Below are 72,089 nucleotides of genomic sequence, written 5' to 3'. Positions count from 1 at the left end.
CCTAGTTAGATAGCATCAACAATACTTTCAAAAGAGAGAGAAATTAAGCTATTGACAACAACTGAGGACCGGATTTGCATGGAGCCGGTCCCCCCTCCAAAAGGCTTTGTATTATGGTTTCTCCCATCGAGAGAGACATTGTACAATACAATTCTTTGTGGTCCTTCAAGACTAGCTAGTGCAATGAAGATGAAAGCTTCATGCACTAAGAAAAACACTTAGCAAACACAACATTAATTATCCCCGGTCTCAGACCCAAGACCTCACACACCTTCGAAGATGGTGAGAACTAGCAGGGTATGAGAGTAGATTGAGAGGAAGAAGGAGTATCTTACGAGAAAGATGTACATCTCCTCACATAATCACTCATATTAGCATAGCTTAGCTTAGTAATTAGCTTGGTAGAGGAGATGAGCATGCATTGAAGCTTGGATCTTGGTTGGATTTGCATCCACATGCCAAGAGTGTGTCGATGTAAGATTCTATGTCACAAGCTTGGAGTAGGTGATGAGCTGTCCATTAAAGCTTGGGAAGAGATAGTCTTCTTTTCTTCTCACATAGATTGTGTGAGAGTGTGTGTGTGATAATGCCTTGCAAAAATCAGCCCCCTCTCTCTCTCTTGGGCGAGCCCTCTTGCTAATTGCTCTTGCTATCCTCCCATTGGACCTCCCCAGGGCTAGCCTATCACAATTAAGCGGCATCAGTGATAGCCTTCTGACATGTGTTCCCCTTTCCCCTTTTGTGAGAGCTTTAGGTAATTTAATAATTAAAATAAACTCTCATTGGACCCATTTGCCTCCTAACCAATAGGAATCAAGCAAGCCATTGGGCTGTTGAATGCGCATTGGACCCCTTGGGAGACTGCCCAATAGTCATCTAGGAGACTTAATTCTCATTGGTTCTTTTATTAAGTGTTTTTAAATTAATTATACTAGATTTACTCTAGCCTAATTCTCATTGGTCCACCTCCAAGGCCATCCAATAGGAATTGGGTACACCTTGTGGGCATCTGGCCTAGTGAGCTGACATGTGTCCCTCATTCCCTTTGTGTAAAGGGAGCTTGTGTGTGTGTAGGTAGCTTTCTTTATCATGCCCTAGAAGAAAGGCTCGCCCCCTCCCAAGTAGGGATTGCAAAGACTTTTTCGTACACACACAAAGCATCCAATTCCCCTAGGGTTGACCTTTGGACACAACCTTTGAATTTTGGAACCTTAGAATTTTGGAAGTCTTAATGGAATGAACCTTAGGGTCTTTTTAGCCCATTGTTGCACATGGATCTTTTGTAGATGGCCCCCCCTTTGGATCCCTATTTTCCCTCCTTTGGATCCCTACTATGGCCGGTCTACTAGCTTAACCAATATTCCAGCTTTTTCTCCTCTGGCACTTCCCCATATTAAATGATCAGTTTAACATGAGAAAATCATTTAGGAGAATTAGATATGGATTATTATGACATTACCTCTCTCTTGAAATCATAGTCGTCCTCGACTATGGTGTAGAGAAGATAAAGAATATTCATGAGTCCTTTTCTTAGCGCGGGTAGAGGATCCCTATGTTACCCTACGACATCATTCCATAATGGATGACTACTCCATTTGGCGCTTGAGAGCCTGAGGCTGCCGCAAGCATGTCTGCACATTAGTCCTATCAGTCTTCCATAGTAGAGTGACAAGCTCTACTTGGTGTTTGGGAGACGTCATCTCCACAAACTTGATCTAAGCATCCATACTACTTCATTTTTGTGCACAATAAAGAAAAGAGAGTCTTATAAGACAAAAACTTTGTTCATTTTTAACATTTTGTACATTTGCTTACTCTTGGGAAGCATTGTAAGCATTGACAAGGTTTAGGTTATCCTTTAATTGTATGCCTTGCATCCATCTAGCATCTTCAAAAGGATAATTCTTAAACTTAATAAGATATTGTCGGATAGTCTTACCGCCTCTTAATACCTTGTCTTTATGTCGGAGAATGGACTCGGGCTGCAGCACCTCCTCTTGGTCCTCTATCTCCGGTGGGTCTTCAATAGTTGGTTCTTGAGGTGGCTCTCCTTTGTAAGGCTTTAATAGGCTCACATGGAAAGCATTGTGTATGAGCCAATGATTGGGCAACTTGAGTCGATAGGCCATCTCATTGATTGGCCTAAGAATCTGGAAGGGACCATAGTACCTTTTTGCTAGTTTAGCATAGTACTTTTGGTGGCCCGTAGGATTCTTGCCCATCGTGTGCCTTAATAAAGCCTTGGGAAACTTTAATAAGACCCAATCATTTTCTTTAAAGACTTGGGATCTTCTGGGCTTGTCAGCAGCAGCCTTTTGCCTTTGCTGTGAGATAGAGATAGCATCCTTAATCTTTTGAAAAGATTCTTGTAGGTCTCGGCTATACTCATCTGCAACGAAGATCTTCCCATGTACCTTAAGTAGCAAGGTACTTTTTGATATTCCCTCAATTACCTCGAAAGGTGCTTTTCCCGTGGAAGTATGTACAGTGTTATTGTAAGCATACTCCACTAAGGGTAAGTACTTCTCCCATTGGGATCTTTGATCTAGTTCCGTTACATAGGCTTTTAGTAGATCGAAAATTGTTAGGTTAGCTATTTCACTTTGGCCATCCGTTTGTGGATGATAGGCCGAAGAGAAGTTTAGCCTTGTCCCTAAATTCTCAAAGAGACCCTTCCAGAAATTATTGGTCATTCTAGGATCTCTATCCGGCACTATGGACATTGCCAAGCCATGGTACTTGAAAATTTGTGAAATGAAGGGGGTTGCCATTTGATGGGCTTTGATAGTCTTTTTGACAGGTATAAAATGAGCTTGTTTACTGAACCTGTCTACTATCGTCCATATTCCCGTATTCCGATGTTCATGAAGATTCCTTGGTTTAGGCCATCCTTTTATTACCTCTAACTTGGATGGATCCATTTGGATGCCATCTTGAGAGATAATGTGACCTAAATACTGAATCTCTTGCAAGAAAAATTCACTTTTCTTTCGATTAACATAAAGTTTATTCTCTCTTAAAACTTGAAATATTACCTGGAGATGTTTCTTGTGTTCCTCCAATGAATTAGATTAGATGATAATATCATCAAAGAACACTCCAGTGAAGGTTCGATGAGGCCTGAACAGCTTCTCCATCAAGCGGTTGAATGTGGCTGGTGCATTGGTCAAGCCAAAAGGCATGACAATGTATTCGTAAAGACCAAATGTAGTGCGAAATGCGGTCTTTACAATGTCTTGATCAACTATCCTTATTTGATGATAGCCACTTTTTAGGTCAATCCTACTAAAGTAGGTGGACCCTTATAGCTTATCAAATAGGTCTTCTACTCGTGGAATGGGAAACCTATTTTTGATAGTGATCCTATTTAGTGCTCTATAGTCGACACACATACGATATGTGCCGTCTTTCTTTTGCACTAATAGCACAGGTGAGCAAAATGGAGATGAGCTAGGCCTAACCATGCCCTTCTCAACTACTCATGCACTTGCCGCATAATCTCCTCTTGTTGAGCTTGAGAAACTCTATAAGGAGGTTTGTTAGGTGGTGAACTTCCTGGAAGAAGTTCAATTGCATGGTCATCATTACCTCGTTTAGGAGGTAGCTCACAAGGGATGTCGTCAACAAAAACATCTTGAAATCCCTTGAGAAAGTTGGATAACTCCAATTCCTTTTGGTTTCTTTTATTTTCTTTTGCTAAAGCATTAGGTTCATTTTGAGAATCTTTAGCAAAAATCATGTACACGGAAATAGAGCTCTTTATTGACTTGTTGAAAGATGGTGTATGTACAATGCGGATAGTGTTACCCATTTCCTTAGCATCTATATACAGGTCTTTTTCCCTAAACTTAAAGGAGATTCTCCTTTCAGGGAATTTAACATTGGCAGCCAGGCGGTCAAACCATGGTGCCCCTAGGATTACATCCTCATGCTTGAGAGGAGAGATAAAGAAGTCCTCTTTTTCCACATAGCCTTGGACATGAAGCCTCAATTTCCCAATTAAGGGAGTGAGTGAAGATTCTTGCCCCTTGAAGGCACTATCTGTGGGTAGGACATCTCCCATCTCATAAGCTTGTATGCATAGCTTGGTGGCCAACCCTATAGATATAAAATTGTGAGTAGAACCAGGGTCAAAGAGAATAAAAGCATCATGTTCTCTTACCTTTCCCCAAGCATGGCATAGAGGAGATCCTTTGTGGTGAGTTTCGTGAGTCTCCTCCTCTTGGATTTCAACCAAGGAAGCTCTAGGAGTATCTTGGTGGTTGTTCTTTTGGGGACAAGCGCGGTACACATGCCCTTGTTCGCCACACTTGAAACACCGGTTATCCTTGCAATAACGCTCAAGCTCTTCAGGAGAGAGTTTGTTTTTACCTTTGTAAACTCCCTTCTCTTTAGCTTTGTTGGAGTTTCCCTTAGGAGACTTTTGGACATTGTCCTTCCCCTTAGGCTCGTTAGAACCCTTGTTTTCCGTGGGCTTATTATTTGTTTTAGCCCCCGTTTGGAAGTTGATTCGAGAGGCCACAATAGTATGGTGTATTACCGCCGATATGGTACGTGGCCTTTGGGAGTTGATATTCTCCGCCATTTCTTCGGTTAAGCCCGCACAAAATTGTTGCTTTTGCTCTCCAAAATCCAACTTTTTGAAGACAGTGGCATTGAGTTGTAGGTCCCAAAACTTGTCTACATATTTGTGGATGGATTCATAGGGAGAGAGCTTTAAGCTTCGCCATTCGGTGAGTACTTTGTCTTTGGCATCCGTCGCCAAAAACTGCTTCATAATGGAAGCTCTTAAGGCTTTCCATGTTCTTGGAGCTTCCCCGTTGTCTCGTAGGCTAGACCACCATTGCATGGCAGACTTTTGAAAGTGAATAGCTACATGGCGTAGCTTAGAGGACTCCGTGAAGCCCTCGTCTCCAAATGCCGCATCAAATTGCTGGATAAAGGCCAAGACTTTGTCCGTAGCACCAAAGGTGCCATCATAGGTAAGGAAAGAGATGCTATTCCCTCCCTCTTTGAACTTCTTCAGCTTGGATGACCTCTTCCATGTGGCATAGGATTTCCTATGGCCTCTTCTTTTTGATGGTTCAAAGGTTGCACCATCACTTTCTTCAGAAGGTGAAGAATTTGAAGAAGGTGGAGAAGAGGGTGACCTCTTTCTCTCCTTTTTCTTGTCTTGATCTTTGTCATCTTCACCATCACTTTCATAAGAGGAAGAGGATGAAGAAGATGGAGAAGAGGGTGTCCTCTTTCTCGCCTTTTTCTTCTCTTGCTTTTTATCATCCCTCTTTGAATTATGATGTGGAGAAGGGTGTGATGGTCTTCTCCGCTTTGGTGGTGATGAAGAGCGTTTAGCCCGCCGTCTTCGTAGAGCAATCTCCGCCGAGGTGGCGGGAGACTCACTTCTTTCTCGTTCCTTTAGTGGAGGTTCTTGAGTTCTCCTTTGAGAAGGAGATGCATCATCAAGAAGTAAATTCTTGAGCCCTTCTTATGGATTCTCTTCTTCTTCCCGAATCAGAGAGAGACCTCTTTTGGGAGTCTCACAAGGAGGCTTCCATGGTGTTCTCTCGTCATGGTAATGAGCTTGGAGAATCTCGTGAGCACGGAGCTGCCGTTGCACTTCACTTTGGAGAGATGGATTGCCCATGGCTTGTTGAAGCCTAGAAACAAGATAGTTAACAAGCATCGGAGCTTCATTAGTATTTTGCTCATTAGCAAAATCAAAGTTATCAACATTAATTTCACTCTCTTTACTATTGTCAGCCATTCTAACAACTTTTAGGTGTAAACTTTTTAGGTGTACTTTGGCACTTCAAGCCCTAGTTGCTACTCCTCTTTACCCCTTTAGAAAAAGCACTCAAGCTATTTTACCTGTGGCTCGAATACCATTAATTGGAAGGAATAGAAGAGAGGGTCTTTCAACACCAAAACAACACCATCTCCTGTCAAGCTTCTAATAGCTCAATAGTGTGGTTAAGCCGTAGGCAAGCCCCGTAGGACTCCACTATTAAGACCATAGCTCTCGACGGTGATGCCCCATTAACTGCAGGAAGGCAGGCGCACTGCAAGGCTGAAAAATCCCTATTCTACTTACTCACAGCAAGCAATTAATAATACCAACCATTTATAGCTAGCTTGAGTACCTTCCTTCTTCAGTAAGAAAAGAGAAACCTTGTGCTCTTATACCAATGTAACATTTAATGGCCTAATAACTTGGGTGTAGAGGAAATTAGCATGAACATAGTGGACATTTCATTAGAATCGATTCCTAATGAGAATTACAAGAGTGCTTGGGTGGAGAGAGCAACAAAAATCATAACACCTAGTTAGATAGCATCAACAATACTTTCAAAAGAGAGAGAAATTAAGCTATTGACAACAGTTGAGGACCGGATTTGCATGGAGCTGGTCCCCCCTCCAAAAGGCTTTGTATTATGGTTTCTCCCATCAAGAGAGACATTGTACAATACAATTCTTTGTGTTACTTCAAGACTAGCTAGTGCAATGAAGATGAAAGATTCATGCACTAAGAAAAACACTTAGCAAACACAACATTAATTATCCCCGGTCTCAGACCCAAGACCTCACACACCTTCGAAGATGGTGAGAGCTAGCAGGGTATGAGAGTAGATTGAGAGGAAGAAGGAGTATCTTACGAGAAAGATGTACATCTCCTCACATAATCACTCATATTAGCATAGCTTAGCTTAGTAATTAGCTTGGTAGAGGAGATGAGCATGCATTGAAGCTTCGATCTTGGTTGAATTTGCATTCACATGCCAAGAGTGTGTCCATGTAGGCTTCTATCTCACAAGCTTGGAGTAGGTGATGAGCTGTCCATTAAAGCTTGGGAAGATATAGTCTTCTTTTCTTGTCACATAGACTGTGTGAGAGTGTGTGTGTATGATAATGCCTTGCAAAAATCAGCCCCCTCTCTCTCTTGGGCGAGCCCTCTTGCTAATTGCTCTTGCTATCCTCCCATTGGACCTCCCTAGGGCTAGCCTATCACAATTAAGCAGCATAAGTGATAGCCTTCTGAAATGTGTCCCCCATTCCCCTTTTGTGAGAGATTTAGGTGATTTAATAATTAAAACAAACTCTCATTGGACCCCTTTTCCTCCTGGCCAATAGGAATCAGGCAAGCTATTGGGCTGTTGAATGCTCATTGGACCCCTTGGGAGACTGCCCAATAGTCATCTAGGAGACTTAATTCTCATTGGTTCTTTTATTAAGTGTTTTTAAATTAGTTAAGCTAGATTTACTCTAGCCTAGTTCTCATTGGTCCACCTCCAAGGCCATTCAATAAGAATTGGGTACACCTTGTGGGCATCTGGCCTAGGGAGCTGACATGTGTCCCTCATTCCCTTTGTGTAAAGGGAGCTTGTGTGTGTGTATGTGGCTTTCTCTCTCATCCCCTAGAATAAAGGCTCACCCCCTCCCAAGTAGGGATTGCAAAACACACAAAAAGCATCCAGTTCCCCTAGGGTTGACCTTTGGACACAACCTTTGAATTTTGGAACCTTAGCATTTTGGAAGTCTTAATGGGCTGAACCTTAGGGTCTTTTTAGCCCATTGTTGCACATGGCTCTTTTGCAGATGGCCCGCCCTTTGGATCCCTATTTTACTTCCTTTGGATCCCTATTGTGGCTGGTCTGCTAGCTTAACCAATATTCTAGCTTTTTCTCCTCTGGCACTTCCCCATATTAAATGATCAGTTTAGCATGAGAAAATCATTTAGGAGAATTAGATGTTGATTATTATGACAAGTTCAATTTTTGTAGTAGGGCTCACATTCATCCATGTACCTTTTTGCACAATTGTGCAAAACGATAACCATGCTTTAACCTCTTATCATATCTTGTGATCACCCTTTCTCAAAACTCTCCTTTCTTGCCACAGGGTCCGTTCCGTGCTTGCAAAACCCTAGAGCCCCTAAAGAGAATACAGTTTGAAGTTCATTTTTTTTAGCTTAACTGGAGATTGGGAAGGCTATAGACTTGAACTATAACTCTTTGAGTCACTTCACGTGATGTGGATGCTCATAATGAAGTCAACAAAGTTGTACATGGGTGCTTTAAGACAGCCCCTCTATTTTAGGTATCGAGATTATTTTATAAGAACTCGCTGTCTTTCTCTGCATATGCACAACCCTTCCATAAGATAGTTCTTTCCTACTAGAAAACATGCATGTGCGTGTGTATACACACATAGAAGAGGATCTCTCCCCACACAGCCTCTCTCTCTCTCTCATGCATACACATGCATGCATGGACATTGTGGTGTATAGATTCCCTCTGCTCACCTGCCATAGCGTGTTTCCTGGCTGCATATCATGAATACACATCATAGAATCTAGCTCCTGAGATACTATATCAATTCTATCTCTCTCTCTATCTCTATCTCATGCTTGGGTGAACACACAGACACACACATGCATGCACACACACAGATAATGTTTTACATATCTTGGAATGTATTGTTTAGATGCACACACACACACACACACACACACACAGATAATGTTTTACATATCTTGGAATGTATTGTTTAGATGGATATCATGGGGACACAAATTTTTAAAACTTTCTAGTGATGGTGGATGGCAATAGTTGTGGACTACTCCTTCTTCCTCTCAATCTACTCTCATACCTCGCTAGATTTCACCATCTTTGAGGGTGTGTGAGGTCTTGGGTCTGAGATCGTGAGGGAATTGATGTTGTATTTTATAAGTGTTTTTCTTAGTCCTTGAATCTTCCATCTTCATTGCACTAGCTAGAATTTAAGGTAAACAAAGGATTGTATAGTAACATGTCTTTCTTGATGGGAGAAACCATAATACAAAGCCTTTTGGAGGGGGGACTGGCTCCATGGAGATCTGGTCCTCAATTGTTGTCAATAGCTTAATTTCTCTCTCTTTTTAAGTATTGTTCATGCTATCTAACTAGGTGTTATGCTTTTTACTGCTCTCTGCACCCAATCACTCTTGTTATTCTCATTAGGAATCTGTTCTAGTGAAATGCTCACTATGTTCATGCTATTTTTTGCTACACACAAGTTACTAGGCCATTAAATGTTACATTGGTATTAGAGCTTCAAGGTTTCTCTTTTCTTACTCAAGAAGGGAGGTCATCAAGATAGCTATAAATGGCTAATACTATTAATTGCATTTGAGTAAGTAGAATAGGGATTTTTCAGCCTTGTAGTGTGGCTTCCTTCATGCAAATAATTGGGTATCATCGTCGAGAGTTATGGTCTTAATAGTGGAGTCCTACAGGGCTTGCCTATGGCTGAACCACTATTGAGCTATTAGAAGGTTGACAGGAGCCGGTGCTCTTTCGGTGTTGAATGACCCTCTCTTCTATTCCTTGCAATTAATGGTATTCGAGCCACGGGTACAATAGCTTGAGTGTTTTCTCTAAAGGGTCAAGAGGAGTAGCAACTAGGGCTTGATGTTCCAAAGTACACCTAAAGGTTGTTAGAATGGCTGACAATAGTGAAGAGAGTGAAATTAATGTTGATAGCCTTGATTTTGCTAATGAGCATGCTACTAATGATTCCCCTATAGTTGTTAGCTACCTCATTTATAGGCTTCAACAAGCCATGGGAAATCCATCCCTCCAAAGTGAAGTGCAATAGCAGATTTTTGCTTATGCGATTCTCCAAGTTCCCCACCATGACAAGAGAGTACCTAGAAGGCCTCCTTGTGAGACTCCCAAAAGAGGCCTCCCTCCGATGTGGGAAGAAGAAGAGGATCCTTACAAAGGGCTCAAATATTTACTTCTTGATGATGCATCTCCTTCCCAAAGGAGATTGCAAGAGCCCCCACCAAAGGAATGAGAAAGAAGTGAGTCTCTTGCCACCTCGGTGGAGATGGCTCCACGAAGAGGGGGGGCTAATCACTCTATATGAACTCCAAAATGGAGAAGACCATCACACATTTCTCCACACCATAATTCAAAGAGGGATGACAAAAAACACGAGAAGAAATAGGCGGGAAAGAGGACGCCCTCTTCTCCATCTTCTTCATCCTCTTCCTCTTATGAAAGTGATGATGCAGACAAAGAAGATCAAGGAAAGAAAAAGGCAAGAAAGAGGTCACCCTCTTCTCCATCTTCATCAAATTCTTCATCCTCTGAAGAAAGTGATCGTAGGGGCACCATGGTTTGATTGCATGGCTGCCAATGTTAAATTCCGTGAAAGGAAAATCGACTTTAAGTTCAGGGAAAAAGATATGTACATAGATGCCAAAGAGATGGGTAACACCATACCCATTGTACATACGCAAGCTTCCAATAAGTCAATAAAGAGCTCTATTTCCGTATAAATGATTTTTGTAAAAGATTATTAAAATGAACCTAATGCTTTAGCAAAAGAAAATATAAACAACCACAAGGAATTAGAGTTATCCAATTTTCTCAAGGGGTTTCAAGATGTCTTTATTGATGACATCCATTGTGAAGTACCTCCTAAACAAGGCAATGATGACCATGCAATTGAACTTCTTCCAGGAAGTTCACCACCTAATAAACCTCCTTATAGAGTTTCTCAAGATGAACAATAGGAGATTATGTAGTAAGTGCATGAGTTAGTTTAGAAGTGCATGGTTAGGCCTAGCTCATCTTCATTTTGCTCACTTGTGCTATAACTGCAAAAGAAATACGGCACATATCGTATGTGTGTCAACTATAGAGCACTAAATAGGATCACTATCAAGAATAGGTTTCCCGTTCCACGAGTAGAAGACCTATTTGATAAGCTATAAGGGTCCACCTACTTTAGTAGGATTGACCTAAAAAGTGGCTATCATCAAATAAGGATAGATGATCAAGACATTATAAAGACCACATTTCACACTACATTTGGTCTTTACGAATACATTTTCATGCCTTTTGGCTTGACCAATGCACCAACCACATTCAACCGCTTGATGGAGAAGCTATTCAAGCCTCACCAAACCTTTACTGAAGTGTTCTTTGATGATATTATCATCTACTCTAATTCACTAGATGCACACAAGCAACACCTCCAGGTAATATTTCAAGTTCTAAGGGAGAATAAGCTTTATGTTGATAAAAAGAAAAGTGAAATTTTCTTGCAAGAATTCAATATTTAGGTCACATTATCTCTCAAGATGGCATCCAAATGGATCCGTCAAAGTTAGAGGTAATAAAAGGATGGCCTAAACCAAGGAAACTTCCTGAACTTAGAAGCTTTAAAGGTATGTGTGAATACAATAGATGGCTTATAGAAAAGTTCTCACAAATTGCAGGACCATTACATAACAAAGAAAAATGTTAGGTATACATGGTCTCCCAAGAAGAATAATTCTTTCGAAAAGCTTATCTCTCAATCTATGCTTACACTTCCGGATCTCTCAAAGCCATAGAGATCCAATGTGACGCTTGTGCTAATTGCCTTGGAGTTGTTTTGCTCCAAGAAGGGCATGCTATAGCCTATGGCAGTCGAAGGCTTGACCCTGTTCAGCAAGCTCTAGGCATATGCGAAAAGGAACTCCTCGCATTTCTACATGCCTTAGACTCATGCCAAACACTATTTATTAGGGACTCCTTTCATTCTGCAAATGGATCACCAAAGTCTTAAGTACATCACGACGCAGACCAAGCTCTCTTTTGACAAACAAATGAGGTGGGAAAAATATCCTTTCACAATTTCATTTTCATATTGCTCACATTGTTGGCAAGCAAAATCAAATATCCAATGCACTCTCAAGACGGCCGAGAGTGAATGCGTGTTTCATAGAAACTCACAATGATCTATCTTCTATGATAGATGAGTATGCTATTGATCCCAGTTTTAGAGATGTGATTTCAGCTCTTGCACTAGGGAAGGAAGAGGAACCATTTACTTTACAACAAGGTTATCTTCTCTATGGCAATAGAATATGCATTACTAGCTCACTATGTGAGAAAGTAATGTATGAATATCATGCTCCTCCTTATGTAGGTCATAGAGGGATTCAGTCTACCCTAAAAGGAATTGACACATATTTCTATTGGCCCACCATGAAAGAAAACATACGTTTCTAAATGTGTGGTATGCCAAAATATGAAGTTTGATAGAGGAAAGCAACCTAGATTTCTTCAACCTTTGCCAATCCCTAAGTCACCATGGGAGAGCATATCCATGGCTTTTATCTTTGGATTGCCTAAGTCTATCCATGGGAGTATGGATGATAGTAGACATGTTCAATAAACAAGCTCATTTTATACCTATCAAAAAAACTATCAAAGCCCATCAAATGCCCTCTTCATTTCACAAATCTTCAAGTACCATGGCTTGCCAATGTCCATAGTGTCGGATAGAGATCCTAGAATGAAGAGTAATTTTTGGAAGGGTCTCTTTGAGAATTTAGGAACAAGGCTTAATTTCTCTTTGGCCTATCATCCGCAAACAAATGGCCAAAGTGAAATAGCTAATCTAACAATTCTCAATCTATTAAAATCCTATGTAACATAAGTAGATCAAATATCCCAATGAGAGAAGTACTTACCCTTAGTGGAGTATGCTTACAATAACACTGCACATACTTCCATAGGAAAAGCACCTTTTAAGGTAAATGAGGGAATATCAAAAAGTCCCCTGCTACTTAAGGTACACCAGAAGATCTTTACTGCAGATGAGTATAGTTGAGACCTACAAGAATCTTTCCAAAAGATTAAGGATGCTATCTCTATCTCACAGCAAAGGCAAAAGGCTATTGATGACAAGCACAGAAGAGCCCAAGCCTTTAAACAAAATGATATGGTCTTACTCAAATTTCCCAAGGCTCGATTAAGGCACACGATAGGCAAGAATCCTACGGGACACCAAAAGTACTATGCTAATTTAGCAAAAAGTTACTATGGTCCCTTCCAGATTCTTAGGCCAATCAATGAGATGGCCTATCAACTCAAGTTTCCCAGCCATTGGATCATACACAATGCTTTCCATGTTAGCCTACTAAAGCCTTACAAAGGAGAGCCACCTCAAAAACTAACTATTGAAGACCCACCGGAGATCAAGCACCAAGAAGAGGTGTTACAGCCCGAGTCCATTCTTCAAATGAAGAGAAGATACTAACAGGTGGTAAGACTATTCGACGATATCTTATTAAGTTTCAAAAGTACCCTTTTGAAGATGATGGATGCAAGGCATACAATTAAAGGATAACCTAAACCTTGTCAATGCTTACAATGCTTCCCTAGAGTAAGAAAATGTACGAATGTTAAAAATGAACAAAGTTTTTGTGTTATAAGACTCTCTTTTTCTTTATTGTGCACAAATGTGAAGTAGTATGCATGCTTAGATCAAGTTTTCAAAGATGACATCTCACAAACACCAAGTAGAGCTTGTCACTTTACTATGGAAAATTGATAGGACTAATGTGCACACATGCTTGCGCAGCTTAGGCTCTCAAGCACCAAATGGACTAGTCATTCATTATGGAACGATGTCGTAGGGTCACATAGGGATCCTCTACCCACTAGAAAAAGGACTAATGAAAAGGCTTGATCTTCTCTACCACATAGTCGAGGAAGACTATGATTTCAACAGAGAGGTAATGTCATCATAACTAATATCTAATTCTCCTAAATGATTTTCTCATGTTAAACTAATCATTTAATATGGGGAAGTGATAGGGGAGAAAAAGATAGAATATTGGTTAAGCTGGCAGACCGGCCACATTAGGGATCCAAAGGAGGGAAAATAGGGATTCAAAGAGGGGGGGCATCTGCAAAAGAGCAAGGTGTAACAATGGGCTTTAAAGACCCTAAGGTTCAGCCCATTAAGACTTCAAAATGCTAAGGTTCCAAAATTCAAAGGTTGTGTTTAAAGGTCAAACATTAGGGAAATTAGATGCTTTGTGTGTGTACCAAAAAGTCTTCACAACTCCTACAAAGGAGGGGGCGAGCCTTGCAAGTAGGGCATGAGAGAGAAACACACACACACACACACACACAGACACACACACACACACACACACAAGCTCCCTTTACACAAAGGGAATGAGGGACACATGTCATTTCCCTAGCCCAAATGCCCACAAGGTGTACTCAAATCCTATTGGATGGCCATGGAGGATGTTTGGTGGATACGAGCAAGCAGGCGTATGCACACCAAACCTGGCGGATACTCTATTTTTTCAATAAAAACCCTGTAATTCTGCCTAAAATGAGTTGTAATCAGAAGAAGATTAGACCATATTCTTTTTTATGCCCTCTGAGTCTACCCCTTGTAAGAGGCCGGTTGGCCATGGGAAAACCCCCTAACTTTTAAAGTCAAAACCCTTAGTTTTGAAGGGATTATGATAATTATCTTGGAGAAGAAAACGTAAGCTGCTAAAGCTTCTTGTGACTACAATTTATAATCATCATTTCTCCTGAACGGGTAACCAGAATTCTATTCCGAATAGTATATTGCATTCCTTGTCTCTTGCTCTTCGATCTAAGTGTAATCATTTCCAATTCTGTTGTGGTTTGTGGCAAGTCGTTTGTGAGCTAAATGCATTGATTTGGGAGTTAAAATGGTTGTTTTTTTATGTTTTGACTTTGGATAAGTGTTTCTATGCTGAAGGTGGATCTTTCCAAGTACTTCTTTTTCAGTTTTCTACACATTTTTTGTGATGGATCGTGATTTATGTACCTTCCCAGATGGTGACAGAACTTGGTAGGATTGAGCCCATAGGTGGTGTTATACCTCTCCTTAAGTTTCGTGACATTCCGGATTCGTTTGGATACCGAAATGGCATGATTGTGTTGAGTGTTGAGAATGGATGCATACTGATTGTCTGACTAGGAAGTGGTTGATTTGCTTTTGTTGTAAGAACCAGTAGTCTTCGAGTTCACTTTGGTGAGATTGACACCCTCATTAAGTCTCCGTGCCCCACCCCGAGTTGCTTCCTGCGTCCGTCGCGGCGACCCGCTAACATTGACACCGTTGCCGAGGAATCCGACCCTTAGGTGGTGAGTGACTCAGTGTTGTACAAAAAAAACAAAAAGAGAAATTTCCCTTCAAGCTTTTGATACCCGTTCCATTTACCCATAGATAGTGAAGCAGCTAGACGTAGGTTTAGTGCTTAATAGCGAATGGATTCCTAGACTAGCCAGTGCTATTCCTTAAGACCATAGAAAGTTGTGAGTGAGGTACAAGATAGTATTTCGTCCTTTGATTTTTCACATGCTTGGAAAGGGCTATTCCACCACACACATTGTTATTATTTATACACATTCATTTCATTTGTAGGAGTACGTTAGGTAACAAATTACACCATCATTTGTGGCCAAAAGGATCGAGGGAAAAACTGTCGAAAACCTTACTTTGGTATTGAAGACTATAGCTCGGGAAAATTGAAGAAGTGATGGTCAGAGCTTCAAAACTGGACCAAACCCAGTAAAACTTTCAAGAAGGGGATAAAAACACTTGTTGAAAAAGACTGTGCAAAAACCTGTCAAAAATCTTGCCCAACATGGATCGCGATCCATGTACCTTTTTGGCAAAATGTGCTAAAATTATTTCCTCTACTTAGAGCAGGCTCTTAGGCAACATTGAGTTTGGTGAGAAGAAGAGGACAAGAAGATCATAAAAATCAAGATTGGGGTGATCAGACCAAAAACCTTGGAGAAAAGGGGAAAACAAGGAAACATTGAACTTTTAATTGGCCAAATCCAAAAAGAGATGAGAATTAGGGCCAGCTAGAAACAAGTAATCCACTGAACCAAATATCATGCCCAGGTGCTTCCCAACATGGATCACGATCCATGCTCCAGGTAGGCATCTGACATCAAGATTTGACCAATGTACTCCTGATTATTAGTTGAACAACTTTTCCAAAAGGATCCATAGACAAAAAGTGAAAAAAGATGGTTAAAATACCAGAAAAGGAGTGGTTTGCAAAAACCGCAAAATAGACACAAAACTTTTCTTTTCACTTGGAAAAGACCGACCAAATCCAAAAAAACTTGGGGAATAGCATCATCATAGCTTGTGTGATCAGCTCACAAAGTGTCAGTCCAAAATCATGCCAAACATGGATCGCGATCCATGTACCTTTTGGGAAGTTTGAGTTGATAAAAGACAAGCAGGGAATTGATAACAATTGGAGCACTTTCTCCTAAAGGACCCTTATCAAGAAATCTCAAAAAGAGGGCAAAAGGTGGCAAAAATCAGGTCAAGGGAGGAAACCACTGACATAAACCCTAAAACTGACTTTTGCCTGTCCTAAAAAGCTTTCAAACATTCAAAAACCATATAGGCTGCATCACTAGGCCAAGGACTAGCTGTATGACAAAATTCAGTGTATTTTGACACAAAGGTACATGGATCGCGATCCATGTTCCTCTGACACAAATTGACACCAAACTAGTACCATAGCTAGAGAGTATCATAGAGAGTCTAGTGGTCCTTCCAGAGTTGAAATTGGGTGCAACAAACCCTTCCAAAAGCTCAGAACTGACAAAATCAACTTAGCTTCCAATCCAGAGATTCATTTCTAAAAATTTTGATACCATAAGATCCCCTAACCATGCTAAAGCTGAGGGTATCAACAAAAGTTCACATGGCTTTCCAACATGGATCGCGATCCATGTACCTCTGAGCTAGAACAAAGACAGAAACTTATCACACAAGGAGCTAGGCCATAGCAACCTAGTACTTCTTTCAAAATTGAAATTGGATCAAAATCGTTGAGGTTGTGTAGGGAATCGTGTGCCCAAGTTTTGTCGAACAAAAGCAAGAACTGACAATAATAGCTATAAGCTTATAGCTATCAAGCACATTTTTGGCAGGTTACAGGTACTAGAAGATACTATCCAGCTTAGCAAGAACAAACAGGAGATTCAAACTACTTCATGGTAACTCGGTTTGGAATTTTCTTGTTACCAATTCTTCCTGAATCTGCGATCAGGAAGATTGTACCAGAATAGGAACCACAATATCTTTGATCAAGGGAGTAATCACTCAATAGAAGAAAGTGTGAATCAGAGACCACTACCGCCTCTGGAACCCATTTTGGAGGAGAACTTCTCTGACACTTCTTCTGAGAGATCATACGGCCTCATGGCTGAAGATTCTAACAAGTCAAACCCTAAGGGAACAAATTTGATGGGTGCAGGTCCTTCACAGCCCACATCTGATGTGAAGTTGTTGTATCTAAAGTTTGAATTTGAAAATGTGTGGAGCCAACTGGGAGTCAGTTTCTGTGGACTACTTCCTTTCAATTCTAGCGGCCCGTGTGCAACGGAGGACATGATTGATAGTCTGTTTGGTGGTGTTATATACCACCTTATTCTTCTCTTGCAAACATTGGGTATGGTCTCTTGATCTTTTAGTATTAGTTGCAATCTCAATATTGATGTGTGTTCCTTTTTGTTGGATGTTTGTTTCTAATTCACTCTAAGAGTGGGGTGAATTTCTCTTGAGATGTGTTCCAAATAGATGAAGATTATTAGTAGTTTTACTGTCAGTTCCGATGAGGTTCCTTGAGATACAGTTTTCAGCTCATCATTCTATATGGTGGTTGGTATATTTCTTTAGCTCTTTGTTTGCAGTTCATTATTATATATGGTGGTTAATATAGTTTTTCTTTGTCATCATAGACATGTTTGATTTCTTAGCAGCCTCTTGATTGTCCCATTCTTTGGACTTTTGATTGGTTGGTATAGTTCTTCTTGTTTGTAGTTCATCATTCTATATGGTAGCTGGTATAGTTCTTCTTTTCATCACAGGCATTTGATTTCTCACTAGCCTCTTGATTGTCCCATTCTGCATGGAGATTCGGGCATGTGGTATGTAACCAAAGGTACAAGTTTTTGACTCTTTCCTTGAGAGTGGAGCTTTTTAAGCTAGAAAATGATATGGATACCAATACTTTATGCCTTTACCCTCATTTTTTATGCATTCTCTTGGAGCGGTCACAAGTAGTACCTTTTGCATATGTTGGTTGGTATTACTTGTGAGCTGGCTGAGTTAAGGAGATTCTTGATAGAGCTAGGTTTACTTTTAGCAAACAACATGTTACTTCCCAAACATCTTTTGGAGTAGTGGTTGGTCAGGTACTATTCGTCCTCAAAGTTCTATAGAATACATTCTCATCCAAAATGCCCTCTCTTTAGAATTGCAGATTTCTCATTCCAGCTTCTTGGTATCTCTTCCTTTCCAGGAGCTAAGAGGGGGTGTTACAAGTCACACATCTCTTTGGATTCATCCAGTTGGTCCCTTTTTCTCCCAAGGATAAGTGCTAGTGAGTGAGGGCTATTTTGTGGCTGTCCCAGTCTGTGTCAGGTTGTTTTCTCATGTTGGGTTGTGTTTAGCCATGTTTACCTTGGGTTTTGCCTCATTCCATGTCTGTCTAGTCTCCTACAAACCTCGGATATCTTTTCCAATTCACCTATGGTCCCCCATGGCCTATTTTGGCACTTTCATGCATTTTCTCAATTTTCCTAGGTCAAGTGCAACTGGAGATCTGGACAACCAGCCTACTTGGAGGTATACAAGTAGGGAACGGGAGGTTACCATGTAGGCCTTGTGGTGCATAGTCCTTTTGGTGCAGGGAACCCCCATTGGGGATCCCTAGGAGATGAAGCATGTGATAGCATTTTTTTTGCTGCTCTCCCTAGTGTTTTATTTACCATGATCAAGACAGCACCGACGGCATGTGATGCAGGCCATAGGGTTATTCTCCTTGCGTTTTTCTTCTTAGAGCATCTACACAACAACAAAGTGATCATCAAGATGCAGAGTACCATAACAGAGGCTTAGACATCGGAGAGGAGGTTCCGTGGTCTTTACGCAAGATAAGTTTCACTCTTTCTCTAGATTAGTTCTCCTCCTAGGAAGAGATACTGCCAAAGTCTTGCTTTCTCAAGAGGCTAGGGAAACCATGTGGAGGCCATGTCAATGCTATCATGTGCAAGATAAATTGGTAGTGTCCAAAGTAGTCACAGTTGTGTGTACCTCGGGTTTGCTCATTGGGCATGATAGTTGTATGCCAGACCACCCTTGATCACTTGTATGAGCATCTTGTGTAGTAGCATGAAGAGACTTTCCCATCTCTCTCTCTCTCTCTCTCTCTCTCTCTCTCTCTCTCTCTCTCTCTCTCTCTCTCTCTCTCTCTCTCTCTCTCTCAGATGTCTTGTGTCTCTCTACCTCAGTGATCTCTCTTCTCCACAGGTGCCTTGTACATGTGTGTGTCATTATAGGTGTTCTAGATCTGTTTCAAGGTATCCATTGGATAACGATCCCTTTCTTATCTTCATTTCATTCTTCCACTCTACTACCTTTGACACTATTCTCCTATGTTATTTGTGTTAAGTTCTTTGCCTTATCTCCTTCAAGCCTCTGACCACTCTTGCTTTTGCATTTTGCTAAGGGAGATTGGATAGCTTAACATTATCCTACAATGCCTTATTGGAGACTTTGTTGGACCCTAATTGTCTTTTGTGCAATCTTTTGTCTTTCCCATTGGTCAATTGAACACACGTAATGCACTTTGATATGTTGGTGTTAGTCATATCATGTATCACAATCCTTATGCTCCCTTTATTTGTCATTCTTTGTGACACCTTTTAGTTGTCACACTGGATCCGATGTCCCCTTAGGGAAGAAAGGTTGTATTATGGTGTTGGCTGGATGTAACATGGCTCATAACCCAAGTTAAATTGAACTCTCTTGAACACATTGATTTTTCTTGATACGCTCTAATAATATTTAACCATAAGCATTCAACATTTCTATGCTCTACCTCTATTGTGACTTAGCTACATCTATAATGTGCTCAAAATATAACCTCTTATTAAAAAGGTAAACAAAACACATCACCTCCTGCTTGAACCACTATTCATTGCTAAAATGGGTTTCAGGCTATTTTTGTCTTATTTTGAGCTACAATGGCTTGCACATTTTCTAATCAAAACACACAAAATCGTATGCATGTCTTGCATTTTCCCTTTCTATCAAATATTGACCATGGTATCCCCTGGATTCCTTTTTGGTCCAATATTTCACTACCTTGTACTGAACAAGAAGCTCATGGTGCCACCATAGATCTTGCTATATTGTAGACTATCATGTCCTCATAGTTTAAAGAGTCTTGCACAAACATGATCCCTTATGTGTAAGTCTACCTTGATGCCTTTTTCAAGAACTTTTGTTCCCATCCATTTTTAAATCTACCACTTCATGTTTATCCATTTTAATCTCAACCATGACCCATATAGAGAGTAGCCTTCATACCATAAACAATATTGCAACCCTTTCTTTCTCACACACAGATTTATAAAAATTTCTTATTGAACCCTATGGATTTAGACTTTATTGAAACTATGGAAGAAGAAAAAGAAATCTATCTTTTATAATATATCCTGCCCCATGCTTAGCCTTGATTCCTTTTTGGTAAAATCTAGATGTCAAGCTCAACATGTACTACTCTTAAGTGACTATCATCAATAGTCATCATCACAGGTGCACCTTCGTGGATAGGCATATATTCACCAGTGATACTAAAACTAAATTGCACCGACTGGGTCTACCTTGCCGCACACAAACTTAAAAAACGTCCAAGCCAGAAACTGAAGAGAGCGAGCACAGCCCCGGCCATGCAGCTCCATATTACCTCTCTCTCTCTCTCTCTCTCTCTCCACATACACACACGTTGCGATTCACTAGGGTCGTGCTCTTTCTCTTCAGCTTTTGGACCAGACCTGCCACGGAGAGAGCGACAGAGAGAGAAAGGGGGGGGGGGGGGGGGGGGGGGGGCTTCGTTGATAACGGGATCAACTCATGGGATCAACGGTGGAAACGAGATCAACCGTTGATCACGTGCTGCGTTTAATAAAAAAACGAGGTACCCTGCTGCGTGCAGTTCCGCCCTTCGAACCCACGACCTCCCACTCCACAACCCACAGCCTTATCCACTTGCCCTACTGCATATTGCTGAACCCATTGCGCCTTTGCGCATTGAAAAGCTTGCCCCCCCCCCCCCCCCCCCCCCCCTTGCGTCGATCTGACGGCCCAAATCGCGCGCGATGCCATCCACTCGCCTCCACCGTTGATCCCGTGAGTTGGACCCCGTGTTATTTATAAATGAGGGGGGGGGGGGGGGGGGGGGCTTCAGGACTATATACACATGTACATTTAAGAAGCTCGTTCATGGGATCGATGGCGTGGAACTGAGGCGCGATCGGCGAGACGATCTGGATCGTTCTCGTGGCAGGGCCGGGCTCGGGGTAGGAGGTAAACCCGGGCGCCAAATGGCGGGACGACGTGGCGCCGGGCGGGTGACGTGGCCTCGGACGTGGGTAAGATGGCGACGAACGATCCACGTCGGCACGAATTATGACGGGGGGAAAATCCGACGGGATCGTCTGCCATGATTTTGAAGTGGGGTGTGTCACCTCACCTCACCTCAGGCAGTGAGGGGAGCCTGCAGGTCGTCCCGCCATTCTCGACCGGGTTGCTTTCACTTTGCACCTCGTAGTATAGCCTGCAGGTCGTCCCGCCATTCTCGACCGGGTTGCGTTCAACATTGCCACCTCTGTTTTGGGGTTTGAGGGGGTGTTTCAGGGCGGCGCGCAGGTCTATTCAGGGGGTTTCAAGGGCATCGCGGGCAAGGGGGAGCTCTGTCCATGATTGCGCAGAGATGGCGGGCAAGGCAAAGAAGGGAGGGAGGATGAGAATGAGGGGCGCCTACTCTACACCTCCGCCAAAGAAGCCTACTGGAAGGGCTGGGGGGGGAGTCAAAAATCCGCCTGCAATGAGAGCCACGCGGTCGAGGGCGGGGCCAACGCCGGTTGAGGAGGTCAAAGAGGTGGGCGGGGAGCTCCTTCTTGGCGGGGAAAGGACCAAACAATGACGATGTTCCTCCATTGGCGGTTGTAGAACCGGAGCCATGCAAGCTGCTATGCTGTTGTGACCAAGGAAGGGAAGAAGGGGGCTTTAAAGGCCCAACATCTAGAACAAGTAAGACAGTTCCCGGGTTTACCTGTGAATGTCCGGGTTTATCTGTGGACGTTTGGGTTTATTTGTTCCAACGTGTGCAGGGTTTGAAGATTGCAATCCCTCAGGGCCAAGATGCTCCTCTATCGTCGGATGTACCTCGAGAGGCGTGCCAAGGTGCTGCTTCAAAGAAATCTCCAAAGGCCCCAAAGGCCCCAAAGGCCCCAAAGGAGATCCAACGCTCAAAATAGGTAGGACTCTTCCTGTAGATGCCAGGGTTTATCTGTCATTGCCCGAAGATTTTTGTGGTTTAAGGGAAATTTGTGCCTGCTGTTAAGTATTCACATGTGCAGGGTTTGAAAAGGGCACCGCCTTTGAAGATTGATGCTCCTCTATCGGCGGATGTACCTCGAGAGCCGTGCCAAGGTGTTGCTTCAAAGAAGGCCCCAAAGATTGCAACGCCTTAGAAGATTGCAATGCCACCAGGCCAAGATGCTCCTTTGTCGGCGGATGTACCTCGAGAGCAAGGCCAAGGCTCTGTTTTGAAGAAGGCCCCAAAGGTCCCAAAGGAGGCCCAACCAACAAAACATGTAAGATTTGTGCAGGGTCAAGATGCTCCTCTGTCATCGGATGTACCTCAGGAGCCATGCCAAGATGCTAGTATGAAGAAGGCCGTGGCCCCAAAGGCCCCAAAGGAGATCCAACCAACAAATTAACAGGTAGGAGAAATTCCTGGGTTTATCTGTCACTGCCCGAGTTCCTCGGGTTTATCTGTCAGTGCTTGAGTTTCACTAGCTATTAAGTGCTTAGGTGTTTAAGATGTGCAAGGCTTGAATCTGGTTAAAGGATCAGGCGCGTTGAAGGCTCAAAAAAGTGGCCAATCAAAGGAGGTGAGCGGCACAGCGGACACCCGACCAGGGGCTCCAAAGGCTCCTAAGGCTACAAAGGAGGACCAACAAACTAAAATGGTAGGACTGTGCCCGGGTTTATCTGTCAGTGCCCGAGTTTACCTATCAGTGCTCGGGTATTGTGCAAATTTTTTGAAAATTGTGTCGGTTGTAATGTGTGCAGGATATAATTGTGCTTGAAGGATCAAGTCCCTTGAAGGTTCAAAAGAGTGGTCAAGCAAAGAAGTTGAGTGGCACAGCAGGCTCCGAGCCACCCAAGACACAGGTATGCAACAAACGGCCCTAGGCAGACTATTGCAATGAAAGTGTGCCTTGCAAGTGTTTTTGGTCCTTGCACCCGGGTTATGTCTGAGTGCATTGTCATACGTGAACAAGAGAAAGGCCAAGGCCGATGTGAAAGAGAAAGAAGGTACAGTGGTCCCCGAGCAACAAAATGTGAAGAGGTTGAAGAGGATGAAAGAGGTGGAAGTCCGTGATCCCCTCAAGTGTTGTGCAAGAAGCCAATGAATTGTCTTTTTTTATCTTATGGTTTTCCTCTTCTTTGATAAAATGGTTAGGTCAAGGTGAAAGGGCACACGGGCAAGGGGCAGTTGGAGAAGGTGCCGGAGGTTAAGATTGCTGTAAAGAGGGATGGTGTGAAGAATAAGGCTAAAAAGCATGTGGAGACAGGGCAAGAGGATGAAGGGACGGCGGATAAGGCTCTTGCCCTTGTCGGCTCTTCAAAGCGGCCCAAGCTTCAAGTAAAGAGAGCAAAACAATCAGGGGCAATCTGTACTACCTCCACAACTATGGTAAGAAGTCCCTAGGTTTATCTGTCACGGCATGGTGTGCAACTTTCTCTCTCTCTCTAGTATTCTTGTTGCCCGGGTTTATCTGTCACGGCATGGTGTGCAACTCTCTCTTTCTCTCTCTCTTTCTAGTATTCTTATTGCCCGGGTTTATCTGTCACGGCATGGTGTGCAACTTTCTCTCTCTCTCTAGTATTCTTGTTGCCCGGGTTTATCTGTCACGGCATGGTGTGCAACTCTCTCTTTCTCTCTCTCTTTCTAGTATTCTTATTGCCCGGGTTTATCTGTCACGGCATGGTGTGCAACTCTCTCTCTCTCTCTCTCTCTCTCTCTCTCTCTCTCTCTCTCTCTCTCTCTCTCTCTCTCTCTCTCTCTCTCTCTTTCTCTCTAGTATTCTTATTGCCCGGGTTTATCTGTCACGGCATGGTGTGCAAATCTCTCTCTCTCTGTCTAGTATTGCCCGGGTTTACCTGTCACGGCATGGTGTGCAGCTCTCTCTTTCTCTCTCTCTCTCTCTAGTATTCTTATTGCCCGGGTTTACCTGTCATGGCATGGTGTGCAACTCTCTCTCTGTCTAGTATTTTTTATTGCCCGGGTTTATCTGTCACTGACTTCCTTTGCCTTTTGTATTTTATTGGATGTAGACGCCTTATGTTGAGGTTATCAATGGGGGTAAGTTGGTGAAGATTTGTCGGGCTGAACCACCATGTGCGAGTCGGAACACTCTCATGGAGAAGCGATCACGGATGATGGATGACTTGATTTGCCTTTTGTATTGTATTGGATGTAGACGCCTTATGTTGAGGTTATCAATGGGGGTAAGTTGGTGAGGATTTGTCGGGCTGAACCACCATGTGCGAGTCGGGACACTCTCATGGAGAAGCGATCACGGATGATTCAACACTTAAAGAAAGTACATGGGCTGGATGTCTTCATCCCTCAAAGGCTCGGAGGGCGGCCTCGAGGGAGTGTCAACAACGACGTGCCCAAGTCAAGTATACGAGATCAGGTACGGGCCCAACAACGCTTTAAGGATGTGAGTCGAAAGTTTGCAGTAAATCGCAAGAGGATTGAGGAGAGAGCAAAGAATAGGGCAGCCCTCACTTGGGACGTTCTTCCGTGCAAGGCTCAAAAGGCCATGAAGAAAGATACTTTTATCATGCAGTTTGTGGCCAACCACATGAAAACGATCTATCAAAAAGAAGAGGCAATGAAGAAGGCGATCAAGAGTTACGTGGAGGAAGGCTACGAATCTAGGGTAAGTTCTATGGTCATAGAAGCCAACTTTACTATTTTAATCGGGTTTGTGTTTTTGTAAGTGCCCGGGTTTATTGTATGTCTGAGTTTAAATTAATCTGTTTTAATGCACCGCCGGATCAAAGTGGGGACCTTGATTGTTCGTAGTGACGAGGATAAAAGCAGCGGGGGGAGTAGCGGAAGGAGTGATGATGAGTCTAACCAGGATGGCAGTGGGGATGATGATCCCGATTATGGTAGCGATGAGGATGCCGATGATGACGATGCTGGGAGTGACATAAGTGGTGGCGGTGATGACATAAGTGGTGGGAGTGACATAAGTGGTGTCGATGATGACGATGGTGGGGGTGACACAAGTGGTGGCGGTGATGACGATAGTGGGGGTGACATAAGTGGTGCCGGTGATGACGGTGAGGATGATGGGACTGATGACGAGGATGATGGCGGTGGAAGTGGCAAAGGGGACAGTGAGGATGGCGCCCAAGATGTTAGTAGTGATGAGGATGAGGTGCAAGAGATTTTATCTTCACCTGCTTGAGATTGTTTTGAGTGACTATGTTGTTTGTATGATTTTGTTTCACATACTTATCAGCTCTAACATGGAATGTGAACTTTTCATTCTCTCCTCGGCTTATGCTAGGTGGTTAAAACAATTTTGTGTTACAATTTTTTTGGGTTGACATGTTATCCACGTTTACATGTTCGGATGTTAAATTAAGTTTGGGTTTATGGATTTCCTGGGTTGATATGTGTAACGGGTTTACTTTATCGATTATCAAAATGCTGTTTGTATGAACTTGCATCACATACTCATCAGCTTTAGCATGCAATGTGTTGGCTTTCCCTTCTCTCTCTTGGCTTAAGCTATGAAATTAAGTTGCTTCATAGTTTGAATAGTGCGCCTTGGGTAGACATCCATGGTATGTGTGAAAGCTTGTGAAGTGCGTAGATTTTGTGGTTGTATTTGCAAGCTGTCATTCAAGTTGTATTTGCAAGTTGTGTTGTTTGGTATCATGGAAAATTTCACCATATGGTTTGAAAGCCTCTCTCTCTCTCTCTCTCTCTCTCTCTCTCTCTCTCTCTCTCTCTCTCACACACACACACACACACACACACACACACACACATGAAAACTCATCCAATGTTTTATGAGGCCTCATCGTGTTTTATGTTTTGGTGCGTTAGTCATGCATTTGGTTTTCCTTGGACAAGTTTCTAAAAAAACATTGACATTGCCATTGCCATTGTGCCTAAGCTATTAGTAGTGGTAGTCGTATTAGTGCTCGTAGTGAAAATCCACAATGATGATGGTAGAAAGAGGAAAGGAAGATGCTGCCAAGAGTATAAGACAATCATACTAGAAGGACAAATCTCTTCTCCACTTGCATCAGATACATTTCTACAACTAAACTATGTTGATAGTCTCTCTCTCTCTCTCTCTGTATGTGTGTGTGTGTGTGTTTGAACCTAATTAGTCTAATATTAACATAAAAATTTATTTTTGTATAACTTAAATCTAACTATATAGACACTGCAATCTCTATCAAAGTTGAGAAAAACTATACACCTAATGGTTGCACAAGAAATACAATCCTAAGAGCGCATCGAGAATGAACTACCACATAAAGAGGTAGCCCATGGTCAATTAAAATAGGTATGGAATTAAGTGTATAAAGCAGAGGTATTGAAGATTATTTTAGGGAAGGTAATGAGTCAAAATTCTCCATCACAAGACAAGAAGTAGTGCCGATAGGTTGAGAAAAACCCAAAACAGGTATAAGGTTGATTGAAAGAAAAACAAAAAGCCTATCAAGTTGTACAAAGTAAGAATAGTCCACTCCTTTACCACCATAATAATAAGTTTAAAACTTGTGTTATTCAGGTGAAAAGAGATGGTAGGTGATTGAGAGGTCCAAGAATAGTACAAATAACCAAACATGGGATACAGATAAACCCGGGCAAAACAGCAAGACAAGAGGCAGATGTTTACTGCTCAGTTTCAGGTGAAAAGATATGGTAGGTGATTGAGAGGTCCAAAATTAGTACAAATAACCAAACATGGGATACAAATAAACCCGGGCAAAATAGCAAGGCAAGAGGAAGATGTTTACTGCAGGGTTTTACAAAAGTACAATTCGATGAGCTGATGCCAATACTCCATGCATGGTTTCCCCATCATTGAACTTCAGATCAAACAAACGCTCATCATCATTGTTTGGTCCGCATACCACAAATGTAACAAGGCATTTATAAGCGTCAGACCCATGAAACAACAAGGCTTGTCGGCCTATCAATGCTCCTAGCTTTTCTTGAGCTCTTAGCGGTGGAGTCATAGGCAACAATGCATTGCAAGTGTGGCATGTATCAACCCCCTCGTCCACCAAGAAAGTCTTTGTGCAACAATGATGACAGTAAACCCGCCTTTGCGAAGCAAACAAAACTCTCTTACGGCCCCTTTGATGCTTATGTCGCAAGGCACCCATTTGTCTAGCAGGCCGTGTGGGCACCGTGATTTGCATATTTACTCCTTCTGGCCTAGGTTGGCCATGCCCAAGTCGAGTGGTAGTTACATGTGCTTGTACTTGTGTTACACTTCCCTTCCTTGGCAAATCGATCTCCATGGGTGCTCTTTGAGCAAAGAGGCCAACATATGCTGCTCGCACTTGCCCCACCAATGACAAGATCTTTGAGTCACTATATGATGGAATGCCCTCTTCAATGTTGTGCAAGAGTGCTTTTAGCTCGTCAATGCATTGGGTCAAAACTTGTGTTGGAGGAGGCTCTACATCGATGGTAGTACCCTCAAACTGTTCAGGATCGTGCTCCATGACTAGCTCTCGGGCTGTGTCAATGATGGGTAGAATATGGCTAATATGAGAAAAGAAGTCCCTTAAGATGAGTCGCATTCCATACAGATGCTTGCAGTTGCTAAACCAATCTGGGCAGTCACAATATGCTGACTGTATACTAACTTGATACCATGTCCCTGTGGATGACATGCTCAAGACCTTAAATAAGAGTGCAGCTTCATCGGTAACTTGAATCGTCGATGGGTCATTTGCATATCTCCTTAAGATTTCTTCACCTCGTGCAAGTCTTGTGGTCTGCAGTCGATCATTTCCATAAATGTTGTGCTTTCCAGAGTCAACTACACAAAATATACAGTGATCAGCTTCAGAAGCAATCTAGACACAGATAAACCCAGGCAACCATATAAACCTATACCATACTATAAACCCAGGCACAAATGCAAGTCTTCATGCAAACGAATAATCCTACTAGGCAGTCATAGAAAAACCCATTGCCTTTGCTTTGATTAATATGAAAAGAAAATATTATACCAATCTCTTGCTTCTGACGAAAAAACTCGATAGCAGTGCCACCCATTCGTGTCCCAGTGTTGGAGTCACCCACCAGGGCATGCAATAAATCCAAGGCTGATCGATTGATCCTTGCATCTAGAAGCGTGTATTTCACATACTGCCATAGTCGCTCGACCAAATTGGTAGTGTCCACATGCCCATGAGGAAATAAACGACCGTATTTTGGCCACATTCATCGCCAGATGCATGTCTTTGCGGCCCAACCATTGCAGATATACCTTACAATATTAGGGTGGCCTTCACATTCTATCAACGACTGGGCATACCGAGCCTCAAAGTTGTCCTCTGTACCACATTGCATTAGATTTTCCATTGATGCATATAGGGTTTCATGCATCTCCTTAGGAGCCTACAAAAAAAGTGGGCAGGCATATCAAGAAACATATACGAGATAATCTATAGTTCACCCATATCAGCCCAGGTCCACATAGATAAGCTCACATACAGAAAAACCAAGGCACTGACAGATAAACCCAGACACTGACAGATAAACCCAGGCACTAACAGATAAACCTCTAACATGCAGATAAACCCACGTACACATATACAAAACCATATTACAAACCTGTGGAAGCAAGTGCTCCACCCATGCTTTCTTGGTATGGAACCAACATAGCAAGACAGTACATGCAACTTGTTGAGTTGTCCCATCTTTGTCCACCTCCCAACAAGATTGATCAGCATGAACAACTTTATTGATGGCCAATAATGAAGTCATACACTTGTCAATCACCAATGCTCGAGGGCGAATGTTGTTCATTCTGTGGAACACAAGCCTTAGTGTCACTTGCAAAGCAATGCTTTTTTGAGATGTTCCTACATCATGTGTGCATAACATAAACCACAAGGGTAAACCAATTCCATTTTGATTTGGCAATACGGCTGCAGAGAGTGGCATCCCAAAAACATTTGTTTTGAATGTGGAGTCTATTGCGCAAGCATTGTTTGTTGAGAAACGCAAGCACATGCCGAGCATCCAATCATCCTGAATAATGAGTATGAATGACCTTTCCATCTCATCGAAGGCATCCGGGTTGTAGGGTTGACAATAGAGAACTTTGTTTTGCTCTTTTAATTTTAGAGCCTCCTGGTACATTGAAGACCAGTCATCGCTTCCTAGCATCCCTAAACAAAAGCAGTCAATTAAACTCAAGTCTTAAATGAATCTGGCAGATAAACCCAGTCAAAATAATAAATAAACCCAGGCACTACCCCAAAATAAACCCAGGAACCATGATAGTTAGCCCATACAAACCTATGATTATCCTAGCAAGGAGACATTCAGGGCTTTATTTACCTTCGGATCGAAGCTGATATGCCATCATTTGAATTTCCTTTGGTATCATGAAGAATCTATGTGACACTTGCTCTATTGGAAATGCCATATTGAAGTGAAATAGCTCCTTGGAGACACTCATCTTTGCGACATGGCGACATGTTCCAACGTCAAACAAATCTTCCATGCATCGTTTCCTCACAGTAGGATGCACCGGCAAGTGATAAAGATCCTCACGTGATCCCGGCACATGACCTTTGTGCCCAACATCAACCCTTATCTACACTTTCCTTTATATCATAGACGCGTTGAATGACGATAGTAAACGGGAATCCACACTTCTTTGATGTGCGCAGTCTTCGATGATCGTGGCCCTTTCTTCGTGCCTCCCCATTGCGATGACACACAAGTTGAATGAAGCCCCTCGACGACGATGATTGCCGCTCTACCAATCTAGCCTTGTGCTTGATGGCAATAGCATTGATCACATTTTGAATATCATCCATCAGCGCTGTATGTTCCTCAACACCACCTTCATCCTTTCCGGGACTCTTTTGTCTGTCTTGTAAACCCGGGCACTTTTCTGTGGAAGTGGTGTCATGGCTCTCCAATTCCCCCAACCTGGGCAATGATGCACAAACACACAAGTCTAAAAACTCCTTCACGTAAGCAAGTGGGATTCCATGCTGTCTAATACTTGTGCACCATGTACATGCAATGGATGCCATCATTGCCCGCAAGCATAAATGGTCGTTTGAGTGGCATGCGGAAACAATGCTTTCCCAATCTTCTATACATGCAATCAACTTTCCATTCCCAATAACAAGACGCGAAGATCCACCTTGGTCAACCATTACGTGGAGTGAATCCCTCATTCTTGCCCATTTTTTCAAGTCTAGCACACCTCGCTTGTCATGGGCTTTGAGAGCACTTATGGTAATCGTTTGGCCACTTTCGATAGAAGCTATCATAAGCCCGTATGTTTGTCTATCAAAAGCAAAATACCTAGTTGATGCAAAAGCAAATGCATCCAAACACCCACTTTGATGCTCTTCAAAGAACTCTTCCACCTCATCCATATCACTTGAGTTTCCATCCAAAGCGGCAACCGCCCCCCCCTTGGACTCGTTCCAAGCACCATCAAGCTCCCCGAATCTCTCATTGCCTTGTAGCTGCAAGAGCAACCCATTCAGATCCCACCCCCAAGGCCCCCCAACCGCTGCCCCTCCACTGGCGGAGGCGTGCATCTTCGTCAACACAAAACACCCGCCTGCGCCCCCTGTTCAGAAGCCCGGGTTTACCCCTACACCTGCTCTGTTGCATGACCTTCCCCAATTCAAATATGAAACTGACCCGCCACCCCACCTTGCATGAAGCAATCCCTTTCGGCGCCCTAACTGACAATCATTGTCCGCGCACGAAAAGCCACCCCGGCCACCCACCTGCCCCTTTATCCACGTGGCACCTCGTCGCCCGAGGCCACGTCACCCGCCCGGTGCCACGTCGTCCCGCCATTCGGCGCTCGGGTTTACCTCCTACCCCGAGCCCGGCCCCGCCACACGGATGATCCAGATCGTCTCGCCGATCGTGCCTCAGTTCCGCGCCGTCGATCCCATGAACGAGCTTCTTAAATGTACATGTGTATATAGTCCTGAGATGGGGGAGGGGGGGGGGGATTGAAGGATTTATAGGTTGGTTGGGTCTTACCTTTTCACCCCCTCCATCCAAAATTCCCCCTTCGAGTCTCCTCAAAAAGCGCACTCAAACATATCTTCGTCACAATTGAGACTCATCGAACTATTATAATGGAGAGAGGGCTTTCGAGGAAAGAGCCACGTGGCTGAAAACTAGAAATTTTAGAAAGGAAAATTATCAAAAACAAGTGATAAAATCACAAGGCCTGCCATAAAATGGAACGACTTTAAGTAAAATGCATAATTAGGGGCAAAAAAAGCTAGCGTTCAACCATTACACAGTCCCATTATTACATCCCAAGCAAACGGATAAGCCAAATGGTGAACTATAGTGTGCAGAAAAACAATCTCCCCTGACCATAATATCTTATGTCAATCACTCATTCAAAGGTAATAGCTTGGATTTACGAAAATTAACCTGGAGACATGCCGCTAATCCAAACAAGTGTAGAGTGTGCATAATTTGTTGTACATCATCATAGCGATTGCAAGGCATAAATAAAGAATCATTTGCTTAGGCGTGTCCAATAAAGTGTCGTCCAACACAAGCGCACACACATACTCCTAAACCCTTGGGGTGGAACCAAAACCAAAGATATAATACTCAAGGCCTTGAGTTCAAGCCTATCTCTCTTTGTAACCATTTAGGAAATGTTTACTTTCCTTTGCCAAAAGCTTTGTGTGCTTAAGAGAGACATGTAATCAATTTGTGATAACATATATGAAGCCTTGATATTGCTTCAAATGGAGCTTTTGTGGAAAACAGGAATGCAAGAATATACATGAAGATGAAGGAGCAACTAAAGAGCACAACGGTCACCTTAATAAAGGAACGTGAGCCAAAGGTTTGCTAACTTAGAAATCAAAGCCTACTCAAATACCGGTAGCAAGTTTGGCTTCTTCTAAGAATTAAGTGGCACCATTACATTGCCTTTCCAAAAATTGCTAAGGAAAGAGTGCCATCTCCATGCAAAGGTTTCCCTGTTTCCACTTCTTAATCACAACATGATTAAATTATCGACACAAAAGTTTTTACATGTGCATCCTGCTTGGCTCCTACATGGCATGTTGCTTGGGTGTTGCACCGTCTACTACATTTCAAGCATTGACCCCCCATTGCATGCCACTATTCCTTCCTCTTTCATAAACACCTCATTTTTCCATCTTCAATCCCCTCCCTCTTCGTTTTCTTCACTCCTAACTTTCATTTGCTTTCATTTGTCTATGTATGTTCACATGACACAACCCAAGATTCTAGAAGTGTCATTTTTATGATGGCCAAGCCCAAGTACATGTGATTATCTCTAACGGATTCGAACAACGCTCAAAGAAAAAAAACTTGTGGAAAGGGCTTTTGGCCCCCTTTAATGGCTTGTATGGTGGTGCATCATTCGGCTTCCAGTCTCAAGGTATCCACAGCACTCACATTGTTGCTCTTGATTGTCTTGTATCTATTTGTCTGTTAGTTCAATTGGCAGACTTGTTGTGCTATGTTTGGATCGTGTTGGTGGAGGATGGGGATGGGGCATGCATCTATTTGGTGGTGGCAGCAGCAGGTGTTGCATGATGGCACCCTCTCCCTCTATGGTTTGGGGACTTGATGGTCAATGAATCATCATGTATGTTCAGGCTATGCTTGCAAGGTGGACATGGGAGTTGGGGAGGCAACTCAAAAACCATGGTGGCATCTGCCTTGTAGGTACTTTTTTATGTATGCTTCCAAATATACTTAGTTGTAGTCAGTTCACTATGGTGTGTATGGATGGCTCCCTGTAAAGCCGAACTCTACTCGTGTTGTGCTATGAACTGGTGAATCGGTGATGGTGGAAATTCTTTAATGCCTCCATGGCCCATATTGGGCATGGAGGCTTGTAATGTTTTGTTTTGATGATCTTTCTTAACTCCATCGAAATGGAGACACTGCTTTAAAAAAAATATGTATATGCAAAAGGACTAAGGAAAGATACCAAGAGTGACATGTATGTGTGTGTGTGTGTGTGTGTGTGTGAGAGAGAGAGAGAGAGAGCGAGAGAGAGAGAGAGAGAGAGAGAGAGAGAGAGAGAGAGAGAGAGAGAGAGAGAGAGCATGTGGGCTTTCGATATCTAGATCTATAAAGAGCGTTTTCACTTGGGAGTAATTTTCTAAAAAAAGTGAACAGTATTTGGGATGACTATGATAACTCATCAGCTATCAAGTTTTAAGACCCTTGTAGGAAGAAATGAAAACCATGGAAAAACTCCATACATGGGGTAATAGATAAATATCAACATGTTGGGCATGCTATAGGTATACATGGGGTAATAGATAAATATCGACATGTTGGGCATGCTATAGGTAAGCGTGACTGGTAGGGCTAGTCACTCAATTTTTTGAGTGGTCTTACAACAAGTGTTTAGCTACAATTAGTGGCATGCGTTGGAACATCAACGCACGCATGCAACTAGAGTTGTAGAGCACTAGATTTCTCGTGAAGTCAAGGTGTAGGGTTCAATCCCACCTGGTCGACTCTGGGTTAAACTTTTTAGAGCATGGTCATGCGAGGCAACAATCTGGAGTGTCGCAAGATGAGCTCAAACTGTCTGTAGAGTAGCTGAAGTTTCCCGGGATGTAATGACCTTCGGTGGCAATGTGGTGCATCAAATGGGCTTTAGAGAGAGCTTAGATTTACAAGGTAGGGGTTCAAGGCAGGATGATTTGCGGCAGGCAAGTCTTCCTAGTGACGGGAGGCCAATACTGGGTGACAAGTGGGTTCGAAAAGCTAACTAGGTGAGGCTCACTGGATGAACTTATAGGATAATTTTTAGACGTTGCAGCATGCATGAGGTCTTCTGGCATGATGGGAGGTGCTAGTCTTGACTGGCCAAATAATTGGCAAGCACCTCATGGTGGAAACCACTCAATTTGCGAGGAGATGCATGTCGGGGTTGCTCATTTGGGAGGTAACAATCATCTGCGAGATTCAGAATCAGTACTTTATCTAACAAGAGGACACCAAATTATGGCACCATGGAGGGGCATTCATAGAACCATCCCATAGATAATGTACATCCACTAATGCATAGACCCATGCATCTATCCATACCAGGACTTTCAGTACTTGGTTACTCCTATCCTCCATATCTTGGGAATCCTTATATGGGTCATGCATATGCGAAAACTAATGGTTGGTAGTTTGCTTCACCTATGGATCCACCTTTCTGACCACACCCAATATTCAATAACAATGTTGTCACCGAAAAATGAACAAGGAGAGGTAGCACTTCCAACAACTGAAAAACATGATTCTACTCACAATACACTTCACAATAATGAGGTTCATGGAGAGTTACATCTCCCTTCACAAAATTCAACTAGGGAGCTATCTAATACGGATGGAAATCACCCTACTTCCATGCAAGAGTTAGCTAGGGAGATATCTGATATGGGTAAGTCCCATGGAAAGCCCCCTAGTTTCACCCAAAACCCAGCTAATGGTCAACCACCAATTAATGAGCTTCATGGAGAGACACCTATTTCTACAGCTGGTGGTCTATCTGTTAATGAGCTAGCTACTTTCAAAGAAGAGCCAACTGGTAAGCTTCATGTAGTTTCTACTAAAAAACCAACCAGTGATCTTCAAGTTAATGAAGAGACTGTGGTTACTCAACATCACCTACCTAACAAGAATGAACAAGAGGAAGAGAGTACCATTTATTCTTTTGACAATGGGGATGGGGAGCCTTATGCAGAAAGGACAAAGACTGATTACCTATAAGAGCATCATCACCAAGCAGACGGTTAACCTCACCATTAGAAGAGTTCAGTTTGGACATTCAAGCTCTAGAAGGGCTATCCGCAATGAAAGTTCTACCATCCTTGAAGCCATGAAATTTTCAGTTAGCTGCCAAGTACACAAAAACCCTAGACAACTAGTAGAAAAGAAGCAAAATCTGTGCATTATACTACAGGCATGTGCACAAAGTATTTCACATCTTCAAAAGAGGTAGTGAGGGGTTGAAAAGGAAGTGACATCCCTGATGGCACTGCAATATTACCAACTCGATCATCTCTGAAGCTTTCATTATGAACAGTTCTGCTTGTCACATGCTCCATCTATAGTTGATCATCTGCATAAGATCTTGTTTTTCAGACATTCTGCAAACCATCTGTTGAAGGTTGCTCCGTACAAACACTATTTTTGGAAGTGGATGGAGACAACGGCAAAGGATTTATCCTTCAACGCCTTTTTGAGGATTCCATTAGTAGCACCTCACCTCCATCATCAGCAGTGTCCATCTGAGCAAGTGCTTCCTCCAAAATTGTTGCCTAAGGCTTTCCAATTGCTGCATTAACATTGCACAAACTCAGATTTTGCAAAAACTTTTGAAATTGTGGCACCAAAAATTTGATAAACTCACGGCCAAAGCAAGACAAAAACCACTGTGAATAGGAGGTTAAATGATTTGGAGGGTAGGAGTTGATGGGAACAAGGCTTAGGTGATTTGGCGAGAAACACTAGGGCGTGGGAAGGGGGTTTTGACCAGATCGGTCCCGGTCCAATCAGACGCAAAATTTGATTGTAACAGAGTTTACCGCTTCCTTCAAATCCGCCCCAGGGGCGGCTGCTTGCGTGTGAGCGCCCCTTTTGGTGGCCTTTGTTTAACCTTTTATGGGTTCCCATCACAGTGGGGCCATCTTTGGACTTATTTGGAGCTCAAACACAAAGTGGGCATTGAATGCACACACACAAACATACACATACAAGTTGAACTTCTGCAGCAAAGCTTCCAAAGTGTAAGTTCGATTAAGCAAAAATTAATTTGTGGTATTACTTCTTGAGACCTAACTCAAATTTGGCTTGCATAGGCTCAAATGAGAGCTCTTGGGACAGCCTATGCAGACACATACTCCTTGAAATGGTAAGGACGATTATTATGAGAATTATATTAAAAATATAAAGTAGGCAAAAAATGAGCATGAAATGCAAATTAATCAAGAAATTGCACATAAAACCAATGTTAAACACAAGTTCCCTTAATCACCAAAGGGTAGTGGAGCATGCTCATGCCCAAATGGTGATTGGGATTGAGTTTATTAAGCCAAAATGAAAAATAAGATTGGTGAATACTAATAAAAGAATTCTAATCACAAAAGCATAACAACAAATATAACTAGCATATCTTGGTGCTCTGATACCACTTGATGGGAATTGGATCGTGCTAGCTAGGGTGGATGAAAGAGAAACATCATGCACACAAGTGAGTGTGTGTTGGCTACATTATCACTCAAGAAAATTAGGTTCCAAGATCAATTAACTTGGACTCATAAACACGATCTTGAGTATTTGCTCAGTATTTGGCTAAGCCATCAAAAGCTCACCATAAACAATGGAGATGTAATGAAAATTAGACTTGTGCTTATTCATTCATGAAATGAGCTTTAAGTAGCTCTACAGCATTGCACCACTACATGTGGGATAAATCCACTCTTCTCTCCTTGACTCAGACTTTACAACACCATCGCAATAGGCTCGGCAAGAGCTAGGCATCAACACCAAGCATTCCACGTGAGACGGAGCAAACGAGATAGCGCATCTATGAGCTATTTGTGGTTGTAAGTATATCAAATAATGTCTATTTTGTGCGTGCAAGTAGTCATTAGAATTTTGGCAATATAAGCTACGCATATGTACTCATAAAATTCAGTTTCAAGCATTTTCATAATTCAGCTCTGTCTTCATACACGTTTTGCATAGATGGGTCTAGAGTGAGGGTTTTGAGTCTAGAGGCTTTGGGACAGGTGTATCCTAGTGAGGGGATGGTGTTCCTTAAGTTTCATACAATTCTGGTATGATTTAGTGAGTTTCCTTCCATTTGTGTAGATGTGGGTTGGTGGTGTAGTTGAGAGCAGTAAGATTCTAGATTGTGGTTTAGTTAGCCTTCGAGAGTGTTGTATGCATGGGATGGTCTCATCCTAACAAGCTAAAGAGATTGCCTTTGTGCACCTATTGTGTCATCTGTGTCCTCGATTGACATTATGTTGATTTAGGTTGTGTTGCATGCACTTTATAGGTGGTGTGATTCGCTCCTGCAACATTGGCGCCGCTGTGGAGGACACAAGGACTTGAGTAGGTATTCCTACTAGCTCTCGTGTGATGGTTGCTTGCTTTAGTTTCGGCTAAAGAAATCATTTTTCTTAAGTGGATCCGGAAGAGGTTATTATGAGATCAAATGGACAACCAGGAAGCATGCATCTTGTCGAGGGTCTGTGACTAGGTAGATTTAGTTAGGATTTTGTAGTGTTAGTTCTAGATTAGAGTAGTTGTTGGTGGTTGAGTGATTTCTTAAGTGGATCCGGAAGAGGTTATTATGAGATCAAATGGACAACCAGGAAGCGTGCATCTCACCGAGGGTCTGCGACTAGGTAGATTTAGTTAGGATTTTGTAGTGTTAGTTCTAGATTAGAGTAGTTGTTGGTGGTTGAGTGATTTGTGAGGTGATAAAAGCGTTTGCTAGTCCGTGTGTGGCATTGAATCATTTTTCTACTCATAAATGCAAAACCCTATGATGTGTAGGAGTAGCTTTAAGTAATTAATTTGATTATGATCTAGAGCTATTCATCATCGATTTATTTGCTAAAGTATTTGTTTTCATTTCAAATCACTGAAAACTTTGATTTTGAGGGAAAAAATGCAATAAACAAGTTTCTCTCGACATTTTTGCATGAATGGGTTGTGCAATGCACATACGAGAGCATGTGTAAGGGTTCTGTGAAGAAAAATTGAAAAATTGAAAACTTGGAACTCATACGCGTACGATGTCTCAAGGGGAATTTGGAGACCAAATTTGAAAAATCTCACTGCACGACGAGAGTCTTCAAAAGGGGGGTTTTACCCTAGGTACACACTGAGACTAGAGTTTTGACGAACTCTTGACACCCAAAAGGCAAAAGACGGAGTGTCAAAAACAAAAAAAAGAGAAAGTTGTGATCCTGATTATATTTTTGCATGAAAATTGGTAAAAGTGCTTGAAAACCAGTGCTAGAGACTTGGGGAAGCTTGTGAATGAATTCTGTCCAAAAATTCACTAGCAGACATCATACCCATATGATGTCTGAAAGGTGATTGTGGCAGCAAAAATCAACTTCTGACATTATATCCATCTTCTGCATGTTGTGTTGAAAACATACACCTAGTTTCATTTCATTCGGACATAAAAATTGAGTATAGGAGGGATTTTACTCCTTCAAAGGATTCCATTGTCAAAAAGTGGTAATCTTGTGCAATTTTGATTCCAAACTTTGATGTGAGCACATATTCAGGTTCTACACATCAAGGGGCACCTATGGTAGAAACATAAGTCCATTATGACCACCTAGACATCATACGTGTATGATGTCTTAGAGGCCAGATTTTGGGTCAAAAATGACAACTGAGTGCACCCTTGTGATCTAGAGCATTTAGGAAGCCGATAGGCCAAATTAAATTGAATTTGAAACATTTTTGGGCTTGTAAAGACCACAGATGGATCTAGGAAAAGTGAATGCTTGAATTGACCATATCCAGCACAAAAAGTGTTGGATTTCAATTTTGAAAGTTTTTGAGTTGCCAGTGTAGTGGGGAACCTCTTGAGTGAGTTTCATTTCAAAATGACCAGTTAGACATTATAGGCGTATGATGTTCAAAGCGCACTTTTAGGGACCAAAATTGACATTTGAGCATGCCAGGCTATTTAGCACCACAAGATAATCTTAGAGACCAAGTTTGGGCCAATTCTGAGCACATAGACATCATACGCATATGATGTCTCAAGACTAGATTTGACAATCCAATTGCACTTTTGAGTCTCACTTTTATACATCTGTTTGAGGGGAAGTGCTTGAGTGTTTCTTGGAGTAAAGATAGTTTTTCTGCTGGATTGGGGATGGTGTCTTGGATTAGAGTGTGCCAAAGATGTCAGTTTTCTTCAATTTCTTCCTAGTCCAAACCTCAAGGGGAGGATTATAAAGTGTGAGTCAAGGAGAGAAGAGTGGATTTATCCCACATGCAGTGGTGCAAGGCTGTAGAGCTACTTAAAGCTCATTTCATGAATCCTTTGCATTACATTTCCATTGTTTATGGTGAGCTTGTGATGGCTTAGCTAATACTCAAGATCGTGTTTATGAGTCCAAGTTAATTGACCTTGGAACCTAATTCGCTTGAGTGATAATCTAGCGAACACACACTCACTTGTGTGCACAATGTTTCTCTTTCATCCACCCTAGCTAGCATGATCCAATTCCCATCAAGTGGTATCAGAGCACCAGGATATGCTAGTTAGATTGGTTGTTATGCTTTTGTGATTAACATTCGTCTATTAGTATTCACTAATCTTATTTTTCACTTTGGCTTAATAAACCCAATCCCAATCAGCATTTGGGCACAACATGCTCCACACTCCTATGGTGATCAGATGAAGGGGAGCTCGTGCTTAGCATTGGTTACATGTGCAATTTCTTAATTAATTTGCATTTCATGCTCATTTTTTGCCTATTTTATGTTAATATAATTCTCATAATAATCGTCATCACCAAGCTTGTAGCTAGAGCCTTAGAAGGCTTTAAGTATGGAACCTTGAAGGGTTTCTGTACCAAATTATGAAGTATATGACTTAATCTAAGAAGAATACGAGCATACAAAGCATAAGCACAACTCAAACAAGAAAAAAAAATTGACTGGCTTTTGACAGTCGACAAATTACCTATCATAAGAGGGTGAAGGTACATTTTTCTTTTTTTGCAACTAAGCGACGATATGTTTGCAGGTTATTCGTTCAATTTTCTAAAGTTGTAGATAATCGTTTGGTTGCTAATAAAGATTGGTTATGCAAACTGCTACGAGTTTGGTGGCATCATTTTAAATTCACTTGATTGTAAAATATCACAAACCATAGTACTTCTGACACAAATTGTACCTTCACCAACAATTTCACAAGATTCATCATCTTCCAAGTATACATACCCAAAATTACCTTTGGTGTAATCTTGGAAATGCTGCTTGTGTGGTGTTGCATGGAATGAAGTCCCAAAATCTACTATCTAGGAATTAGACACATTGTCTAATGAAAGAATTAGAGTGTCTAGCTTTACTTTACCTACCACATTGGCCTTCAATGGTGGCTTGTTGTCTTGAGACTCCGACTCATTCTTTTTCTTGGACCAACAATCCTTCTTGATGTGGCCCTTCTGGCCGGAATTCCAACATTCAACTCTATGCGTGACTTTCTCTGACTTGAGCGATCATGACCCTTTTGGTTTTTGAACCTCTCCTTAGGCCTTCCTCTTGTTTCCACTCACAATGCAGCACTTGATTATTCACATGTGCTTCTCCTTTGCATTTCCTCGCTTAGGACAACACCCACAACATCATCAAACTTAAGAGATTTTTGTCAAAGACAGAGTTACTTATAGCCATCACAAGGTTGTCCCAACTATCGGGTAGAGACGATAGTATAAGGAGGGCTTGCACTTCATCATTGAAATTGACATTCACCAATTGAAGTTGACTAATGCTAGTGGTAAAGTCATTTTGGTGTTTTTCAAGTCAATCATTCTCTTTCATCTTTAGATTGAACAATTGCTTCATGAGAAATACCTTATTGGATGCTAATGGTTTCTCGTAGAGGCTGTCAAGTGACTTCATCAAGTCCTTTGTGGTATTCATCTCCGAAAGGTTGAAGGCCATCGTTGATACCAAGATTATCCGGATTGTTCTTAATTCCTTTTGGTCAAGGACAATACATGCTTCATATGTCCGTGTTGCGGGCTTCTTTGCAAGACCGGCTAGTGGCAAATAAAGGTCCTTCTGGTAGAGATAGTCTTCAATCTACATCTTTGAGTGTTGGTAGTTCTTGCCCTGTTGAACTTTTGGATCTTGAGCTGCCCTTTCGCCACCATTACTCCCACTCAATTCAAGGAATCCTTTCCTTGAGATACTTTAGCTAACGAGAAAACCTTGCTTTGATACCACTTGTTAGGTAAAAGGATGTAGCTAAGTAGATAATAGAGTAGTTTACTTAATGGAGAGAGATAATTTTCACACATGAGAGATTAAAAAGTAGAGAGAGATAGAGAGCACACGATATGTGTGGCTCACCCAATGTGTGCTACATCCATGGAATGCATCCACTGAATGGCTTTAGTAATTCAAACAAGAAGTAGGTCACAAGGGGATTCTACCCTTAATAGAGCTCCCACCTTGCTTCACTCTCACCACCTCACATTAGCTTCACAATGCACCAAAATACTTCACGCCTTTTGTGTGTGGAAAGGGCGTCCTTTTATAGGCCAAAAGGATTGCCCTCTCTCATGAGAGGCAACTGTGTGTAGCTGCCCTTGTGTAGACAAGTCCAAGTTGGACTCTCCAATGCGCCCATGTGTGGCCTCCCTTGAGAAGACAAGTCCGACTTGAAATTGGCCATCAACCATTGAATTTGGCCATCGTCCACCGGCCATTGATTGTTGGCCATCGACCAATCGATTGGCCGTTTTTTGACTGCCACCCGGCCATAATATTTCGGTGAAAAGGAATATTCTAGTTCAAGATTGGTTGGTAATTTTTGGTTTTTTTGTGAGTGATTTTTCTTGCAACATCTCCAAGTAATCTTTCAAGCTTTGAGGGAGAATAAACTTTTCATCAACCAAAAGAAGAGTGAATTTTTCCTTCAAGAGATTCAGTACTTAGGTCACATTATCTCTCAATATGGTATGCACATGGATCCAACAAAGTTAGAGGTAATAAAAGCATGGCCTAACCCAAGCAATCTACATGAGCTACGAAGCTTTATTGGTATGTGTGCATACTATAGATGCTTCATAGAAAAATTCTCTTAAATAGTAGAAACATTACATGACTTAACAAAGAAGAACGTTAAGTATTCATGGACTATTAAAGAGAAAAATGCTTTTGATCATGTTAAAGAAAAGCTTACCTCCCAACCATTGCTTACAGTACTGGACATCTCAAATCCATTTGAGGTCTAATGTGATACTTGTGGAGATTGCCTTGGAGCAACTTTGCTCCAAGAAGGGCATGCCATAGCATATGAAAGTCAAAGATTGAATATCAATGAGTGTTGAGCATATATGAGAAAGAGCTACTAGCTATTCTACATGCCCTAGACACATGGAAGCACTATCTTTTGGGAACACCATTCATCTTATGAATGGACCACCAAAGTCTCAAGTACTTCATGATGCAAGCCAAGCTTTCCGACAAACAAATGAGGTGTAAATTTTCCTTTTGCAATTCAATTTTCATATTGCTCTTATTATTGGTAAGCATAATCAAGTGGTCGATGCACTATTACGAAGACCAAGGGCAAATATGGTGTCTATAGCAACTCACAATGATCAATTTTCCATGATAGATGAGTATGCTATTGACTCTGACTTTAAGTACATAATGTTAGCCATTGCCTTAGGGAAGAAAGAGGCACCATTTACCTTGTAGGATGGTTATCTTTTGCATGTGTTACTCACTTCCTTTGTGAGAAAGTGATGTATGAATCCCATGATCCTCCCTATGCAGGGCATAAAGGGATTCAACCTACTCTTTGAGGAGTAGAGATGTATTTTTATTGGCCCACCATGAAAGTGGACATGTACAAGAATATGTTTCAAAATGTGTGGTATGCTAAAAGATAAAGTATGATAGAGAGAAGATCCCTGGATTACTTCAACCATTGCCAGTCCCTAATTCTCCATGAAAGAGTATATCCATGGATTTGGATTTGGACTACCTAAGTCTATCCATGCATGAGAAGAGAATGGGGTTTAGGAGGGCCTATTTATTTGGTAGTTTAAGGAAGTCAAACCTTTAGTATTAAGAAAGTAATTAAAGGACAATTTTTGAATTCAAAAAGGTAAAATGGCTAGTTTATTTGAATTCAAAGTTTCCCCCTAAAATGGAATTTAAAATTTAGCAGGTAAAACCATATAATGTAGCATATTGATGGAAAGATCTTGACACGTAGATTGAAGATCTATGAGCTCCGCTCAAATCGTAGATCATATAGGGAAGTTATAGACGGCCAAAAATCATAAAATTTTCCACCCGTTTTTGGGGGAAAAGTGCATTCTTTCACCACTCTTACACATCTCTTACACACCCACCATTCTTGCACACATGGCGTACACTATTCATCAAAATGTGAATCACCTCCATAAAGTCATGGAAAATAAAGAGGCCTTCCTATACCACATTCTCTTCCTAATGGGGAATACGGGAATATGGACAACAGTTGACATGTTTAGCAAGCAAGCGCAGTTTTTTCTTGTCAAATATACTATTAAGACACACCTAATGGCAACCCTCTTCATATCCAAGATTTTCAAACACCATGGATTTCCAACATCCATCATGTCAGATAGAGATCCTAGAATGACCAGTAATTTCTAGAAAGGTCTCTTTGAAAATCTAGGTACAAGGTTGAATTTCTCTTCAGTCTATCACCCACAAATGGATGACCAAAGTGAGATAGCTAACCTTATGATTCTCAATCTACTAAAGATCCATGTTATAGAAGTAGATCAATGCTCTCAATGGGAGAAATATCTACCACTTGTAGAGTATGCGTATGATAACATTTTCCATACTACTACAAGAAAGGAACCTTTTGAAATCATTGAGGGAAGACCTAAAAATCCCTTGCTACTTAAGGTACATGGGAAGATCTTCGTTGCCAATGAGTATAGATGAGACCTACAAGAATCTTTCCAAAAGATTAAGGAGGCTATACTGATCTCCCAACAAAGGAGAAAAGCTGATGCTAACAAGCAGAGAAGGGCCTTAAATTAATGTTCAAAGAAAATGATTGGGTCTTACTTAAGTTTCCCAAGGCTTGATTAAGGAAAACTACGGGCAAAAATCCTATGGGCCACCAAAAGTATTATGTTAAATTAGCAAAAAGATACTATGGTCCTTTTCAAATCTTAAAATCAATCAATGGGACCGGTCCTATCAACTCAAGTTTCCCAACCATTGGCTCATATACAATGCTTTTCATGTGATCCTACTAAAGCCTTACAAAGAAGAGCCACCAACAAAACCAATTATTGAATACCCCTTAGAGATCAAAGGTCAAGAAGAGGTGCTACAACCCAAAGCTATCCTTTGACATGAGGACAAGGTACTATGGCATGGTAAGATTATCCGCCAATATCTTATTAAATTCAAAAATTATCCTTTTGAAGATGCTAGATCGATGCAAGGAATACATCTTAAGGATAATATGAACCTTGTCAATGCTTACAATGCTACACTAGAGTAAGCAAATGTACACGTTTCTTTTTAATGATCGATGTTTTTGTCTTATAAGACTAGATCTCTATTTTTATTGTGCACAAATTTGAGTAGTATGCATGCTTAGAATCACGTTTGTGATGACGACATCTCCCAAACACCAAGTAGAATTTGTCACTCTACATTTGAAAGTATGATATGGACTAAAGAGGAGACATGCTTGCAGCAGCCAAGTCTCCCAAGCACCAAATGGATTAGTCATCCCTTCAGGAATGATATTGTAGGGTAAAAAGGGATCCTCTACCTACTAAGAAAAATGGCTAGGCTTTATCTTCTCTACCTCATAGTCAAGGACGACTATGATTTCAAAAGAGAGGTAATGTCATAAAATCTAATATCTAACTATCCCAAATTATTTTCTCATATTGAACTAATCATTTAATGTGGGAAAATAAACAGGAACAAGAGTTAGAATATAGACATGTTCTTTTAGAACTATCTCAGCACGGGACCAAAGGGAGAGAAGGCAATAGGTCCAAAAGGGAGATGGTCTATCAAAGAGAAATGGCCAGATAATGGAGCTTAAAGTACCTAGGGTTAGCTTCATTAAAGAACTCCAAAGGTTATTCTTAAAATACCTTAGACCTAGGACCTTAGGGTATCATAGACCTTAGACAAGCTAAGCATGTGCTTGAGGTGCTTGAGGTCTTTGTCATGCATGAGCTGGCTAAGTTTCTTGAGGTGCTTGTCTTGCTTGAGCTGACTAGGTTCTTGAGGTGCTTGTTGTGCTTGATGACTAAGGTTCTTCAGGTGCTTGTCATGATTTATGACTAAGGTGCTTGAGGGGCTTCATTACTAAGGTGCTTAAGGGGTAAGGTGTTCCAAAGTCAACTAGATCCATACACAAGGGGGGTGAGCCCTACAAGTAGGGGCTTGAGAGAGAACACACACAACACACTCACTCAAGGCAAGCCCAAGACAAAAGAGGCAACTAGGACACATGTCACGCTCCTCCCCATGTTGCCCTCATAAGGTGCCTAAAGCCTATTGGTTGGCCTCCCTATTGGTTTAATGAGAATTTAGTTTGTTTAATTAATTGTTTAAGCATTATTTAAGCCCTCTCTCTCAAAGGAGAAAGGATGACACTTGTCCAAAGGCTACCTCTTATATTGCTTGAAATAACCTAGGCTTGTGATTGGCTAGGTTTGACATAAGCAAATGAGCTTCAAGCATGAAGTAAGTGAGCTAAGCAAACCAGTAAACCAGATGGGTGATGGAAGAGGAGTATCTCTTCCACTAATAGAGAAATTTGAGATTGGATCTCAAATTAATCTAGAAATGCAATCGCATTGGGGAGACAGAGGATCTGTACAGTCTATAGACAGTCAACCCCATTTTCTAAGAACACTATCGTCCTATATGGGACAGTACGAGGCCAAGTCAGATGTTGTTGCAGTCCCATCACGGAGACTATCTTCCAATAAGGTCATCAATTGAAAAGAGCTAATAGACATTCTGTTGACACCAGTCACCTGTAAGATAACATTAGCCAAGTTTCTCTGAATAAGACCAAACATTTGGGCTATTGTGGGAAAATGCCTAGAGAAATTTGGTTTCAAAAACCCAATGACTCAAATTGAGGAAGGGATCAAAGAGCTAGAAATGCCTCAACTGAACACTAGGTTAGTGCCATTAAACAAGGTAGGCGATTATTATGAGGGAGAAGATGGGAACACCACTCTTCATGTGGAATTCCAAGGTGTAAAAACCATGGCAATCCTTGACAGTGGAGCTAGTGTTGCCATTGAAAAAAAAGAGATGTGGAAGAAATGGGGAAAACTAGCAATGAGGGCTACTAGGATGAAACTGCAGCTTGCAGATGGACACACAGAAAGGCCCCTAGGACTTCTAGAAAAATAAATTTCTACTTCTTGTGGCATTGAATATGAGAAAACCTTTGCTATTGTTGACTTTGGCAAGAATAACAATTACGACATAATATTGGGAAGACCATTCATGTGAGAACTGAAAATGGTCCAAGATTGGGGATACGACCATAGATACCTTAGACACATGGAAACCACTATGAGGATAAACTTGAAAGACCAAAGTTATAAGGATGTGAACCAAACCCCTGTAGAAGAGTTTGATTCCGCTACAATAGCAGGATCAAAACTTCCAGCATGGCTGGGTAAGCCTAAAGAACTGTGGATGTGTGGAGCTTTGCAATGTGGAAGCTTAAAGAGAGAGTAATGTTTTTCTAGATAGGGCAACCAGATAAGGATTGTATCGCAGAACCATTTCTTGAAGAAGCATTAGAGCCACTTGAATGGAAACACATCTTGGCTACTCTATATGTGTACGCTATTCAAGACGATTTGGCAATGAAGTTTTGTGATAAAGATGGCTATGATGTCATTCCTCACTTTGTAGTGAGTGTGATCTAGGAAAACAATGAGAACCAGGCATCAACAAGTTCTCGAGAAAAAAAGAAAACAAAGGATTGTCATGAATCAAAAGAAGAACATCATATGTGGCTCCTACACACGTAGAAAAGACCCAACTAAGAAGAACACAACCATGTCAATGGGCTAACAACGCTCTAATCAATTGGCTAGAAAAGTCCTTCTATAAATAGCAATCCAAGAGCAAGCAGATAATAATTTTCTATAACCAACCAAACCACCAAGGGAAAGTGCCAGATATCAATCTTGTTAGGATAGTAGTGACAGTGATGATTCTCATGACATCCCCTACCAGAAACATAGGTCATCATGATCACTAACAACTTCAATAACAACCAAGGAAGGCCAAGGGTAAAGAAAAACAAGTCAGAACAAAAAAGCTCAACAAATCTGGATACCAAAGAGCCAGCTCAGCCAAAAGCAAATATGGATCAAGAAGACAAAGATCTTTGATGAAAAATCACAAGATCCAACACCAAAAGGAAAATAATCAAAGTGCACAAGAACAGCTAAGAAAATCACAAAGTCAGAAGCTTTTGCAACTCAGATTTGTGTTCCAAAGAACTTGATTCAAGCACGAAGAGATAAAGAGTTTATTTGGATTTCAAAACAATGAAAGTATCAACTCCCAAAGTCTGAATCTTGTCCTCAACCAAACGTACAAGGGCTGAAGCCAAGACTGTTAAAGACTCACACAAAGACAAGGTGGATCCCAAAAAGTCTCTTCAAACACAAACAAAGCAGGGACAAGTATGGACTAGTTTTGGGTCAAAAACCTCCATATCCTAGACATAATGCAATGCCTATAAAGTACGTGCATTCAGAAGGAGTCATGGATGAACAAGCAGTAGTGCCTATTTATCTTATGTTGAGCCTGGTCCATCTACAGTAATGGTAGAAGGAGAGTGGTATAATTCACATCCACCTTCAATGAAAGAACCTGTGACTTATGCTACATCAGAGCTTACAATGATTTACTTTGTATCTAATTAAGGTGTTAGACCTCCAATGGTAAGACCCATGATTAAGCCAAATACTAGAAACTACCATAATTGTGATGCAGATGATCATTGGAAAAATGTATGCCCAAAACTTGACAAGAACATTTAGCCAGTTGAAGCTTTTTGTACACAATGTTGCAAAAAAGGTGGACATCTCCCTGAATACTATCCAAAAAATCCATTAAAGAAAGGAAAAGTAGTGGTGAATGTAGTCCAAGTGATGCCTAGTAGCTCTTTGGAAAGTGAACCTATTGTTCCGATCAAGGTGACCACTAGAGGCCAGGCTAGGAAAAAGAAACATAACTCCTCGGATAAATAAGAGAATACTAAAAGTTCCTCTCAAAAAACCAAGAAAAGAAGAATCAAGGGTATGAATGAGAAAATAGAAACAATAGCCAAGAAACTATTCTGGGAATAATGAAAGAAAATGAATGTGAAATCAAGGAAACAACAATAAAATCTGGAGGATCAATTTTGGTAGACAAATTTTTTGAGCCAATCAATGTAGCCTTGGAAGCTTTCCAAGCAGAACTTAACACTAGAATGGTAACATGACACTTTTATGTCCTTGGACACTTTTGTGTCCTGTTAAGTGACCATTTTTCTTGAATTATTTGAAGAGTATGAAAATGAATTTTTAGGTGCTATATATCCACAAAGTTGCCTTATGAGCTGAAAAAAACTTAGCATTTTTTTTTTGAGTATCGATCTCACCATTAACCTTACTCTTGCACAACATTTTTGAACCTAAACTATGTGAAAAAACGGGTCATGTTTTTGGCTTTTTTTTTCAATTTTTGGCAACTATACCACTCTAAACTTCATGTTTGTGAGGTTTAGATGGCTAGAGGTTAGGCCTTCATAGTTCTCAATTGTTTTGATGCTTGTAGGGAAAGCTAAGCGTTAAAATTGAAAGTTATGACCAATATACAAGAATTGCGTAATCCTGTTTTTTGGTCAAAATTAGCACTTTTATGATTTTTTTGGTGGCCTTCTTGATATCCAAATTCAATTTTGATTGTGTAAGTGTAATGTATAACATAAAGCTAATCTTCCTTGAGTTTTGGGGGACCTAATATGCTATATAGCATAGTATATGATGATGGTTGAGTTTTTTGATTGCTGAAGAATACGATACATTTTAGAGTAGCAAGTATAACTTTCTCAATATTGCTAGTTTCTTAGGCCAATTGTGTGTATTTTGTAGGTAGTAACCATATCTAATCATAGACTACAAACTTGACTAGATATTGAGTAGTTTCTATGGGTTTCTAGAGGTCATAATGCTAAACCCAACTTTTTCATGTTTGCTGTATTTAGCACTTTATCATTGCCCCCAAGGTTCCAATTGTAAGAGATCCATTATCCTTTTGACATGCTCCATGGCTCCTTTTAAATCCAAAAGCCCAAAGGGAACTAAGAAAACATGTATATAGTATCTGTATTGAGCATGACTATAGAAACTTTGATGATAGGTCCGCAGAATGGCAAAAATGCAACTTTTTTGTACCTATTTTTTTTCCCAAAAAAAAATTAGGGAGGTAAAAGCAACCATATGTTTTGGTCACCAACCCATTGATGTTAATGGGGCATTTTATCTCATGTCCTACAAAAATCTCCACTCTTATTTATATGCAATCAACCTAAGAAATTGCTGTTTTGGGCAAAATGCACTGGTCCATCAACTTTGGAGGCTTGTAGTGACCAAGGGATGAGAAAAATTACAAGTTTCTCATTTTTTCCATATGTAGTAGTTATTGAACTATAAGCTCATGAAAGGATTTTTCAAAATGAGTGGATCTACTGTGGTTTTGGAATTTTTTCCCAAAACCCTAAAAGGACACTTTTATGTCCTGTTAGGTTACCATTCTAGTGTTAAAGCAGGCCAAAACATGGAGAATAAATGGAAAAACTATCCTTCTCTAGATATAACACCATATTAGAGAGTTTGAGACTTTGAGAAAATTTGGGAATCACCAATGTCTTAAAGATTTGGCCATATGGACAAATCTCAAACTATTTTTAAAGGTCAAACCCTTCCACAAGGTACTTGAAAAGCTCTTTTGAGCCATGCTCTCAAAACTTTGGCTAATATTTGGCCATGTGGTCAAATCTTACGATCATTTTAAAAGTGAGAATTGGGAAATTCCCAAATTCGCTAATATGGTGTTCTATGGAAACAACTAATCTTGAAGCTTATCAAAATTTGGTAAGAATTACTCAAGAAATGCTGGGAAAAATAAAACCCAAGCTTGAGAGTATAGAAAAACCTGAGGAGCTTGTGATAGAAACCAATAAAGAGAAACCCCAAGTGGTCGTAGAACCCCACCTTGAAACTAAAGAGCCAAAACTTATAGTGTCTGAAAATGAAGAATATTTAAATGGAATTCCATTCGTGGAGGAAGACTAGCCATGACATTTATGGGAAAAAGTAAGAGAGATCTATGATGGGAGCATAACTTTGAAGTCAGCTCCTATAGAGGAAGTTTGGGTTAGACAATTTACCTCGTGATATGGACATGGATATACAATCCTTGTATGGGGATTGTTGTTCTGAAGCATCAGGAATGTATAAACCATTTACTCTAAAAAAACTACCCTCTTTCTTAGGAGACAACGAAGATAAGTCTATAGTATGCAAAACCACTCAGATAAAAAGAGTGGAACAGACCCTAGAGATAGAAAACATCCATTCAATCATGTCAGCCCCCATTCAATGTACTCTTACCTTCGGATAATTGTTATAAATCATACCATATTTATGGGATGATTTATAAAAAAACTCTAGAGAAGGTGGGGATAACATGGATAATAACAAAAAGGTGGGCATAACAGGGCTAATAACAAAAAAATTGGGTAAATTGAAACATGAATTGGATAACAAGGAGATTAGGTCCGTCCCTATGAACAAAGTTGGAGAATACTACGAGGGGGAAGAAGGAAACACAACCCTTCCAGTGAGATATAATGATATAGAAACCATGGAAATACTGGATAGTGGGTCTGGCATAGCCATAGCCACAGAATCAGTATGGGAATCATGGGGAAAACCATCCATTAGACAAACTCAAATGAAATTACAATTGGTTGATGGACGTGCATAGAAAAACCCCTAGGCTTGCTTGAAAAAGTGATAGTTAGTTCCTGTGGAATTGATTATCAACATACTTTTGTGATAGTGGACTTTGGAAACTTAACTATGAAATCATCTTGGGAAGGCCATTCATGTGGCAAGTACAACTCATTTAAGATTGGGGAAACAATTACTTGTACTTAAAGAAAGTGGGATCAATCACAAGGGTTAATCTGAAAGATTACACTTATAGAGATGTAATGAAAACACCCATTCAAGAATTTTACTTGGTCTCTTCAGCTGAATCAAAGCTTCCGTCTTGGTTAAACAAAGACACACACATTTGGATGTGTAGAGCCTCAAAAAATGGGAGTTTAAAATGAGAAGAATGTATTAGAAAGGGATTGAACAGATGAAGCATATGTACGCGAACCCTTTTTGGGGCATTTGTTTGAACCATTCAAATTGGACAAAATTTTGGCAAGAATGGATGTATGTTTGAGTACATCTATGCCTACTCAATTTTGCAATGAGGATGATTATGAAATAATTTCCATACAAATGATCTCAACCACTCACATTTGAAGATGAAGTTCACGAACTCAAGGACTTATTTAAAGCTCAACAAGTCTTTGTAGACCTCTATTATGATGGTACGGACGAGTTTGAAAAACATTCAGCTACATCTGATGATTATGGGTCAGAAAAAGAACATGTGAGAGCCCAACTACTCCTAAAAGGAGGAGAAGAAAAGTTTCTTGACTTTCCAAACCAAAAAACAAGAAGAAAAAGAGACACAAAGAACTTGAAATATAGACCTATGCCGTCAATTTCTAGCAGAACACAGTTTCTGATGCAAATAGATGCACATGATTGTGTTAGAGAAAAAATCACAAGTAGATATCCTTTAGACAACAAACAACGAACATCAAAAACATCAAGAAAAATGAGAAAGAAAACTCAATCAAAACTTGAACACCGGGATGATGAATCATCCATGACAGGAGTAGAATAAAAGAAAAAATATCAAGAGTTGAAGAAAACTCTAAAGGAGATGTATATCACTGAAATGGAAACAACCGAGAAAGAGGATAAAGATGTAATGAGTGTTCCATCCCATTACAAGAAATATACTCTCCAAGACCAAAAGATCATAGTCAAACAATCTATAAGGGAATTAAGAAAACAGGGTGAGTTGTATAAAGGACCTGAAAATATAAAGAAAACATACCTACCCGAACCAGGAGAAGAGCCTAGACCTGCCTACATTGAAAACTACTTGACTGAAGAAGAAGAAGAGATTTTGCTAAGCTTACTAAAAGAATACCGAGATATCTTTGCTTGGTCTTATAAAGATCTCAAGGGTGTTGATCCAAAAATCTGTCAACATACCATACCTATGAGAGATGATGCAAAACCAAGTAGACAAAGGCCATATACTTATAATGAAACATTTCCCAGAAAGATCAAAGAAGAGATAAAAAAACTAAAGGAAGCCGACTTCATTTATGAAACTGAACACACAGATTGGGTATCTCCAATTGTGGTGGTACCCAAGAAAAATATAAAATCTAGAGCGTGTGTCAATCTCCAAAAAGTGAATGCAGCCACCATTAGAGATAACTACCCTCTTCCAATCACCGAGCATGTTTTAGAATGAGTTGAAAGAAAAGAAGCTTACAGCTTTTTAGATGGCTTTTCAAGGTACAATGAACTTTTGGTCGATCCTAAAGATTAGCATAAAACTGCCTTTGCAGCTGAATGGGAGCTGAATGTGGTATTTTTGCCTATACGGTTATGCCTTTTGGGTTAACTAATGCTCTTGCCACCTTTCAAAGATTGATGAGCCATGCTTTCAAAGAATATCTTAAGAATTTGTTAGAAGTATATTTGGATGATCAATGTGTACATTCATCAATATGGACTGATCATTTTGAACATCTCAAAAAGGTATTCCTAAAATGTAGACTTTATAGGATTTACTTAAATCCTGAAGAGTGCATATTTATGGGCAGACAAGGAAAAGTTCTTGGACATGGTGTTTAAAAACAACATAGCAATTGGATAAAATTCATGCTATTGTTGAATTGCCTAGACCAACAACAGTCAAAGGGGTTCAGGCTTTCATGGGACATTGTGGATATTACAGACAATTCATTTATATGTATGCTATAATCAAAAATCCATGTATGGCCTGATTACACTCTTTGTATGGACTGGCGAGTGTGAAGAATCCTTCATGAAACTTAAACAAGCTCTCACTTCAGCCCCAATATTGAAAGCACTAGATTGGAAAAACATAGTCCATATACATATTGATGCTTCCAATTTTGCCATTGGGTGTATATTAGCTCATCTAGGAGACGAAAATTTTGATTTTTCCATTTCTTATGCTAGTAGACAACTGAATGTGGTAGAGAAGAATTATATAACCACAAAAAAGAGAAGGATTAGGGATGACCTATGCTGTAAAAAAATTATAAACATTACCTATTAGCCAACAAATTTGTGTTCTTTGTGAATACTATGCGCTAAACTGGGCCATATGAGCCATATGGTCCATTTTAGCGCATAGTATGGGCCTTGACCGCCCATACCATATTGGATGGCTATGAAAATTTTCATATGCGAGGGATTTGTTCTCAATCCCACCCATGAAAAGTTTCACATCCATCTGATATGGTTTGGGCAGTGTCGACCCATACTATGCACTAAAATGGCAGTATGTCTCATACGACCCACTTTAGCGCATAGTATATGGACCTTGATCGTCCATACCATATTGGATGGCTGTGAAACTTTTCATGGGTGGGTATTGGTACCTCAGCCCCATCCATGCAAAGTATCACAGCCATCTAATATGGTTTGGGCAGTCCCGACTCACACTATGCGCTAAAATGTGTCGTATATCTTCGACCCATTTTAGCGCATAGTATGGGTCTTGACCGTCCATACCTTATCACATGGATGTGAAAATTTGCATGAGTAAAATAATGGTGATCACTCCTAGTTGTACAAATTTTCACAACTATCCAATATGGGCTGGGCAGTGCTGACCACCCATACTATGCACTAAAATGGGTCGTATGAGCCATACAACCCATTTTAGCGCATAGTATGGGCCTTCACCGCCCATACCAGTTCGGATGGCTATGTAAGTTTACACGGGTGGGATAATGGTACTCATATATACCCATGAAAAGTCTCAAAGCCATCCAACATGGTTTGCACGGTCCCGGTTCATACAATGTGCTAAAATGGTTCATTTGGCTCATACAGTCCATTTTAGCGCAAAGTATCGGCCTTGATCACCCATACCATATTGGATGGCTATAAAATTTTTCATGGTTGGTACAATGGTTCTCATCCCCACCCTTGAAAATTTGCATAGCCATCCAAACCGGCATGGGTGGTCAAGGCCCATACTATGTGCTAAAATGGGTTGTATGTCCATTTTAGCACATAGTACAATTCAGGACAGCCCAAACCAGATGGCCACAAGAATTTTCATGGGGTGGATTGAGTACCATTCCTCCACCCCTACAAATTTTCACAGCCATCCAATATGGTATGGGAAGTCAAAGCCCATAATATGTGCGAAAATGTGTCATATGAGCCATACGGTCCATTTTAGTGCATATTATGGTCTAGGACTACCCAAACCATATTGGATGGCTATGAGACTTTGCAGGAGTGGGGGTGAACACCACTCCCGCACCCCTAAAAATTTTCAGAGCCATCCAATATGGTATGGGCAATTAAGGCCCATGCTATGCGCTAAAATGGGACACATGGCTCATTTAACCCATTTTAGCACATAGTATAGGTCGAGACCACCCAAACCATATCGAATGGACATGAGACTTTGCACGAGTGGGTGTGAGAACCATTTGGGCAGTCAAGGATCATACTCTGTGCAAAAATGCGGCCTATGGCTTATAAATCCAGTTTGGCTCTTCTATCATGGATTCTGATATGATCATATTCTGGTATTGTTGGCTCTTTGGCCATGTACATGGGTCTTTATATGGTTGTTTATATTTTCATCTATATGATTACATTTATGGACATATATGGGGACCTTTATTTGGTCATCTACATCGGTATCCTTTATATATGTATATCTTTATATGGTTATCTACATTGGTATCCTTTTATAATGGATTAGGACATGCTTGTATATAGTTTCTATATGGGTGTTTACATGATCCTCTACAAGTGTATTGTAGAAGGCAAAAAACAACCTCAAGATGAATGGTGGACTAAGGAAGTTCCCAGAAGCAGTAAAACTAGTGACTTATCATAGTATTTGGTAGTGCACAGTCAGACAAACTTGACAACCTATAAATAGAACCCATTACTTAATTTGTACAGATTTTGACTCTGCAGAATCTACACTAATCTGGGTCTACAGCTACTTGTTCTCTTGTAATCATTTTTGTGCGCTCTCTCTCTTCTTTTTATGATAAATCCAACTTTTGTCGGAAATACAATTATAGTTTTAGTTTCAGTTCTCTTTATAGTATCTTGTTCAATTCTAGTATTTCACTTTTTGATTATGGTGTTTTCTAGTCTAGTTCTAATCTTGTTTTCCAGAATCATCAAATCTCTAATTTTGACATCTTTAGTTCTAAGTACCAACCTGGAATAGCTGTCTGAATACATCCAGTTGATTCCATTTTGGCAATCACGAAGCTAGAGGTGTTGAGACTTATACAAATGGGAGCACAAAGAGCCTTGCAAATATCAAGAGTAACATAATACAATCCATGAGACACACAAATCTGTTTACCTGGAAAATCTTGTAGCACATAATCAACGTCATATGCAAACACGAAGAGACAGAGAGCGAGAGAGAGTAAATTAGAATGTGCAGGTTCAGCTCCTAGAGACGAGTGCTATGCGAGCACGATGAGAGAGGAGGGAGGGTAGGAGAGAAGAAAGACTCTGAAACTGGGTGCAATATCCCCCCATGCAAGAGTGACCATTTCCCTCTTGCACGTATTTGATTTATAAATTTCTTGAATAGTCAAAGTGAATATCAATTGGCCGACCAGTCATAAATGGCCAAAGCTCATAAAAGAGCACTTGAATAATAAAATGTACATAAAATATACATCTGTTTACATAGGCCTAGATCAGTCAAGCCGTTTCCACATGTCAGCTGCAATAAATAGTAAATATCAAATCCATTACATACCTCTCCATTGGAAAGCAAATGTCCTCAATTGCAAAGATAAGAAATCTGCAAACAATACTTGTCAAAAACAGTGATTAGAAATCTGTGTCAAAAATAGCGCATAGTAAAAGAAAAGATTAATGAAACTAAACAGCATTTCATATGCATGTCATCTACATACTACCTATTCTAGTGTCCCATACCACCAGAATAAGTAGTATATGTCATATCATGATGAATCAGGATATCATTGGTCGCACTCCTCATTCAATAATCAATTCTCATCAATCGCAATGTCCATTCCAAAAATACTGCCGCAACAAAAAATCATCATATAGCCATTCAAAATCTAGTTTCAAATCCAAATCCAAATATCCTTCACTTTGTATAGCCGGGTAACAAAATCATACTAAGGATAGTGGTGGCCAGCCAGTGCAACATGATCCATGATCGGTTGCCTAAATCAACGAATCTACACCAATAAGACGTACTGCCTAAATCGGAGAATCTGCACTAATGCTGCCTAAGACGTACTACACCAATAAGACGTACTGCCTAAATCAGATTATCAGCATTTACTTTTGTGTAAAATAATGAATCTATATGTGCTGCCTAAATCGGCAGATCTGCACTGACAACTAGTTTTGCCTAAATTGGCAGATCTGCACTGACAACTGGTTTTACACTAGATCTACAATAGGATGAGCATTTTTACACTACCTAAATTGGAAAATCTGTGTATTTGGGACCAATGGACCAAACAAGACATAAAAGACAACAATTTACTACTTGTTTGACATAAAATTGGAGTATGCTTAGGTGTCAAAGTACTTACAAACTGTTTTTCACTATCCAAAGCATCTTAGCTCTTGTGTGTGGCTGTATAGCTTGAGGATAAATCATCTCAATAGAAATTACATTCAGTGTAAGCAACAAGCCATAATGTTATGATGGTTAATTTCACATGCCATAAGACAATGTAGATAAGTAGAGTATATTGTTCATTCCAATTTGTCCAATGGTATTATCCGTATTGCAAACTGCATGAGTTTATCCCCCTAAATTTAACGGTAGCAACAAAATAACATACAAGGAGTTAGAGAAGGTGAATATTATCGTAGTAGTATATTAAGTGAGAACATTGCAGTATATGCAGATGAGAGATGGTTCATAATGACAAGATCTTAAGACATATGTCAACAATAGATATATTCAGGAACTGAGTCATTAAAGAGAATTAAAATGCTTTAGAAAACATTGAGAGATTATGTACCTAGAGGTAGTTCAAAGAATGACTTGTACTCAAATTGTCAATGCTCAAAATGAGTACAAACTGTCCACCCAGTCATAAATGGTTGAAGTTCGCATATGCCTAGATCGATCAAGCCATTTCCACTTGTTAGCTGCAATAAATAGTAAAATATCAATCCCGTTACAAAGACATACGAACTATCTCCCACCTAGTATTAGAGATATTGTATGTCCACAATGCCACCAAGAAGAAGCACCAGAGGTCGTAGACCAACAACTCGCTTTACAACAAATAAAGAAAGGGTCAATCCAATTCCAAAAGAGACTGAAGTAGGCTCTGAAACTGATCACAAGCTGTGAATGAAAACTGAGGTTGCTCCAAAAGGGTTACAACTGAGGAATCAAGAGATTCACAGCATTCCAGTCATTCTAGCTATCGACAAGCTGGAAGAGCATCTAGACGGAATAGGACTGAAGGATCCAAAAGTCAACCACAACTTGATGAAAGTGATAGGAGCGGAAGAACTCATCACTCAACACACAAGGGAACCAAGAAAGAAATTAAAGAGACGGTGACAGAGATGGAAAGAGAGGACTGCGAGGATGATACTGCTTTACGATGAGAAGAAGCAAAGAGGGAAGAAACCAGTAGGTAAAATAAGAAGAAACAAAACCAAGGAACATTCTACTGATCTGAAAATTTTCTTTCCTATATTCAAAGGAGGAAAGAAGGATGATCCCAATGTTCACATACAAGCTTTTGAGCAGTATGTTGAACTAAAAGACATAGATGAAGATAAATGGGTGGAATAATTTCCACAAACACTGAAAGATGCATCTACGAAATGGTATCATCATAACCCAACCTGTCAACTCAAATCATATCACAAGCTCATTAAAGCCTTTAAATTGGAATACTCAGACAATAGGGGTGATGAAGATATTTTTACCATAACCCAACCTGTCAACTCAGATCATATCACAAGCTCATTAAAGACTTTAATTGGAATACTCAGACAATAGGGGATGAAGATATTCTATGTGAGCTAGATAAGATCAAACAAGGAAAGCTATCGGTAAGAAGTTATGTGGAAAAGATAAATGAACTAACCAGACAACTGCAAGAGCCTCCATCAAAAAAAAGAATGAGAGCCTGGTTCCTAAATGGCTCTAGGAAACTATAGAAGCAAGAAGTACCAACACCATCAAGAAAATTTAATGATTTGATACAGAGACCAATAAAGCTAAAACAACATGCAAAAAAAGAGAAAGGGCATAGAAGAAGGCAGACTAGTGACGATGAATCCTCCATTGAAGGAAGCTCAAAAACCAGATACAGCTCCAATTCTTCTGAAATAAAATTAGAGAAAAAAGAAAAACTAAGAAAGGAGATTGGAAGAGAAAATTTGAAAAAATGTCTAAGAAAATTGTTGAGATAGACAAAATAAGAACCTCATTGGCAAAAACAGAAATATGGTGCTCTATGTGCAGGTCAAAGGACCATATGTCAAGTGAGTGTTCCCAATGTACAAATTGCAAATCATTTGGGCATGTCTAGAACAATTGTGGAATTTGAATTCATCCATTCAAGAAAGAGAAGTACTTGTTGATGATTGCCCTTAAGAAATCCAAAAACACCTAATGAAAATGGAGCCAGTTGTACTAGGGAAAATGAAGCTACTACAAGCACTAGAGGAGGAAGGAGATGCTATCAAAATGGAACTGGAAAGAGTAGAGACAGAGGAGATTTTTCCAAGAGAAATATCAACTGCTATACTTGTGACAAGTATGGCCATTTTGCAGCTTAGTGTCCAGAATCACCAAAGCGAGAGGTAGCTGCCCAGAAACCGCCAAAGCTAGTACCCGTAAGAGTAGTCACAAGAAGCAAAGGGTAGTGATTGAAGAAATATCTATTGAAGAAGATAGCCAAACTATTGAGGCCAAAAAGTGGGAATAATAGAGGAAAGTATGGAAGGCTAAGGGGAAGGAAAAGATATTAAATGAATGGTAGGAGCAAAGGGAACTTGCAGCAAGAATCATTGAAAATCTATCAACAAAGAAATTGCTAGAACAACCAGAAAGTTCAAATACGCGAACTATTTACAAAATACCAGTCCATCCCTCATTATCAAAGTTAAAGAAAGCAACATAGGGACTAGATGAGTCTATGATTGCTGCAGTACACATTCTGAGAGAAGAATCAATGCAAGTCAGAGCAGACCTGACTCTTGGGGGGTTCACTATATGTAAACCATCTTTACAACATGCATTCAAAGGGTATTTAAAAAACCCCTTATCTGTGAATCTTGAACTAATAAAACAACCCCTCTTTCTTTATGAACTTACAGGTTTTTTCCAAAGTGCAATAAAAAACCCCTTTATTTACATATATTTATGTAAATTTACCCAAAATTCTTGAATTAAAAAACCTCTCTTGTTGACTCTCATGGTATACTTACATACATAGAGGTGGACCCCCCGAGATCTGACTGAAGCTGGAATGACTGGACTAGGGAAGAATCCGGTGGATTCATTACAGACCTAGCCACCAGCTACAAGTCAATGAAGTGAAATTGTGAAGATTCTCAAGAGAAGTCTTCTGGTTTGGATACTTGGAGCTCACGCAATGAGAAGATGAGATATATGTAAAAGTCTATGATCGGATTCAAAAATTGACTTTAGGGGTAGATGACATCCAACGCACATTGCTTGAGGCGGTGATTTTTATCAGACAAAAGAGGAAAGCCAAAGCAGAGGCTAGAATTAGCGACCATTAGAGATTATGAGGTTCCAATAATCCAAATAGACTATAAGCTCCAAAAAAAAATGGGAACCGCTATTTGGTGTTATTCTGGAGGGGGGAGCACGAGTGAATATTCTTCGTGAGCATCTTTGGCAAAGGCTACGAATAACTAAGATGAAGCCCGCTCCATTCAGAATAAGGATGGCAGATCATAGGGTAATTCAAGCCATTTTTCTTATCAAAAACATGCAAATAAGGGTGGGGAAAGAGAAATTAAAAACCACTTTTTTGATGTTGGATGTCCAAGAGGCTTATGGAATGCTATTATAGGAAGGGCATGGTTAAGAACAGCTAGGGTTGTACATGATTATGCTAACCAAACATTAACCATCCAAGGCTCTAGCAAGAGAATCCAGGTCAAGACAGATAACACAAGAAGATTAAGAAATGCATTAACGCCCGAAAAGATATGTAAGAAATATCATATCAAAAATATCGAGAGAATGTTAGCTTCTATGAACATTTTTCCTTTAACAAAGATCAATCTCACTCTGATGCTAATGGACAAACAACAAGCGGAATGACAGAAACAAAAATACCCAGACCAAATCACTGAAGATAACGATGGGAAAATATCAATTCAGATAGATGGTCAGGAACTAGACCAATCTATACCTCAAAAACTCAGTGGGAAAGCAGAAGCCAGTTCAAAGGAGAATTCAGAAGCAAATGAGGAAATCCCATTAGCATCACAACAGGATCTTCAAAATTATTTTCAAGAAGTTGGTAACCCATTTAATGATTATGATGTGGGCATTTGAAAAAATAAAGAAGCTGAATCATTGGCTAAGACAAAAGGAGGAGGACCAAATTGGCTACTTCCAAATGATTAAGAACTTAAAGAATGGAATCTCCGCTCAGAAGAAGAACCAAGAATGATTAATATTAGAAAACATCTAAAGTTGAAGATCAAGAAAAAAGAAAAGGCATTGTTCCAGAAGTATTAAGACGTATTTTGTTGGGAACATACAAATCTAAAGGGAGTGGATCCAGAAGTATGCCAGCCCCGTATACCATGGAAATCTGATGCCAAACCAGTAAGACTACAATGATACAGAATGAATCACAAATGTGCAAAGAAATTCAGAGAAGAGGTTGATAATTTGCTTAAGGCAGGATTCATTACAGAGGTAGATAACAACAACTAATTATCTCATATAGTGGTAGTTCCAAAGAAGAATGGCAAGCTCAGAGTCTTTGTCGACTATAGGAAACTCAATGCCCAAAACATTAAAGACCCCTTTCCACTACCATTTATAGATATGATGCTGAACAAAACTGTAAGGCATGAAATGTATAGCTTTATGGATGGCTATAGTGGCTATAACCAACTGAAGATTGCACCAGAAGACAAAGAAAAAACAAAATTCATAACTGAGTGGGAAGCATATATGTATCTGATAATGCCATTTGGACTTTGTAATGCTGCAGCTACATTTCAAAGGTGCATGATAGAAATCTTCAGTGAGTTTTTGCATAAATTTCTAGCCATCTTCGTGGATGATTTCACTGTGTTTTCCACTAAAGATATGCACATATTATTTTTGGAGATGGTTTTTGAAAGGTTCAAGGAGAAAAAATATTTCTTAAACCCATTCAAGTCTGTGTTTATGGTCTACAAAGGTTAGTTACTAGGACACGATGTTTCTAGAAATGGCATCGAGATGGCTGAGGACAAGTTCAAGAGTATTTAGCAAGCCAGAGCGCAAACTACAATTTCAAAATTGAGTTCATTCTTAGGGTACATAAATTTCTATCAAATATTTGTTCATATGTTTGCAGCTAAAGCCTTACCCTTTTATAAGCTCACAAGAAAGGAAATAAATACATCTGGATTGAAGAATGTGAGAAAATCTTTCAATGCTTGAAAGACGCGATTCTCAAGAAGCCAGTTCTTTGCCCCAACTGGGATGTTATCTTTCATGTACATGTTGATGCTTCAGCGATGGTGATGGGGGCTATACTGGCTCAGCTTGATGGGAAGACTGACTATCCAATCTACTTTGACAGTTGCAGGTTCAGTTGAAAAGAACAAGCCAAGGTATTCAAAAACAAAAAGAGAGGCACTGGGAATGGTGTTTAGTGCAACTAAGTTCAGGCATTACCTATTCAAAAATCTATTTCACTTTTATTTGAATCATCAAGCTTTATTGTTTTTTATCACTAGAATGATCATACAAGGAAGATTGATCAGATGGATGATGTTCTTAATGGAATTCAAAATCAAGATTTTCCACAAACCACGAAAGTCACATTATTGTGGAGCAGACTTTCTATCAAGAAGCACTGAAGGGTACTCTCAAACATCCTTGAGGGACGAACCAATAGATGCTAAACTATTTCAAAGCACAGCTGAGGAAGAACCAAACCTAGAATGGCAAGAAGTATATGATTTCCTTCAGCTAGGTGAATTCCCAGAAGAGTGGCCTCACAATAAGAGAAAGGCACTAATCATTTGAAGTCTAAAATTCACCATTATCGCAAGAGTTCTTTACAGGTTGGGGATTGATGGAGTGCTTCGGCATTGTGTACCTTTAAAAGGGTGCATGCAAGTCATCAATCACATAATGGTGATGTTGGAGGACATTTTTCAATTGACATCAAATATAAGAAAATCCTTCAGGCAGGATTATGATGGCAATCAATGTTGGCTGATGTTAGAACATTTTCTAAAACTTGTGATATTTTCTATTCTAAAACTTGTGATATTTTCTATTCTAAAACTTGTGATATTTTCTAGAGGATGGGTAGACCCACAACAACTAACATGACACCACTAACTCCAGTCATTCCATTAGGAATCTTTATGAAATCAAGACTTGATTTCATGGGACCATTCAAAAGATCACTCCTAGAAAGAATAAGTACATCATTATGGCTACCTGCTATGTTAGCAAATGGATGGAGGCAAAAGCTCTACCAAACAACACTACAAAGTCAACTGCTTCATTCCTTTACAAGAATATCATGTGCATATATGGTAGTCCCATTGAGATAGTGCCAAACCAGGGCACTCATTTCATTAATGATATGATGGATATTCTCATGAAAATGTTTTTAGTCAAACAACAGAATTCAACACCATATTATCCCAAATGCAATGGTCAGGTTGAAAGTAGTGACAAAACTATTAAAACTATTCTTACAGAGATTGTTCAGAAGGAACCACAACATTGGGATACCAGACTTCAAATAGCATTATGGGCCTACAAAAATTCCTACAAAGTCACGACGGGCATGAATCCATTTAAATTGGTTTATGGCATAAAAGCAGTTGTGCCTATGAAATTTGTGGCTGAATATGGGATGGATTTCAATAAGAAATTGAAGCAATGACTTGATGATCTATTACGCTTGAATGAGATCCAACAGAGGGCTATATTAGAACAAGAAGTGGTACAACAAAGAAGAAAGAATTGGCATGATAGTAGAATCAAGGTAAGAGAATTCTAGAGAGGGGACCTAGCTCTACTCTACCAATCCAGATTGGGACCAAAGAAATCGTATCTTAAAATAGCATGGTCAGGAACCTACGAGGTGGATTGGGTATTTTCAAATGGGACAATGAGACTCAGGGATTTATCTGGTCTGTTGTTCCTAGGAGTGTATAATGGGGCCAAGATTAAGCTCTACTATTCAGAAACAGAAGGTGTTCTAGACCCAAAAGGGTAACTACTGGATTTTCTACGTAGTACCAATACTAGTCGTAGTGAGTCACCAATCCATTCCTAAACCAGCACCAATTACCCAACCAGTTTAGTCCAAAACAATCAAACCATTTAAAAACTCAGCCAGTTGCAAGTGGAGAATGAATCAAATCTCAAAGCGAATATCTCTAGTAATGATTAATTGGACAAGCCAATGCATGTTCAGCATGTCACAAGTAGAGCGTAGCAATCAAGGGCAACCAGCTAGTGGATCATTCATAGCAAGAATACATATAACTATGTGATGGGTTTGCCCATCTACAGGTTTACTTGCAACCTTTGGCATCACTTGTTCCTCCACATGCAGATAGTGTGTCCAACCCACCACAACCTGCTACGCATGTGCATAGTGTAACTCCTTCAACCATAACTATACCCGATATGCCACACTACTCCTTCAACAACTCATTCAAAATATCCACAACAAGTAAGCGTTCTTCGAGCGATACCTCTTCATCTGAATTGTGCATGGGCAGGAAGAAAATGTCACAGTATATGAGGGAATCCATGGACACAATGCAAGCTCAAACAAAGAGCCTTAAGGAGTCACTAGGTATCATATCCCACAGTAAGATAGTGAAGTATTTGTTCCAAGAAAGTGAGAAAAAATTGCTCACGTCATGGGGCCTAGAGGCAATGAGGGAAGCCGAAGCATTTCCTTTCAATGGTCAAATCACGCAGCAGGTGCTCAACATGTACAAGGCTAAAAAAAGAACAGTAGTAATTCAGGGCCGCACAAAAGAAGTGGTTGTTGGTGAATTAGCTCAAATCTTCAAACTTTCCAATGACCAGAAGACCATACCAGTGACAGTTGAAGATGTCAGACAGTTTCTGAGAGAAAATGATCATGTTAGAAAGAAACAAAAATATGGGGCTCAAGGTATTCCAGTAGCAACATTGGAACACACAGCAGTATACATGTTTATTGCTGAGACCATCAGCATGAAGAACAAACCTACATATCTATTTGAGAAATTTTTTGCAATGCCATTAGCCAAAATCTCAAGCCCAGAAGCTAATATCAACATTGCACAGTTTCTGTTTAACATTGTTACGTAGTAGACTGCCAAGGCAAAATCCAGAAGCCTTTTCAAAGCATGGCATGTCTAGCAATTTGTATTTTAGGGAACTCAATTCATAGTACCTGCTAGTGTCAGCACAAGCTGGGACAATGTTACCATATACATGTGGTAGTGAAGCGTGTGAACACACTTAGGATCATGAAGGCATTTTTTCCCTCTCTAGGAGGTTTTTGCCCCCGTGCATTGTATATATGTCCATCACTGTAGGGCTATCTCATTTTTCCATTGCACATTAAGTAATACACTCTCTCTTGTGTGCCTTGAGCTTCCTTTGTCTTCTCCAAGCTGCGTGCATTTTCTTACAACCCTAATTCCAACAATTGGTATCAAAGCAGGTTGCATCCTCTCGAGCTTAGTTGCTAGCAGCTCCTGCACATGCCTGCTCACTTTCTCCAATTTTTGTGAGGTTTGGCAAGTGTTAGCAAGTCAACAAATACTTTGGGTGTGCTGGTAGAGCTTGGTCTGCTCAAAGTTTATTTGGGCTCGTTTTGGCCTCTATTTCCGCTATAGACAATGCTGCACAGGCAAATTTATCATTTTGTGCAAAATTTATTTCAGTGCCATTGTCTACATTACAGGTCTCTTACACTCTACTACGGTTTGTATTATATAGCAAGCGTTGTTCCCGCTTTGTTTCTCCTCTTTTTGGGTAGTTTTCACATCAGGTGCAGCATTTGTGAGATGACTGACAACAACAAAGATGTGTTCAAGATGTTTGTTGTTGAGGATAGATTAGATGGGGACAATTACTGTATGTGGGCTTATATGATGCAACATGTCCTTGTGTCAAAGGGTGTTTGGAACATTGTGTAGGGCATTGATGTACATTTTGGTTCTGGGGATGTAGGCGATGTTGAGGATGTTGCAGGTTTTGGTGGCAGGATTTCTACTGACAGAGTTGTTTTTCCTACGGCTCAGCAAGCTCATTGGGATGTAAAAGATGCAGAGGCTCATGCTTTGATTTCATTTTATGTGAAGCGTGCTATTACTCCTCATATTTGCTCAGCAAAGTTTGCAAAAAAGACTTGGGACCAGACTTTTGCCAGTACTTGGAGCTTATGACCCAAGTAAATCTAGAAGTTGTCAAGTTTGATGCATTATATACATTACTGCTACAAGAGTCACTTTTCAAGAAAAATGGGACTAGAGAGCGTGTAGTTGAAGAGACCTTTAGTGCTACTCACAGAAAAGGTGGTAACATCATGTAGTCACTTCTCATGGTTCTTCTGCTAGTGGTAAATCACATGTTCCTAATACTTCTGTTGGCAGTAATTTTTCTAAGAATTTTGGTGATTGTAAGGTCTCTACCTGCCCTAGAAGAGGATTACCTATGTAAAATTTTAAGTCTAAATTATCAGTTTGGCAAAAGATGCTATTTTTAGTAGGTTTCAGTGATCAGATGTCATTTTTAGTTGTGATCCTTGTAGGACTTTTAATTCTGGTCAAATTCAATTTTGTGAAAATTTTCCAAAAATAGAAAGTTTTTTACCCCCGGCATGGTCTAGGGTCGACCGGCTCGTCAAACTGTGCACCGCAAATTGTGCACCGACCCAGATTTCCTTAAAAATAGAGTCCAGACATCCGAAGTTGCTATTTATGGCAGGTAGTCGTATCTGTTACTTGCAGGTCTGTCTCGAGTTAGCAAGTTTCAGAATTGAATTTGGGTTAGTATAGATCAAGTTAGCCCAAGGTTAGCATTTCCTAAGGTATGTGTATGGCATGTATGAGGATGTGCATGCATGGGTATGCATGGGCATGTAACCCCATCATCTATGGCCATGGGTCATGTGTATAGGTAGCCTTGTGCCAAATGTTGGGTCAAGTATGGGAGTGTGGCATTGAGGCTAAGTATGGACTAGAGAGGTGTATCTCTTAATTAGGAAAAAGGGGACACCTCTAGTGGTTAGTGAGAGTCTTGTGACACCTCTACTTCATATTTTGGCAAGAGGGGGCGATCAAGGGAGGTATGGGCATGCCTTGCCCATCAAACAACCCCCAGAAGCCTATATAAGGAGCATTCCCACCCAATTTTACACACAATTCCCAAGACAAAGAAAGGAAGTGCTGTTGCCAAAGCAATCGTTTATGAAGCCTTTCTACATCACATAACACACAAAGGAGGTCTTAATTAAGGGTAATTTAATTATATTTATGTTAATCTTATTGCTCCATAGCCTCTTTTCTCTAGCGGATTCCTATGTCGAGCTTAATTATGCTAGTTGGCTACAACATTAAATAATCTATTCTCTATTATATGTGGGGTATTGTCAATGGTTTCTATCCATTGAGTGTATTTCCATTTTTGGGTTAGGGAGAACCTTAATTATTAAAGATAGTTAATTTTCCTTTAATTAAGCATGAGTTTATGCATATAATCATCATTGCCAGTTATGTTGTGCATAGTTATGTTGTAAAGCTCTTCACCTATGATTCTCTGAGATATGGTGAGACTTTTTGTGCACCCAAATTGAGTACTAATCAAGGAATTAAACCCTTGATTCGCCCATGAAATTAGGACATGATTATGAGACTTCTTGCATACAAAAAGATGTACAACTAGGGTATTGTGTTGCATTAGCAAATTGTGTATGATTTTGTGGAAATTAATCATCTATTATATTGGGTATTTGCATTCTACCTGCATCTAATTAGTATATAATCTTGATCTCATGTTGCATACGATGGAAGTTTTGATTATGATAATCTTAGGATGAGTTTATGAGTAATTAAGGCATATTCATCTCGTTGCATCCTTGAATTAGCATGCATAGTTGCAGTTGTGAAGGCTTGTCTTTAATCTAGCATTATGTGTAAGAATAAGGTTATTCCTTGTCAAGTTTTCTCATTGGTTGTGGTTGGAATTATGCCTAGTCTCTTGTTTCTCCGAAAGCACTAATCCTAGTAGTGAGATATGGCCCCCAGGAGAACCCGGTTTGGTGGTGCTATTGACCGCGAGGCGGGAACTAGCAACATGGTGAACAACGGTAAAGCACCGATGAGAGAAGAAAATTTGGCCATCTTACGAGGCATCGAGGAGGAAATTCATGAGGTAGGATGAATTTAATTTTTTTATTTTACATAAACATTGCATTACGATAACTTAGGAATGTTAAAATTCTCCAAACTATGTTGGAAATCCACTAAGACAATGGCATTGGTTTGTTTTTTTAAAGATTTTATTTAAATTTAAGTTTGAAGTAAATAGGAAAGAATTGCTTTATGGAAAGACTGCTTGAAGGTAGGAAAGAATGGTTGGTAGGAAAAACTATCTCAAACAAGTTTCATTCATTATTCCAATGTCGATTTAGTCTGAACCCCCTACTGATCACAGGGCGGTAGCTCGCAAAATTATATCGCAGCAGCTAAATTTACGGCTTTCTTTCTATGCGGTGGATACATGATTTTTACCCGAAGAGTTACTCCATGAATTGATTGGAATCATGGACTGGTTGTATGGGCAGCTAGTTTGACAACGGGTGGAGTTAACACTCGTCGCTGGAGGTCCTCACGACTCCAGGACATTGGAATTTTTAATGAAGTATTGTTTTTTGAGTATTTTCCTAGGAAAGACATGTTTTGGTGCCAATTTGACAATGTTTGAAGGGTTGTCTTAACAAACTTGTGTCGAGGAAATATAAAAAAGAACCCTAAGTGTTGAACAACAATGTGTTAGTAATTAGGCCACACAAAGACTCTGTGTTAGTGCGGGTGGAAAGTGGGGGCTTGGCTCAGGTTGCCAAAGCATACGAGACGGGTGGTCCCGATTAGCAGGAACTCTCTACCCTGCGCAATAGAGTACGTCATTAGATAGCTCATTACGCCAGACCGGAAGCAGCTCGGTGTATGTGCATGTCTCTGAAAATTATTGGGAAAAAGGCACTGAGGTTACTTCCTCTCATGGAAGATGAGAATAGGACCCATAGTACGAAATCACGCTTCCCCTGTGGGGTGGAGCTAGACTCCTTTTTACTGGAGGCTTGGACTCAACTCACTAAGTGACGAGAGACCATCCACTGGTCTTCTTTTCTTCTTAACCAATTTTGGTTTGCTTCCGCATAGGATGTAGCGATCGTCAGGTAAAGCTAATGATCACTTGATCAAGCAGCATTCAAGATTGAAGGCAAAAGAGACTAGGAAAAAGGAGGTTGGATCAACTACACGGTCCAATACAAGTGCGCTATTGTACAGTCTTCTGTGAAAGGAGATTGTGATGCTGATCTAGATGCAGAGTGGGTTATTAGTGCAAAGTTTAATTATAATTCTATTGTCCATGACGCATGCATGTTAGTTGATGTAGACTCACATGTGTGGTATTTTGACAGAGGTTCTACAAAGCACATTACCTCACATCGTGAATTGTTTAACTCTCTTGAGTCGGTCCCTCATGAAAATTCAGTCAACACCTCTTATCCGGTTCAAGGAGTTGGAAAGATTGTGCTTATTGCAAAAAATGGTAGTCCTTTCATACTGTTGATGCACTGTATGTACCTGGGATCAAGAAGAATCTTTTGTCTATATTTGCACTTGTTAGACTTGGTCTTCTAGTCAAAATTGTGGATGATAGATGTACAATACATGATCTTAAATTTGCCGATGAAATTGTTGCATCTGGCATTTTATGTCGTGGGATGTCTAAGCTCACTTTGTATGACAAGTGTGGAAATAATTTTACAAATGATATTGTGGACTCTAAGGCTATTTCATATGCAAAACTTTGGCAGACACGTTTTGGGCATCTGATATTTGCCAGTTTGGTGTGTTTACAAAAATCTGATATGGTTGCTTCTTTGCTGCCTCTTGAAGCACCTGTCAAACATGTTTGTGAAGATTGCATTTTGGGTAATATGCAGTGTTTGAAGTTTCCAAAGAATGGTTCAGCTAGCGCCACATGTAGGTTGCACCTTGTGCATAGTGATGTTTGTGGGTCCATGCAAACTCCATCCTTGGACAATTACCTTTACTTCGTGACTTTCATTGATGATTACTCTAGGCATGCATGGGTGTATTCACTTAAAGCAAAGTCCGAAGTGTTTATGTGCTTCAAATTGTTTTTGGCTATGGCTAAAAATGTCTCAAAATGTAATATGGTCACCCTCCATTAAGATCGAGGGGGGGAGTATATGTCTCATGAATTTAATGCATTTTTTGCTAGTCGTGGGATAAAACACCAATGTATAGTGTCATATACACCTCACCAAAATGGTGTTGCTGAGAGGAACAATGGGTCACTTACAAAAATGGCACAATGTGTGGTCAAAAGTCAAGCTTTGCCACATTCTTTTTGGCTTGAGTCCATCATGTGTGCCGCTTATTTACTTAAGTGTCCAACAACAGCTTTGTAATCTATGACTCCATATGAATAAGGTGTGATGGATGTTTGGCATATGCTTTGGTGCAACAAATGCAGTAGAAGAAATTAGATGACAAGGTTGTCAAATGTATTTTTGTTGGTTATACTACTGAAAGAAAAGTTTATAGGTTGTATCATCCACAAAAAAAGTGTATCTTGGTCTCACGGGATGTTGTGTTTGTGGAAGATTCTGTTCAACCCTTGTTGCCATGTACTAGAGACAGTAATGCAAGCTCACATGACATTTATGACACTTTGTTGCCTCTTTTTAGTGGTGGAACGTCAAATGTAAATTCTAATGAGGAAAATGTACAGCCTATGGGGGTGTTTGAAAATGTTACAGATCAGCCTGTTACTAATGCAGGTGTACATGATGTACCTGATGAGGAAAGGGTTGAGAATAAGCAAGCTAGAGGTATGCCAAAATGACTGGTGCATACTTTGCGTGACTATAAATTGGATGCACCTTTGTCTAGTCATACTCGTTCAGGTCCTTGCCATGCGTCTTATGCATCAGATTGTTATGATTTGGTTATGTCCAACTTATGTGAGGAACCTCTATCTTTTCATGAGGCACAAAGTTCAAAAAATTGGATGGCCATGCAATCCGAATATGATGCACTTATAGAAAATGACACATGGACTCTATGTGATTTGCCTCCTGGCAAAAAGGCCATTGGTACAAAGTGGGTTTACAAGTTGAAATGCAAGCTGGATGGTGAGATTGGTTGCTATAAGGCTTGACTTTTTGCAAAGGGTTATGCACATCAAAAATGCATAGATTATGAAGAGAATTTTTGTATGACTACTGTGCATTTTCTATGTGAATTGGCAGCTCATTTTGGTTGGGATGTACATCAGTCACACATTGTTACTTCTTTTTTGAATGGTGACATATTTGAGGAAGTTTATGTAACGTAGCCTTGGGGTTTTGTTACTAAAGGACAAGAAGATAAAGTGTGCAAATGTAAGAAAGCTTTGTATGGGTTGAAGCAATCTCCTCGTGCTTGTTATGCAAAGGATGACACTCATTTGGTCAAATGAGGCTTTTGTAATAGTCAAACAGAAAGCCCATTGTATGTAAAGCATGAGGGTAATGTACTTCTCATTGTCATTCTCTACGTGGATGATATGTTGGTCACTGGACCAAATGAGAGACATATTGCTGAATTTAAGGCTGAATTGAATGCTACTTTCAAGATGAAATATTTGGGGCTGTTGCATCATTACTTGGGTATAAAGTTTAAGCAGTGTGACGGTGGTATTGCCTTATGTCAGACAAGTTACATAGAGACATTGCTATGTAAGTTTGGACTTGAGGATTGCAAACCTATTTTCACTCCCATGGAAACATGTTTGAAATTGAGTCTTTATGATGCTGATGATCCTTCCAATGTCACTCTTTACCAAACTATTGTTGGCTTCTTTATTTATGTATGCAACAGGAGGCCAAATATTCATCTGCAGTCACAGAGGTTAGCAGATTTATGCATAGCCTAGGGTCTAAGCATTGGCAAGCTATCAAGAGTATTTTTTGCTACTTGAGTGGCACTTTACATCTTGGCTTGTTTTATCCCAAGGGGGGATCATTGCCATCAGATTTACATGCGTTTTCAGACTCAGATTGGGTTGGTTGTTTTGACATGCAAGTGTCCACGAGTGGATTTTGTTTCATGCTCGACAGTTC

At 40.4% G+C, this 72,089-nt stretch overlaps 1 protein-coding gene and 1 pseudogene across 1 annotated transcript; one reads left to right on the top strand and one right to left on the bottom strand.

The window, feature by feature from the left end:
- The first annotated feature begins 21,242 nt into the window (after window positions 1–21,242).
- On the top strand, window positions 21,243–25,418 carry LOC147466172 (uncharacterized; annotated as a pseudogene).
- Window positions 25,419–29,808: 4,390 nt separating this feature from the next.
- Window positions 29,809–30,892, bottom strand: LOC147466171 (uncharacterized). Its single transcript, XM_086507166.1, has one exon. It carries the CDS (start codon window positions 30,784–30,786, stop codon window positions 29,809–29,811), a length of 978 nt encoding a protein of 325 aa, XP_086363292.1. The 5' UTR covers window positions 30,787–30,892.
- Window positions 30,893–72,089: the final 41,197 nt, after the last annotated feature.

The sequence above is a fragment of the Adiantum capillus-veneris genome, chromosome 1, assembly GCF_014529385.1.
Source record: "Adiantum capillus-veneris isolate H3 chromosome 1, ASM1452938v2, whole genome shotgun sequence".
NCBI lineage: Eukaryota > Viridiplantae > Streptophyta > Polypodiopsida > Polypodiales > Pteridaceae > Adiantum > Adiantum capillus-veneris.
This window is presented reverse-complemented; position numbering and strand designations above follow the sequence as displayed.

Excerpts from the sequence above, each read along its gene's own strand:
- LOC147466171 (XM_086507166.1), bottom strand. The coding sequence starts at position 30,786 with ATGCACGCCTCCGCCAGTGGAGGGGCAGCGGTTGGGGGGCCTTGGGGG.